Source organism: Equus asinus, chromosome 24 (assembly GCF_041296235.1).
Source record: "Equus asinus isolate D_3611 breed Donkey chromosome 24, EquAss-T2T_v2, whole genome shotgun sequence".
Lineage (NCBI taxonomy): Eukaryota > Metazoa > Chordata > Mammalia > Perissodactyla > Equidae > Equus > Equus asinus.
Genome location: NC_091813.1, coordinates 24,584,665 through 24,656,753, shown reverse-complemented (window position 1 = coordinate 24,656,753; position 72,089 = coordinate 24,584,665).

Below are 72,089 nucleotides of genomic sequence, written 5' to 3'. Positions count from 1 at the left end.
TCAAGTGCAACTTCTTGCATGAAGTTTTCCCAATCTCCTAGCCCTTAATGATATAATTGCTTCCTTTGATATTGATCTTTTTGGTGTTTGTGTGTCTTAGCTCCACAACAAAATGCTAAGCTTTTTGAGAGAAGTACTCAAATATTTTCCTTAACTTCTCAAAGACCAGTACAGTCCTATGCACTTATTTAATACTTATTACTATGCAGTTGATGGATTTGTTTTATTTCCATGGAAACTGATAGTTTCTGTGGCAGAGTCAAGCTAGATGTTCACCAATTCATTACCTTTTCCTGGGCATCCAAGACAATTATATTTCCTAGCCTCTATGAGGTTAGGTTGGGCACAGTGGACTGAGTTCCAGTCAATGAGAACATGAGCAAAGATAATATGACACTTCTGGTCTGAGAGACCAGAGAGGCTGGGCTTTCTCTACTGTCTCTCTCTTTGTGACTGAAAGCAAAGAACTCCAAAATGGTGGGGTTGTAAGATGGAAGCCCCCTGGGCTGCTTGGAGAAAAGCCTCACAGGATTGTTGCCTGACCAGACTTTAGTCCTTCCCAGCCCCCTGAAAACTATTAGCATAACCTTGACTAATAATCCAGTTTCTTCTTTTCGTAGGTCACTGTAGACGTCCTTCAATTGTGCTTTGCACCCTTCACTAAAACTTTTACCAAAGTAAACAGTTTAAGGATATTTTCATCATTACAAAGTGTGTATTTGGTATGGTTACTTCAAATACACTGTGTTAAGGCTGGCCTCATGGGCGTGCAAGCTGTGCAGTTGCACAGGGCTCTGTGCTCAGCAGGGCTTCACACTTGATTTAATGCTCTGATGTTGCTGTCTCTAAAATTCTTAATAATTTTTGAACAAAGGAACCCACATTTTCATTTTACACTGGGCCTTGCAAATTATATGGCCAGTTTTGATGAGTGACTTAAGAAGGGGATTAGAAATGACCAAGTGTCAGCTGTGACGAAGGTGGGGTAGATTACTCTTTCAACAGGTGACAAGATGCACCATTTAAATCCTAGAGCTTAATGAACTTGAGAATAAAATATCCATGTTAAAACTTTTTCATGGTCCTCCATGACATAAAATTCATCCTAACCTCAGAAAATCATGACCCAGAAGAAACAAAGGAAGTTGTCCTGCTTCCTTGTTCTTCTCCAGGGGGCTGGTGCTTACCATGATGGGAAGCGTCTCTTCTGGAAGGTCTGTGAGCATGGGAAAAGCTGGCTAATATATTTTCTAAATTTACTTTTCATGTTAACATATATATATGGATATCTTAAATCCTTCCTAACGTGAAGTGAACATACCATGTTCGAGTTTTTATACCTTGCCAACAGCTTGATCTTGGTCTTATGGCCTCAAGAACTGCAAGATAATAAATTTCTGTTGTTCAAGCCACCTAGTCTATGGCACTTTGTTATGGCAGCCCTAGCAAACCAATACAGTATGTATATGTAAAAAATAATAATATAATAATTTTATCATCGCGTATTTGTCCAAGTTATCCAAGATGGGTATACTAAAGAAATCTAACTAATTCTACAAGGCACAAGTGAAAATTAGTTTCATGGTTTATAGTTACACTCTATATAAAGAAAGAGATCTAGGGGCCGGCAGGGTGGCACAGTGGTTAAGTTCGCATGTTCTGCTTCGGCGGCCCAGGGTTCGCCGGTTTGGATCCTGGGTGTGGACATACGCACTGCTTGGCACTCCATGCTGTGGTGGGCGTCCCACATATAAAGTAGAGGAAGATGGGCACGGATGTTAGCTCAGGGCCAGTCTTCCTCAGCAAAAAGAGGAGGATTGGCAGCAGTTAGCTCAGGGCTAATCTTCCTCAAAAAAAAAAAAAAAAGGAAGAGATCTGGATTGATGTGATGAAACACACTTACCTTTGGAAAGTCTGAATTGTGCCATGAAGGAACTACAGAATTTTTACCTTTATACTTTAATGAGTGCTTAAAGACATTTATTTCATGACTAAAATTCATGAGTTGGCAGTGCTCCCAGAGTCTCAAGATGAATTTGGGTGTTGCATCTCCCTTGAACTCTTCCATTTCTTCTTCCATTTCTGGTCTGTATTTGTAAGTCGGTTTTGGCACTCATCAAATTGGAAAGAGCAGTTTGGAGTGGTTTCAGCTCAGACTTTATTTTAACGTATTGTGAAAGGTGATAGAGCAGTTACAAGACAATTGCTGCCATCTCATTGTACCTGGGCACCTTGCTTATCACATCTCTTTGGTCAGTTGATCTTAATTGTGCGAACTGACTAAAGATTATTTATGGAGACAGGAAAGAAGGAGGAACCTCAAAAACGGTGAGCGTCTTGAAGGAAAGGAAGAAAATTTCTAGTTATAAAGTTAAGTGATCCAACAGTTATAGCAAAATCCATCCAAGCAAAACCTAAGTTATTGGCGAAGCAATCTTCATTAGGGTGGGGATGTTTGGCTCCGAGGTGGATGGTAAATTCAGAAGCTGAGATTTTGGATGTTGTGTTGTTTGGTTTTGCTTTAAAGACCACTATATGTAGAGCCAGATGACAATTCTAGACACTTTAGAATTTGGAACCTCAAATTCAAATAAAAAGTAAAATCTCAATTAAGATGATGGGATCCAAACTCAGTTCCAGTGGGAGAAGTCCGTGAATCACAATGCCAGGACCTGGAACCCAGGGACGCTGGGCATAGGCTGTGGCTGGTGACTTCAAGGCAATGTCAGGACTGTGGCCACAAGACAGGAAGAAGGACCAGGAAACCAGACAGCATGCAGGCATTCCTCCTGGAGGCACAGCCGAGTCTGTGAGCCAGGAGGGAGGCAGCCAAGAGCGCCAGGGCAGCATGCAGACAGGACTCTGATCAAGCAGAGACAGAGGCAGAATCAGTAGCTTGGAAAACCAGAAGTAGGGACTGTCCCAGCGATCCTCAGGGCGTGTCCCTCCTCTGTGGCACAGCAGCCTAAGAGGGGTGAGTGTGTGAAGGCAGCCTGAGGAAGCGAGAGTGGGCTGTCCCTGGTCAAGAGGACCAAGAACATGTAAAAAATCAGGTAATCCTGAAATACCATTTTTCAAGGCATACCAAAGGTCACCAGCTCTTTAATATGGACCTATATGGATTATGGGACTAATCTCATTGTTATGTATTATAGTATATATCTTACATATATTATATAATATATAATAACCCAAAGGATTATTAGAAATAATAGAAATAAACTAGATAAAGGCAAAGTCTCATTTAGCTACCTTGAAATACTTATTAATGGTGGGGAAAGTTGCTGAGGGTTTTTCATTCAACAAACAATTATGAAGTGTCTTCTATGAACTCAATACTGTACAAGGCAGTGTGGGCGCAAAGATGAGAAAGATTCAGCCTCCGCCCTCAAAGAGCTCGCCCCCTAGACAGGCAGGTGGACAGAAGGCAGACAGTCACAGCGCGGCCGGACCTGTGAGCTGGAGCCTCACGCACAGCTGTGGCTCAGAGCATGAGAGGGGCTCGGGCAGCAGTCTCGTCGGAGGGGCAGTGGAGGCTACGGGAGGTCTTGTCTTGAAGCTGAGTTTGCACGCAAGCATATTCTTTCTTCCTCTGGTGTATGCTTGGTTGGGGTGGTATAAGGATAGAGTTTGGCACCACCAGAGCTGCACCTAGGATAAAACGTGTGAGGCACTTGTCTCGAGCGCAAAACATAAGGAAGCAGCGAGCCAGCCCAGATGGCCTACTCGTTAAAGTTTGGTGCGCTCTGCTTCGGCAGCCCAGGTTTGGAGAGGAAGATTGGCAACAGATGTAAGCTCAGGGTAGATTTTTCCCAGAAAAAAAAAAAAATATATTTTTATGTATATTTATATTTATTTATATATATTTAATATTAATTTACATATAATTATAATTATATATAATAAATAATAAATATAATCATATATTTATAACAATATATAATTATATATGATTATTAATATAATTTAATATAACTATATATTTATATTTATATAAATATATACATATTTTTAAGGGAGCACAAAAAATCAGTAATCAAAAGAAATAACATTTTAATGCAACATTTTAAAAAATCAAAAGTCATGCAAAAAGAAAAAATCCATGACAAACAAATTATCAAAATTTTCAGTAAAGACAGGGTCAGTACAGAACCACACTGGAGCCTGAGGCAAAAGGAAAAATTAGTGATACTGATCCTGTCTTTATCTAAAATTTTGTTTTGTTCATCTTGGATGTTTGCATTGATTTTGATGATTAAAAACACTGCATTTAAATATTATATGTCTTCATTATTCTGGGTGAAATAAGCTAGTCACAGAAAGACAATACTGTGTGATTCCACTTGCATGAAGTACCTAGAGTAGGCAAATTCCTAGAGACAGGAAGCGGAGTGGTGGTTACCAGGGGCTGGGGGGAGGGCACGGGGGAGTTAGTGTCTGATGGGCACAGAGGTTCTGTTGGGAAGATGAAAAATTCTGGAAGTGAGTAGTAGTGATGCTTGCACAACATTGTGTATATTCTTAATGCCACTGAACTGTACACTTACAAATGGTTAAAGTAGTAAATTTTATGTTATATATATTTTCCTACAACAAAAATAATATTTATGTCAATGACTGAATGTTCTGGCACCCCCTTAAATGTGCCCCTGTGTCGAGTGCCTCATTCTCCTCATCACAGTCCCCACCGTGGCACCAGTGCCTTACGCCCCAGGTTTGGAGGCAGCACAAAGAGAATAAAGATGCTGTGGGTGGAGAGGGGAATGCAGGGTGTTGGGGGACACCTGGCAACGGAGGTGCTGCTAGAGCCTCGAAGGAGGAGGTTGGGAAGACATTCCCAGTAGGAGCACCAGCGTATGGACAGCAGAGAGCATGGCCGTGTGATGGAGTGTGGACCCCTGGAGGAAAGGCAGTGGGTCAGTGATGCTGCAGGAGCAAGTTTGAGCTGGGGATGAGGGTGGGGTGGAGATTTAGGAAATAAGACTGTGAAAGTAGACTGGGACGAACTCACGGAGGAGCTGGTGTCATCTTCAATCTGTAGGCAGCGGTGGGGTAGTGAAGGTTATAAACTGGGCAAACATCTGTTTGTAGAGTGCTGTGACATGCTGTGGAGTAGAGGAGAGGGCAGGAGACCTGGAGCCTAGAGAGCAGCCAGGATGGTGGGACGCTGCAGTTGTCACCCCGGAGACGAGAGGACTGGGCTGGTGCAAAACCAGCGGGAGGGAGACGAGAAGGATTTGAGATATATTTAGGAGGTGGAATTGATGGCATTTTACTCTTCTAAGACAGAGACTTTACAACTAGATAAAAAAATGGCTCTTGCTTGAGTGACTCTTTAATTTTGCTAAGAGGAGGCTGCCTGGAGTAATGGTTTTGAGCTTGGTTTCTGGAAGCCAAATTGTGGCTCTGCCTCTTACTGGCCAAGTGACTTCAGGAAAGCTTCTTGGCCTCTCGGTGCCTCAGTTTCTCCATTCATAACATGCAGATAATGTTAGTAACTACCTTGTCGGATTATCATGAGGATTAAATGAGTGACTATTTGTGAAGCACTTAGAACACACTGGGTCCATAGTAAATTCTAAATGAATGTTTGTTAAAATAGCAGATATAATAAATAAAATAATGTTGCAGATCATCTTTCTGAGGCATTGTCAAAGAAGATCAGGGTAAAATTCTGAGACTTTTTAGTGTGGCATCACGCTTAAGTACAGGAAGAATACCTTGTGTCTGGGAGATTGAGAGACCCTGGGGAGTAGACGTTACCCACATAAGGGAAAGCTCCAGCGCCAGGGGCCTGTTGCAAGGTGCCACAAGTACACAGAGACCAAGCAAAGAGCTCAGTGGGATCCAGAACACCCGGCAGGTAGCCGTTAAAACTGGAAGAAGGCCCATTTTGTAGCGGGCTTGGCCACTGTTCTCTGACTTCCTGAGACAGAATCTGATGACTCTCTTTGCTGCAGAAATTTGGTCAATTGCTGGGAAGGTTTATTGGCTTTTATAATTTTTTTTGGAGTCAGTTTTATAGAAATAATGCCACAAAGACATGAATACCCATGGCAGGTGCACATCCAATGACTTGACCCTCTCTGCCTGGCAGTTAGCTGCTCTTCACATGCTCATTGGTCTGCCTGAATGCTCACCCCAACCCTCAGCTCCTCCCATTCGTCCTTTTGGTCTCAGTTCTAATGTCACTTCCTCAGAGAAACTCTCCACTTCCCTAGGCTGGATAGGCCCCCATGGCACCGTGTGCCTCTCCTTTATGTCCTTTGTTGTGGTTTGTAATATGTTCATTTTTGAGATTATTTGTATGTTGCCTATTTTCTCCCCTGGACGACAAGCTCCATTAAGGGCAAGTTTCAGTTTTTTTGTTCACCATTGTATCCTTGATGTCTACCCAGTGCCTGGACAATATAAGTGATCACCAAATATTTCTTGAGTACAATGATACTTTTGTTGAATAATGAATGATTGCATTGACGCCATGCTATACCCTCAGCCATCCAAAGGGTCTCTTGGTTTTCTGAATCCATGGGGATTCCTTTGGTGGTAAATGGTTGGGGTGTCTGAACTGGACAGCTGCTTTCAGATCTGGACTGATAATCTATAATACGTCTAATGATTAGGGATTTCTTACTGCAAATTCAAGCTCTTTGTTAGTCTCTGGAGCTCCGGGGTAACAAACTGAGCGGCATGGAATCAGGGTCTGTCATCTCCAGTGGGCTGTCCTCATCCAACTTTGGGTCTTGGGGGGCCACCTCAAAGGTTGCCATTGGTGCTGGTCTGTTGTCCCAGATTGGGGGTATTACATGGAGTGGGAAGTGTTGAGCCCTCTCATGGTTTTGTCTCACATTATTAGTAATGGGGAACAATGCCATCGAGATGTCATCAGTTCTAATGTGGCTGGCTATATTAAATGCTAGAAATAATAAAGAAAGAAATGTGAGCCTCTCTTTGCTGCGGTGTGCATTGCCGAGGAAATGAAGAACGTGGCATTCAAAACCTCATTTCCCCTCTTAACTACAAGGGATTTCAGCATCAAAGCAGTTCATACCCACACTTCCACCTCGCAAAAACTGGCCTGCAAAGCGAACCAGCAGGGGCCGCTGCTTCCCTTCCAAAGAATCATTCGGCTCTAACTGGAAGACCGTGACATCTGGATTATGAACCAAAGATGATCAAGCCTGTTATTTATGACACTCTAGATACAAATCTGAAAAGAGAAGGGTTTATGATGGTGTAATTTATGTGCTTTCTTTAAAAGTCACATGAAGCTAGTTTGTGTAAGCAATCTGTTTGCCATGTACAAATGTCCTCATTTAGTCTGGGAAAATCACCTTGCAAAAGAAAGGATGACCTGAGCTTTGGGAACGTTGATTTAACATGATCCAAATTCACACGTCAGTTCAAGGTCATCTGAGCTATTAGGGGTCATAGGAACTTGGATGTGATTTCTCAGTGAATGTGGAAACAAGTAAGGGAGATTGAAAGATGATTATGATAAATGAAGGGGGAGATTTCATAGTTATTACACTAAATATCAAAATCTGATTTTTGCTCACGAGAGGGCTTTAGAGAGCATACAACAAGCAGAAAGTTAGAGGGGCGCAAGTGGCCTTACGTGCAGGAGAGTTGCCGGTTTACCCAGCTCTCTGGGATACAGTCCTGGTTTGAGGGCTCTGGGTTTTTGAAAATCTGCACCACCTGAGAAGAGTCTGATCTTGAAGGCCTGTCCATTTCCAGCTGGGCCTGGGGTTGCTCTTAGGGTTATGTCATTGCAGACTGGAGTGGACGGTGGCACCAGGAACCCCAGATCCCTTCTCTTGACACAGCTCAAGGCCTCTCTGCTTCTCTGGCATTGGCAGATGATTAATCAGGACTCAACCTCTGACAGTGGAGTGATGGCCCTGTGCCATCTCCAGGGTGGCCTGCTGGGGGCTGGAGGGGTGCAGCGATGGCTCTGTTCTTCTTGCATGATCCAAGCTGTTTTCGCAGATGCTCCTGATAACCCTCATATTCTTCTTTCAGGCCATCTGATGATAAACATGGGGGATACTTAAAACACTGCGGGGGGAAATGGAGGAAAAGATGTTCTCAGGATCCGCACTGTGTGGAGTGATCAGCGTGGCAGGGAAAGCAGACATCCTTGCCCAGCTTATCGAGTGTGCCTCAGTCCTCATGCAGGTTTCTGCCCCAAACGTTCCCTGGGCAACATCATCGTTAGTCCCGGTTTCTTCAGTCCTGGGGCTATTTCCAGCACCTCAATTTCTTTCATATTAATGAGGAGAAAAAGTTTACTCCCCTGCTGTTTCAAGCCAGCAGAGTGGGAATTTCGTTAGAAGTTGGCCCAGCAAATCTTGAGACTTAATTGGGAGTTTGATTTGGGGAAATTATGTAAAAAAAAAAAAAGGCAAATATTTCATATCAGGTATCACAGGCAGCTGCCCTAATAGATGATCTGTGAATTTTTCTTTGCGAAGAGTAAAATGCTCCAAAGTTCCCAGTGTTTAGGAAGTTGCCTCCCCTCCCTCTGCCCTCTCAGAAGCACACGGGCTGCCAGTTGCCACGGGGGAAGGACCAGAGGGGCCCTGGGGGCCTGAGGCCTGCACCTGTGCCTTGACCCTGACAGAGATTAGAACAGGACTCAGCTGGCTTGGGGGCGAAGCTGGTGACACCGTGCATCTAAGCATCGCAGATGTTGGAATGTTTAGAGGAGAGAGGGCGGGTTGGGCTGAGGAGGTGGCGTGGGCTACGCCTATTTGCCCGAGTGGGATTAATTAACAGGGATGGGGCCAATGCAAATTCAACCAGCCAAGTACACTGCTGGCAGGAGAGCTGCTGTTTGAACACTTTTGTAAAGACTTCATGGAGGTCTTTAAAAGCAGGGTGAGTCCCCATGTGTCTGGAGGTTTAGTGGGAGGTCTTCCCATAAACTTGGGTGTGGATTCGATGAACCCTCAAAGTCTTTTCAGTGTTCTGATTCTGTGGTCCACATTAGACAGACACATGTGGCTGTGAAAGAAATAAATAGAGATCTGATGGAAAGTTTTATGTTCCGTATCTTTGGTTCCTGCCTATTTCCAAATGGAAGATAATCTATTGTACGCTGCAAGTCTGATCCTGTCCTGTCTCTGTTTCAAAAGCTCAGTAGAAGTGATTCTCTTCATCTTGGACTTGGCGTTCTACTTTAATGTGGAGACGTTTATTCCAAATCCTTCTTCAACCCCGAAGCAAAGGGACTGAGAAAATGTACTGTTCCGGGACGTTACAGATGTACTTATGTGACGTCATTCATTTAAACCCCTCGCCCCCAATTCCACCAATATAATTTGTTTTTTCTGTTAACATTTAAAATTCATCCCAAAAGGAATAAACAACTGTCCAAAACAAACCAAAAATCCAAGTGTCTTACAGAAACCTTTTCTTTATAGATGCTTGTTGCTTGAAACAAGAGCATCTTGTGGTTTGATAAAATGTGTTTTGAATATCCACGGAGGGCCTCCTTTTGAAGGCTTAGAAATTGCAGTCTCTCTCTAGATTTGAATTTACTCAGAGAAGAAAGGTGAACTGCATTTGCTCCAAGTAAAATATACATCTGTATTATTCACCATTGCACCCCTCTCCCCTTACAAACAAATACTGACCTTATTCTTTGATGTGAAGCCAGAGGGGGTGTGAAATGTAGCAAGGAGAACAGTCTGATGCAGAAATATGAGCGTTTCAAGCAACAGAAACACAGTATTTAAAGGGAGTAGAGAAGGTTCCTAGCTGATCCTTCTAATTCCTATTCCGTTGCTGACCTTGGGGAAAGTAATGCAATAGTTATCAGCAACTTTGGGAAAGTTGCCTACATTATTTCAGATTGCCAGTTGGTTTTTTTTCCCCTGGGATCTATTTCTTAGAAGTCCCTCTGTTTCTTTCTTTCAGCCTTAAGAACTTCTTTTCAGAACTTCTTTTGGTGAACTTTTGACCTAAAATGTTGGAAACCAGTTTCCAGTTGGATGAAGAGCAAGTCCCCTCCTTTCAGTGGCTCTGGGAGCTCCTCCCCTATTTGTGATCTCTTCCAGCATGACATCCTAGGAAAAGGCTTTTGAATGGCGGAAGAACTTGGCAAACATTAAATTTAAAGAAAGAAGGGGAACACCAGTTGGGAAAAGATGCTCAAGATGTGGGATTTGTAATGTCAAATGAAAGCCACACCCCATGTTCAGTGTTTTCTCTTGTAAAGTATAAAGAAGGGTAAAAGAAGGATTAAGTGAGATTATACAGTTCTTTCTCCTACAATATAATGTATGTCTTCCTAAAAATTGAGGCATTATAGAATTTCAAGCAATAAAAATGATAGGGCTTATGGGAAAAATAGAATTGGGTGGAACATTCAACACCTGTATAGTCTAGTAAGGAATACTCTTCTAAAAACCTAATAAAAGCTTTAAACATCTTAAATCCCTAATAAATTAAAACAAATACGTGGTACATAGAGCACTTCGCCTTGCAGAGGGCATGAGGTTTGCTTGATGGAGTCATATGGTGAAATGTGGGGGTTTCTGAGTCACGAGAGGAAAGGAAGGAAATAATAGAACAAAATATATGGAACCAAACGTTCAGTCGTTGGTTTGTCTTGTTTTCCTTCTGCCTTAACTTAACATAGACATCCAGCAATTGTTCTTTTGCCTTTTTCTTCTTTCTTTAAGAAGCTGCGTGAGATGGGAGCCACAAAGTGCTGGCTGCTCTGCTTGGCACTGGAGGCGCTGCTGTCGATCCATGCAGGTGCTCAGCAGCCCGTTCCAGCAGGTGACAGCTTTGGCGTGTTCAGCTCTGGTGCGCAGCCACGGGACTTCATCGGCCGTGACTACATCAGTAGCGGCTCCATTACTTGCAGTCTCCTCAGGCTTGTCCAAGAGACTCTACAGCCCTCATGGTTCCTCCTGCCAAATGGCTTTCTTTGATCTTTGCTGCATTGTCACCAACGGGACACAACACCAATTTCCTTAGGCCTCTTGCTCCTGGGATATCACAACTTCTCTTGCGAATTTCCGCATGTTTTATCATTTTAAGCTTCTCCTCAAGATTTAAGGCTTTCCCTTTTCATTTGTTACATGGATTCATCTACTCAGGATGCATATTTGGGTTTTGGATGTTGCAGGAGGTACTTTTAGCAAGAAAATTGCATGAATTTGGAGGGACTATTTGTACTCTTAGGGCAAAGCTTATGGGGTCAAGTGGAGGAAGAGAGAGAAGATGAGGGGGCTGTGGGTGTGTTTGCCCTTCAGTCACTGGGTTCAACTGTTGGGTGTGTTTGAATTTGCTTGGTGTTCATAGGTGCTGTAAGCCAGTTACCTTGTGAAAAATCGTCTGTGACCTACCATGACTTTGTGTCTTAGGGATTGTAACCCCTATTTATCCTCTTTGAATAAATAAATTGGCGCATTAACAGACAAGCTTTGTAACCCAAAGAGAGTATGCGTGCACAATGGTTACAGCCATACAATGTAGTAAGCACTCAGTAAATGTCAGTTAATGACGTGTAAATGAACAACAGCTTTGAATTGATAGCTCAGACACTTTCAGTGGTGTGGCGGAGGTGTGCACAGTGAGATCTTCCATCGTATACGGAGCGAAGACGATCACAGGAGCCCCGGTGGAATGCAAGTGGGGTGGCGCATGTGCAGACTGGCTCCCAGCCCCCGCCCTTGCCGCGTACTAGCGTGTTGGCTGCAAACCACCCTCTACAGCTTCGATTCTCCAGTCTCACGTCTGAAAAATGGATCTATCAAAACTTGCCTTTCCCCTGCACCTGCTACAAGAATTCCCACCTGTGAATTCTAAATAAGAAGGTGAGTGGGAATGCTCTCTGAAGACTACGAGTCACTGTGGAAACGCACAGTTGTCATACATCACTGATCTGAGAGCACAATGCAGGAAAGGGAGAACAGTTCATAGGCACGAGAAGGGCATTTTCTCCTTCTCTCAGGAGTGTCCTTTCGGCTTTCTCACCCCCATCTCCAAAGGATGGCTGACCACACGCCTTCCATAATTTGACAGACATTGCAGAACTTCTATGTGTGCAAGTGTTCCTTTGTGTTCGTGTCAGCAACGTGAAGAGGAGGTCTCTTCCTGGGGCCTGCTTCAAGCCAAATCAGGGTAGAGATGGAGGAACAGTGTAAGCTGAGGCCCTCATCCCCAAATCTCCCCTGGGATGCTCTGGATGGTGCTTGAAATTCCTCCATGAGTTTTTTTTTTTTTTTTTTTTTGCGGGGGGCGGGGCAATTACACAGAAGTGATGCTAAGGCAGTCATAAAGACGATGCAGTTTCTACATTGTCATCTGGAACACTCACGCTGGAGTGAGTAAGAAATGCAACTATCCCAGGGCCGTCATGCCGTGAGGAAGCCCAAGCCTCAGACAGAGGCCACATGAGGTGCACTGGGTGGCAATCCCAGCAGAGCTCTGCACTGGAGTCATCCTGGTCCAGGTGCTGGACACGTGAGTGAAGGAGCCTCCAGATGGTTCCTGTCCCGAGTGGCTGAGGTACCTTCAGCCTTTGAGTCTTCTCAACTGAGGCCAAAAGATAAGCACCCCTGCTGTGCCCAGTTTGATTTCAAGACATAAAAGAACAACTGCCTTCCCCCACTAATTGTGGGGTGGTTTCATACGCAGTAATATTAACCAGAACAGCAGAGGACCACAAATGTCCACCTCGGAGAAGGACAATCCCATCTTCTGGGCACATTTACCTCACTCCACTCCTCAGACAGATTTAGAGTTATATATAAATAAAAATAAATACAGCATCTTTAAAGTTGAATATGAATACAAAAAGTTAATTGAATAATTTTTTAAAGATGGTGCATTTATTCCTTAACCTACATGCAAACCAAACTCTGGGAAGGATTCCAGAGCTCAACTCCAGACCGCGATCCATCAGCCCTCCAGGCATGGGAACCAGCATGTCCATGCTCCGGATCTCTCCGGGCTGCCCTGAGGCACACCCCCGCTAAGAAACATTGACTTAGAAATTCTGCACGAGCCATTAATATCACATGCAGTTGTTGTCAGGCTGAGAAATTATTGACGAAAATGCAAAATGTGAAAATGTGTGAATCTTAAGGGTTGATTAAAAGTTGACATTGGCTTTGCACTCACGTCTTTCAAAGCATATTTCAGATATGTTAACAAGTTACCAATTCTGCATGACTAGTTGAGGCGGGAAGGCCAAAGAATGGCCTATTTGGATATGTTTATTTTTTCCAGTGCATGCATTCTTCCTAATGAATTAAATTGCTTTATATTATTATGTGTTGAAGGCTGATGGACCCACATTTACCATTATGAGTGAGTTAGGAACACCACAAAAGATTTGGAAAATAGCATGTTTTGAAATTAAACTGACGCAAAACATTAGCATACCGTTTGGAATCTTTCTGGAGCCCTTGACATGCCCAAATGCACACAGCATTACTACTTGGGGTTGCCCTCTAAGACGCCTAATAGCTCCATCTTGAGCATTTTCTTTCCATTTGGCAAGCTTGGCTGGTCACATGGAGACCATTCACGACCACACGTGGTCCTCGTTAGCACGTCATTGCTCGGCATCGCAAAGCCTAATTCCCAGTTGATTCATTGGATGCTCTCAGCAGCCTCCGAGTAGACTTACTGAGAAGGCGAGACCACTAAATGAAGGCTGAAGGTGCCACAGTGTAGCATACAGGCTCTGTTTAGGATACTTCTATTTTACGATGACTAGAGTTGAATGTGTGGACTTTCCCCTGGAGTAGTAGGTGCCTGTTTAATGATTCCCTCTTAATATAATTGGGAAATACCTTCTCCACTTAAAATTTCATGTTTTGAGGATTTTTTAGAGCCCATGGCAAAAAAGGTAGATGTTGACTTTATTTTCTTCGAGTGGGTGCTGAAAAAACTAGTGTAAACTCCCGTTTTTGCCACCTTCACCAATGATTTGACAGTTGGTACAGATTATGAAAGATAAAGAGTTTGGAATTTGGGAAATGTGAAGAAATCTTTATGGAGAGACTATGTTGTTTACAAACAAGTCTGGTATAGAAAGGGAAATTTGATTTTCCAATTCGTAGAGGGAAAAGTGGTTCGACTGCAGTGTTCTGGAGATGCTCAGGACATATCTAACTACGTTGATAAGTAGTAATGGGCTACATCTGAGCCGGCACATGTAATTTAGCAGCAAAACAAAAGCCAGTATCCTTTGGATGTATGCAAAGTAGCTGCCAGCCAGTTTGGGAACATAATAATCGTAAACAATAGAGTTGGGGAACATGTGTGGATGCCATCTCAGCCGTGTGCACGAGCGCATATTTTAGGCCCTTGAAGGTGGATGTGTTTCTGGCTCCAATGGAAGATGAGCTGGGCCTTGGATGGGCCATTGGCTTGCAGGGTTAGGTCTCAAGATGCACATGCTACGAAAACAAAAGGAGGCTAAACCTTGCATTCCCAACTGGAGCAATAACACCCTCTGGGGGCATATATTGTTCTTTGGGGACAAAAAAAAAAAATCTTACTTTTTTTTTTTTAAATATGTGAGGCATATATACATACAGTGTATAAACAGATATACAGTATATCTGTGGCATTAAAACTTCACTGGGGAGGGTGAGTGGGAAAAAATATTTTAAAAAGGCTCCTTTGGAAGCGATAATGAGAACACATTTAAGTACACTGGTCTCAATGGAGGGGAAAAGTTATCCCTGACACCGAAGTCCGAACAAGTCAAAGCATTTCCATTGTCTGGAACATTCTTTTCAAGTTCATGTCCAGAAAGGGTGAGGCCCACGGGAGGGAACATCCTCAGACTCCCACAAACAGCCCTGTATTTCCCTCCTTACGTCCCCAGACATGTTCTGTGGATATTTGGCACAATGACTACATTAGAATGGGCCCTTCATTTTAGGGCCCTTTCTTAGAAAATAGGTGTGTGCTAGGCCTTTTCACCTCTCTGCTTCCCAGGAGATTGCTAGAAATAAAGACAGTGCATCTTAACCTTGTGGTGAATGGGTGAATACAACCGAGAATGATTCCCTCAGGACTCACTACCCCTGGTGCACTGAGGGCAAGGAAGAGCCGGACCTGCGTCCTCCAGCTCCTGCTTGCACTTGCTTGTGAGGGACCACAGCTTCTCCTGTGAACCCTCCTTAGTTAATTCTGGGAGGCCCTGGGCGAGTTTGTCTCTATGCTCCTGGGACTCAGTCTCCCTATATTTTTCTTTCTGGAATCTCTGTTGATGTCCACTCCTCACAGGATAATTAAGGGAGGGAACTTGCTCTTCCCCTGTTGTTGGTGACATTCACCCCAAAGGGTCACTGGGCTCCCTGCTCTTCATGGCAGCCCCAGAGCTGCCTTAGAGGAAGGGAGGCTGCCTCCCCTCCTCAGAGGTCTGATGGAGCCTCTCTGATGGGCTGGAGCAGACGCTACATCCTCCCCTCCATTGTCCTTGTCTTCTCTATGCCTCTTACAAATTCTTAATACAAGATGACTTCCTTCTCACAGGATCCCTATGTCCCCATACATCGTAGTCTGTTCAGGCTGCTATAACAAAATGCCACACACTGGGTGGCTTATAAACAAGAGAAATTTGTTTCTCACAGTTTTGCAGCCTGGAAGTCTAAGATCAGGGGGCCAGCGTGGTTGGATGAGGGCCCTCTTCCGGGTTGCAGACTTCTCGTTGTGTCCTCACACGGCAAAAGATGCTAGGGAGCTCTGTGGGGTCTTCTTTATAAAGAGCGCTAATCTCATTCATGAGGACTCCCCCGTCATGACCTGACACAGCATTATACCTCCTAACACCATGACGTCAGGTTAGGATTACAACATGCAAATTTGGGAAGGACACAAACATTCAGACCACAGCACCATGTGAAGGAGCTCGTTCCTTGGACACCAGGTGAGGGAGTACCCCCGGTCCACACCTAACCCTCTGTCAGTTTGGGCTCCACAAGGGCCACCCGGCTACGACTGCATACCAGCGATCAGTGTGGGTAATGTGAAACCTAGCAGGGGGTCATGAGCAGCGAGATGTCCTTTGCTTCAAGGAAACCACCCATTGGTTAACTTTCAGCCTCAAATTCCCAGAATCTTCATGGGTTGCTTTTTACTGCAGAAGTGTTGATAAGTACCCTGGCTCATTTAGAAACTGTAAACACCCAGAGAAAAGAAATGGGAAAATGAATTTCTGGGAAGTTTTAGGAGAGCGTGATAGACGTTTTTAAAGAGTGGCAGGCGGAGCCTGGGTGGTAGAGGAGACACCCTGGAGTTGGGAAGGGGCTAGCTAGGGAAATGAGCTGTTAGGGACCTCACAGGATCAGGAGAACCAGCATGGGCAAGTGTGCAAGGGAGCCCAGCACCCCTCCATCCTTGAGAGCAAACCTGACCTTCTTTGGTATCATTGGTTTACACCCCCATGACAAAGTCCATTAGAGATTTTCTTTGGGGATAGAAACCTTCAATTTCATAATGAAATCAAAGCAAATTGGGTTATTATTACAATATTCTTCTTTTGTGCCAACTTTGCTGCACTTTATCTCTGCAAAAATGTAGGGTTATTTAAACACTGGCTTCTTAATTTCTTTGTGAAATTAACCCATTTGTTCAGGAGCTAGAGAAAACTACCATAACTCTAAAGGGAATCAGGAAATATGTACAGGAAAGAGAATGAATACAGTTTGCCTATTTCCAAGAATGATATTGTATCTGTGTATATCTCTATCTCTATCTCTATCTTTATCTCTGTCTCTGTCTCCATCTTGTCTCCATCTTGATCTCCATCCATCTCTATCTCTATCATCTCTATCCATCTCTATCTCTGTGTAATCACGCACAGCACAGGCATTGACCAGTCAGAATGGATGCCTTTGTAGGTGCCAGGCACTAAAGCTTTTTTTTTTTTATAGATTGTGGATGTCTAGGGAGGGAGAGGGACATTAAGATGGTCCAAAAATATTTCAACCTTTTAACAACTGGTATAGCCATCTTGGTGAATCGTTGCTTAAGACTTTTTCTTTATTTAGATTTTCCTTTAATTAGCTTTTGGTTTGTTTATTATGATTTGCAAGGGGCCAGGGGCAGGAGATGAAAATGATGACACTGTTTTGTTTTTTCTTTATACTAGTTACATGGACAAGGATGGAAACTTAGGAGACCTGGGTTGGGTGAATGTGGCCAGGGCCACAGGAACCATTGTAAGCTGAATGGTTTTGCTATTGGAGGCCTCCTGATTTTTGAAAGCCATTTGCAAGAGTGATTTGTTTGCAAAGAGGTACCACAGGAAAGGTTTTTGTATCTCTGCATTGAAGGCCACCCGGTTCAACAGTGTAGAAGTTCCTAGGATCAAGTAAGATTCCAGACCCACTGTGTTATCCAAAGACTTATTGGCCTTCTTAAGAGGGTGAATGGAATGAAAAAAAAAATGGGTAAGGGCTTTTTATGCTCCATTTAGTTCAAACAGTCTAAAAGTGCCAAGAAAATGTTCTCAAGTTCATGTTTTACATGGTAGACAGCTTTGAGCTGGCTGGACTGTAATGATCATCATTTTGCTGTTTTTATATCGCTGCTCCTCATGGTGGGATAGTCCTATCATTTTTCCAGAGAAGTAATATAGACCACTTTTCATTTCTAAACTTTAAGTAAACCTGAGAGGTTGAAAAGCATAATGATACCTCTTTTCTCAGAACTGCACTGCAAGTTCTAGTCTTTATCTTGCAATTGTTGGAGTCAGGCATAGGTTTATGGTTCGAAGTAGAACAGAAGTATTATTCATGGGTCAATTAAGGTAAGAAATTCTACTCCTGTTCTTACTGAAAGTGCTGTAGTGTATAGCTGGATCCCACCTGTGAATACTGGGAAGAGTGGTTCTAGTAATAACATTTCCTTTGGTGGGCCACCCACCCCTCTAGCATCGGTTCCAGTCCATATTCATTATTTTTACCCCAAATCACCACATCTGTCAGAAGTTAGCTTTCCCTGTTTAAATTCACCCTACTGAGTGCCTCACACTTGGAATCCCTTTAGCAAGTAGTTTGTACCACAGCAAATCGTGATTATAGATTATTTGCTCATTAGACTTTGTCCTTCAGAAATGGGCTCTCTTATAGCACTTCATTCATTTATTCAACAATTATTTCCTGAGAGCCTGGAATGGGCACTATGTCTCTCATATTGTAAGGGCTGAATAATTATTGGGTGAATGACTGAAAGAATGAATAAATATCAATCTCTTGGTGCTGATCATCCAGCAATGAACAAAAGAGACAAACTTCCTAACCTCGTGGAGCTTACAATTTGGTGGGAAAAGAAGATAGATATTAAAAATTACATACACATAATCAATATTTTATATTGTCTATTTTATAATCCTATAACTAATCATTTAGCTATCGCTACTATAAGAGCTACTCAGAAAAGCATGCAGGGGGTTGGGAAGGTTTAACAGAGGGACCTAACCTAGTCTGAGAGTGAGGACAGGTCTCCCTGTTAGAATGAGACCTGCAGGACGAGTGCACGTGACTGATAAAATTTGGATGGGGAGCATTTACAGCTCTCCAAATATGGCAACTTTGCATCTCTTGAGTCCAGCACAGTGCCTTGTACCCAGCAGGTACTCAATACATGAGAATAAATAAATCTAAAAAAATGAATATTAAACACTACGTTGAACCAGGCACTGTGCTGTGTGTGGTAGGCCTGGGGTGGGTGGGTGCCAAGGATGTGGTGTGGGGCAGGGAGGAATTTCCCACAGCATCGTCCCCAAACATCATGGACTCTCCCCAGTGCCCGACCTCACTGTTGTACCACTTTCTCTCCGCAGATATCCTTAGCTGCCTCTTTTCAGACAGAGTCCATTGGCATGAACTTCCTCAATTTCCTGCCTCCGCTTTACCTCTCTCTGCACTCTCCTTCCCAAACTTATCACTAACCTTGGAGGCATCTCTCCCCTCTCTCCAGCCTGATATTGCTACCTGTGCTCTTATTCGGATCCTCTTGGCCCTCTTTCAGGAGTGTGCTCAAACTGTTGAATCCAAAGGAATCCTTGTCGCTCCTCTTTTTTGTTTACGTCCTTGGTGGAATTTGACCTTATTGACTGTGTCTGTAGTCCTGAAGTGCTCTCCAGCCTCACAGACTCTTTCAATAGCATAGCCTCTTAGTCTTCCTCCAGCTGGTGAATATTCTGTTCTTCTCAGTCTCCTTTCTTGGCCCCTCCTCCTCCACTTGCCCCTAAAATTATGGGGACACCAGATTCTATTCTCTGCCTTATTCTGTCTCTACACACTCCCCCAGAGATCCTAGCAACTTCTTTGGCCCAAACTGCCACCTACGCATATGGTGCCCAAATCCGTAGTTCCAGACCAAAATTCATTCCTGGTCTCCAAACTCATTTGTCCAACTGCCTTCTGGATATCTCTACTTGTATTTTGTACAATTGCTTCAAATTCAGCCAGTCCAAAATTGAACTCATTCTTTCCCCTGTTTTTCCTATTGTATTCTCTGCCTTGGAGAATAACACTGCTCTATACCCTGTCATTGCAACTGGAAAACTGATAGTCATCTTTGACTCTGCCTTTTCCTTTTTTTCTAATTTCTAATTGATGAACAAGTTGCGTGAATTCTCAAAGTCTCTCCTTTATGCCCCTCCTATCTCTTCTGCTACTGATTTATTTCAGGCTTTCTTCACTCCTCACCTGAATCATTGCAGCAGCCTTCTAACCTTCAGTCTCAGAAGTCTCCAATCCATCCTCTATGCTGCTGTTGGAGTGAGCTTTCCAAGACACACGTCTGGTCATGTCTTTCTCACTTTCAAGCCTTCAATGATTCTCCATTGCTAAGGATCAACTCCAAACTCTTTAGGTGGCTTTCAAGGCCTTTCATATCTGGACCCGTCCCCACTCTGGTCTTACCATTTTCTATGCCTCTCCATGTACTGTAGCTCCTCATGGGTATTTCACAACTCCATCGTCTGCACTTGTGTTTTCCTTTGTTTGGAAAGCTGTTTTCTCCTTTGGAAGCCCCATAAAGATTTGGGCCCTTCTTAAAATTTAGTGCAAGGACCCAGCATTTCTCAGGTTTAAGAGCATTTGTGTATCTGTGTGTGTGTGAGTGATATAATTCACTCATATACTCCCAGGATGCAAACCCAACTAATTTAAGAATGGAGGAGGGAGATGTACATATTATAAGACTTTTAGGGGCCTTTGATAATGCATATACCATCCTTCTTAAATTATAAGAAACAGCAGCACAAGGGTCCTAACATGTTGGTTAGAAATTCTTCTTCAACATAGTAGGCCCTCAGTAACCACGTGCAGGCTAAAAGGCTTTCACAACTTAATGATTCAAAAGGGGTTGGTTGGGAGTAGGGCACAAAGCTGTGAAACAGGCCCAAAAAGGAGTAAGGGAAAAATAGGAGGCTTTGGGTCTGTCATTGGTTTCCTCATTCAATGTGTAGGAATATTAGTAGAGTCAAGTGACAACTGGCCATTGAGTGGCAAATATGTTGACAAGACAGTGGGTACAACTTGGGTCTTCTTGACTATTCTGTGTCCTCTCTTATTTTGGCAGTGAACCCACAAATCAAAGGGCAAGTTTATCATCTTAAAGCTATCTCCCAGCTAGCTCTCTGTTTTCTTAGTGAAGAAGAAAGAAAGGTGGCACAAGAAGAAAACAGATACAAATCTGAGGGTGCACAGGCTCCTGAGAACAAGTCTGTTTTGTGACTTTGAGAAAGGCTCCCGAACCCCAATAAAGCCCTGGATGTGCTGCTTCCTTCTAGCTGGCAGAGTCAAGGCAGTTGAGGTAGAGATGAAAGCCAGTGTTAATAAATAGGATAGAAGGCTTGACTCTTTCTAAATGTGCAATTTGCTAATAAAACCACTTATTTATTTTAGAAAGCCATAGGCTTAGCCAGACTTTGGTTTTATAGGTTTAATATAATTTCAGCATCCTTTATTGTAATCTAGCTCTTCAAGTTTTTGACCTTCAGAATCTTGAGAAGAAATAAAGTGGGAAATATATCGGACATATAAAAAGTGGAGGTGAAATTTTCAATGGAAATTTTTCAGTAAAGAGTAAGTTGGAAGCAGATTTCAGTTTTGTTCTCAAATTAATTTTAGTCTGGGAGTGCTTTAGAGTAACAAACCTATTTGTTTGGCTACGTAAAATGTCAAACTCTAGGCGGGCCGTCAAACTCTCTAATCCTGTTGGGTTTCCTCCCATGAAGACAAAAAAACCAGGGAACTTGCTGGGGCTGCTCTGGAGAACAATTTTAAGTTGGTGTGACTTTGAAGTGGAGCCCTTCTTGATCTTACTAAATCTCTATTAGAGGAGAGTAGCCGCCGCCTAATTGCTGAGGTTTAAAGTGGTGCACAGCTCCAATGCCATTCATTGGAAAGACTAGAAAATCTGCTCTTACCATTAGGGCACCTTCTTGGCACCACAATACTTGGACCATTTTCATCATAGACTCTCATGCCCCCTATTGTAGGGGTTCCTTTGAATTTATCAGATGGAGAAACTTGTATGTCTAAGGAAGCTCAAGGGTTAATCAGTCCACCTAGCTTCCTTCTCAGGCATCCATTCACAGGTCCAGAAAAGCCAACTCTTTGCTCATCTCAGAGCTAAACCTATCTAGTGTTTTCCAACATCTTTGCAGACATGAATCCATATTGATTTGATCTGATGATTTTTAATCTCCCTGAGACATCCATGATGGCTCACATTCAGTTGCAGAGGCAGAAGTTAGTACCTGAGAAGGCCTCCCCAGGAGCCTTTTGGGCTGGTAGTGCTGGACTTGTGCTCAGCCATTGAGATCTAGTGAGCGTATTGCCCACCGGCTCGCTAGACACTGATGTGTACACCATAAGGCTGATTGGTTTGTTTCTAGTGAGAAGTGTCCTGGTGGATGCTGGATGCTGGAAAGTGGGCAAGTACTCTCGCTCCTGGAAGGTTGCCTGGTAGCTATGGAACAAGAGCCATGGGAATCAGCATCACTCAGGACTTTTTTCTGGCCATGGGGTGACTGCCCCTCAATGGAGGGTTCCACTTTAGTCCTCAGCCTTATTCCCTTTTATAATTCAATTCTTTCCTTCCTTGACAGGACTGAATAAACCTTGACAAATTCTTACCTTTAAAGAATTAGTTCACATATGCTTTCTTCAGGTATGTTGATGCCACTGATAAGACTGAAGATTTTGTTTACATTTCAAGACCGAATTATTTTTTCCAGCTTCCCTCTTTCTGTTTTTGATGTGGAAGATACAAGCCTTCTGCAGATATCAGATGTCGTTTGCCATGTGTTGCTTTCAACCAGTTTAACCCCTTGCATTCAGGGGTTCCTATCTCTGCATGTATTAACCACAGCAGATGGTTGCAGTTCTTTTGGAGGAAAATGTTATTTACTTTAATAAGTGAAAATATAGGAGAAGAAGAAAGTGGGCATCATTGAATCTTCGATTCTTCAAGTGCAATTCTTAATTAAAGTGAATTACAGTATAGTTTGTTTTGAGAAATTTACAACACAATTGGCAATAATAAGATACTAAAAACAGATTAGACAATGTCTGCCTCAGAATAATGACAAAATGATTGAAAAAAACTTTTTATTTGGGAAACGCAAAAGGAATATTGAAGCTTGTTAGAAGGTATACTGGAAGAGAATATCACATCTATAATGCAAAATAAGCAAACTGACAGTGTCAAAACATAGATGAGGAAAGTAGGCTTGATCAAATGCAACCAAGTTCTTGGCGAGAAAGATTCAACATCATAAACATGTCAATTCTAAGTTAACCTATGCATGTAATGCAATTTCAATAAAAATATTGTACACTTCTGTAAAGAACAAAGAAGCACGAATACCCAGGGAACCTCTGGAAAAAAAAGCAATGAGAAGAGTGAATTCTATCAACTATTAAAACATTATATAAAGCTTCTATAATTAAAATAGATAGTGTTGGTTCATAGAGAATGAGATAGTACAGTCTTAACTGCAAGTGGATATAGAGAATATGATACAGGCAGCATCTGATTTAGAAGGGAAAAAACAAAGTCTTATTTATTTTGTTAATTTGAATAGTATAAAGAACTTCTATATAACCTTTCCCAAGATTACTTTATCATTCTCATTCCCTCTCTTCCCTCCCTGCACACACACACACACACACACACACACAATATATGATATATGCACATTTTTTTTCTGAACCATTTGAGAAGAGTTTCACACATCATGTCACTTTACCTGATAATATTTCAGTGTGTATTTCCTAAGAATAAGCATATTCTCATATGTATCCACAATACAGTTTCAAATTTAGGACGTTTAATATTGATATAGCTCTTTAATAAACGATCCATATTCCATTTCTGCCAATTATCCCAATGATGTCCTTTACAGCAATTTCCCCCCCCAGGGCCATCTGCCAAATGGAGTCACATGTTGCTTTTAGTACTCATATCATTTCAGTTGCCTTTCTTTGCTTTTGTGCTATTGCTATATTTTGAAGAATTCAGGCTAGTAATTTTAGAGAATGCCTCTTAATTTTGGGTTTCTGTGATGTTTCCTCTTAATTAGATTCAGATTATACTTGTTTTTGGCTAAACTATAAGATAGATCTTTAAATGAGTGGTGTTAGGATAACAGGATAACCATGTGGAAAAGCATACCATGTATCAGGATAAATTCTAAATGTATCAGAGATTTACTGTAAAAATGAAACTGTAAAATCACCATGAGTTTCTCTATAAGCTGGGAAAAAATTTCCTATGATTCAAAACAAATAAGCAATATGTTCATAAATATGTAGGAAGAAAAGGATTTTTATGTCTTCCTCCAAATAACATTCACAAATAAAGTAAAATAGAAAGCTGGCAAAATGTTTGCAACTTCTCTCACAGATAAAGGATTAATATCCTATTATTTAAATGGCTTCTAAAAATAAAAATGACCTATAATTCTATAGAAAAATAAATAAGAGAGATTGATAACTCATAATAAAAGAAATTCAGATAGCTTTTAGAAGTGTGAAAAGATGCTCAGTCAGTCTTGTTTCTAGTAAGAGAAATGTAAATTGAAACTACACTGAAATACAACTTTTCAGCTAACACACTGGCAAAAATTTGAAAGTTTTATATTAAACACTCTCAGTTTGCGGAGGAATAAGTACTCTTAGGCATTACTAGTTGGATGCAAACTGTCACAGGATTTTGACCATATCTAGCAAAGTTCCATATGCATCGATCCTTTGGTCAAGCAATCCCACTTCTAGGAATCCACACCAAAGACACAATCTATCCCCAAAATTATGCCCCCAAGTTATGCATAAGACAATTTATTGAAGCAGTATTTGCAATAGCAAAAGGCTAAAACAACCCACGTGTTCATCAATAGGGAGCTGGTTGAATAAATTATGGTATAGCCACCCAATGGAGCACTAGGTAGCTGTAAAAATAAATGAGAGTACTATGAAACCACAAAACAAATAAATGTAAATGAGTAGGTTTATATACTTTCATGAAGTGATTGCCAGGGTATACTGTTAAGTGGAAAAAAGTAAGGTGGAGAAAAGTGATCAAATAAATATATATATATATACTAAAAAAGAAATCTCCAAAATATCAAATAAAGAATGAAACAAATGAATCCAACTAAGTATCAACTCAGGGACAGAGCTGCATAAAGGTCTATTCCAAGAAACTTTCAAACACATCCCTAGTAATATACATTCTAAGGACAAAAAAGCATTCCCTAGAGAATTGTCTGACTCCAGCTCTGTGGTACAAAATATACAAGATGATCCTGGAACATCTTATTATGACATAAAGCAAGGAATTTATTAAAGAGTATGGGATCATGACAAAAGAACTCAGGAGCCAACTTAAAGGGATTATTATTGGTCAAAATGGGGCAATTTAAGCATCAATAAACAATGGACTAATAATTGCAATAGACTGAAATATGCAAAACACTTTTAAATTCACGACTTCATAATGATACTTAAAAATAAAAACAGAAAAATCTGTGAGGATGCTAGGAACTACTAACTGATTCTTTTGAAAATTGCTAAAGGGGAAGAAACAACCGTTTTACCTTCTTTTCTGGGCATGGCTGTGTACCTCACGGTAATCAAATAGTTGATGAAGGAACCATTCTCTTAAAGAAATATTCAAACTAAATGAAGAAAGGGGAGTGAGAATACCTCCATTTTGCACTACGAATGAAACAATTAATTCAGGTGATGATCTGCAATGGCTGCTAACATCACAAAAAGAGAGAAACCTACACATAATGTGCTTCCTGATGCCTGCATTTAACCACTCATGAAATATTTTTGCCAAAAAATCAAACCTGAATGTGATCAATCCTCTAGATCTAACTAATAGTTTACAGAAGAAACAAGGGAAGAGAGATATGTTAAATGACACCATGGGGATCAATCAGCAAAATTCAGAAAGTGAGAAATGATTCAGGAAGATACCCCCTGATTTCTCCAACAATAAATTGCAGGAGAGAGAGAAAGAGAGAGTGCTACAGATTGAGATCTGAGACACATCAATCAAATATATGGACCTCAATTTGAATGAACAATAAAAAGTATTATGAGACAGGGGCCAGCCTGGTGGTGCAGCAGTTAGGTTCACATGTCTGTTTCGGCAGCCCGGGGTTCGCTGGTTTGGATCCCAGGTGCAGACAGGGCACCACTTGTTAAGCTACGCTGTGGTAAGTGTCCCCACATATGAAGTAGAGGAAGATGGGCTCGGATATTAGCTCAGGGCCAGTCTTCCTCAGTAAAAAGAGGATTGAAGGCGGATGTTAGCTTAGGGCTAATCTTCCTCAAAAAAAAAAAAAAAATCAGGGAAGATTGATTACTGACCAAATATTTGATATTAAAGAATTATTTTTAAATTTTATTACATGTTAATGACTATGTTGAAAAAGAGCCCTTAACTTTTAAAAATACAAATTGAAAATGTACAGATGAGACTATATGATGTCTGGGATTTGCCTTAAGAAATCCAGCGTTGGTGAAGGGGAGTGGGTGAGTTATAGATGAAAGATGATTGGCCACAAATTGATAATGGTTGAGATTAGGTGATGGGTGAAATGTTCATTATATTTGTCTCTCTACTTTTGTATATGTTTGGCATTTTCCATATAGAAAGAGAAGAAGTAAACTTAGGGAAAGGACTTTCTCTCACTCACAGGTGTGGTGAAACCATGGAATAAACTGGTCTTTTTTTCATTAAATGGGAAGCTTAACTGCCACTTTGGAATTTTCAGAGTACAATGAAGAGGGCAGCTATAGCCTCTAGAAATCGCCACTGGCTTTCCTGGAGGTGTCATGTGCACTTGGTGACTTCTAGCTCAAATATGTCCCTTCTAGGTTATTGAGAGGGGCTCTCACGATTTCAGATCCAAAGTCAGCTCTTGCAACATGTTCCCAGAAGGCTGAACCAACAGAATGCTTTGAGGAACTCAGCTGTGCCTGGTCTGTGAACTCAGTGTGAAGTGTGTGTAGCTCTCTCTGCTTCCATTCCAGAAGTATTTCTGACTCCCCTCTGTGTAGTCTGTCAGTGGCTGATCAGGTGCTGAATGGGGGTCAGGTGGACCCCTCACCAGGAACCATGCTAAAAACTCCATCTCATTTTGCTGAGTGAGGCTGTCAACTGGACCTGGTTTCCTGAAGGGAACTGGAACTGGTTTCCTGAAGGGAACAGTATATTTCCCGTTACCATTGCCAAAGCCAGTCATTCCCACCAGTGGTATTTTAATTGCATACCAAGCAGCTGTCTGCATATTTTGTTGCCCAACATGTCTAAATTTGTCCCAAAATGATTCCAGTGCCTTTCCTCTTTCAGCAATGGAGCAGAGTATTTTGAAGGAGGATGTGTTGCACAGATGTATATCAGGGTGAGGTCCCTAACTGTCTGGAACTGATACAATGACTAACTTACTTTCACACCAAAAATTAAACTTCTTGAAATGGTACAGTCCCTTCTTTCACACATTTGGAGGCAATATTAAGATTGCAAGAGATCTAAATCATTGCTATGGTACAGTTGAGAAAATTTGTCAACTTCAGACTATTTCTGTTTTGATGATATAGTCTAGAAATAAAACTGGGCATGTTGATCTCACCCCGTTTTATTATCTGTTCCCATGGGTAGCTGAGCGCATATTCCCACACATGGAGGTTCTCCAAATGTCTTTTGGGCCTGACTTGACTTGGGAAAAAAGGCTTAAAGCTATTGGATTATCTCTGTGCTGGGGAGCGGGGATTGAGAACCGGAATCCAGAGGCTTTCCACACTCGCCCTGGGTGAATCTGTTGATGTTGGCTGGTGCCTGCCACCAGCCCTGTCACATATTCATTTACCCCCAGCAAGGGTGTCTAGAAAGCAAACATGTAGAATGGGAGGACAATGGCCTGACCCAACTGTGTGGGTGGTCACTTGTCAAGACTTTGTGTCTTGATTTGGGGTCAGAACTGAGTCTACTGAAGTGTCTGGAATTTCATTCAGAGCCTGTGTTATTTCTGGAATGTCTGTCTTAGTTGCATCATTTCAACTTGGAGAAGGAAGAAGTAAAAAGAAATCTTCATTTATTTTCAACATTGTGCTCTTGTGATGGGGAAACCATATCATCGAAATGCTTCAAAATCTGATTTCTCTTTTAAAAAACAGGGTTTCATGGTCAAAGGCAATTGAACTGATAGAAATTCAAAAGCATTCATTTAGTTCATAAACACTGTGGAGGTTTTAATGCTTTCCAAGACTAGGCCAAGTGTGGGGAAACTGAGGAAGACACAGATTCTCTCTTCAAAGAGGTCTCAGCATAAGAAACCTCAGTTATAAAATGGGACCTTTGACGTCCACGTATTTGATATTAGAGATTTTGACTCTTCTTATCCTCAAGGCTTAAAATAAAGTCATTTGGAATTTTGCTGAGGGTCAGATAATGGTCAGGGGAAGGGGTCATGGAGCCAGTGACTGAGTCCAGCAGTGCCCCCATCCCTACCATCCCTCCACAACAGTCCCTTGGAACTCAGTCTTGTTGTGATCTATTCCAGTAGCAGTTTTATAGTGAAAACTGTAGGATTCTGATATTGAGGAATTTGCTGATATACGAAGATTTCAGGAATGCTAAGCCTGGGGTGCAACAGTCGAGGGCACTGTGGGAGCCGGCAGAGGAGCACTGACCCTGCCTAGACGGGTCGGAGAAGCCCTGTGGAAGGTGACATGCCCACGCTGAGCCCTGGAGAACTGGTAGGCACGGGCCAGGGAAACACGCAGCAGGCAGTCACTGCACGTCGGGAATGAATCTTGCGTTCTCTGCAGAGGAAGCAGCACATTCAGAGAGGAGGCGGGTGGACAGCATGGCGTATTTTGTGATGAAAGTAAGAAGGTCAGCCATTCAACATTTGACAAATATTTTATTGAGCATCTACTGCATGCTAGGCTCTATTGTAGGATTGGGGATACAGAGACTGATAAGGTCTTATTTTCACAGAGCTTGGGGAGAAAGAGAGTAATTAAACAATAAGTAAATAATTCCAGACAGATGTACCTGCAAGGAGATGTGCCAGAGTGATTAGGAGGCAGGTAGTAATTTAGTGTATTACTTCTCCCAGTGCTTTTACATTAAAAAGTGAAAATTTATTCATAAGATTGAATGTCTAATTATGATATTTTAGAGGAGTTTTATGTTATATGTTTTATGTCATGACTGTCTCTCAAATCACCAAACATGAGATCGGTCTCACCCATGGGAATGAGCGGGGGCAAAGTCAGGTGATAAAGGAAAAGAAGGGAGAGAATATAGGGGTTTGGGGAAGAAGAGGACAGAGAGAGTGGTAGAAAGAGTGAGTAAAAAGACCATGGTGCATAGTGCGGAATGGATTATTGATAATGATTGCCGGCATTTTTGGGGCTGCTCACCATTGGTCAGGCCTCGTGCTAAGTGCTTTAGGTGTATTAACTCATTTTATTTTCACCACAACCCTTTGAAGTGCTTACCTGTATCACCCACATGTTGTACATATGGAAACTGAGGCAGAGAGAGGTTTGATGACTTGCTCAAGGAATTAAAGCTGGAGATGAGACTCAAACCCAGATATGCCGTCTCCATAGTCCAAACTCACCACCATGAGTTTTATTGCAGCCGCCAATGGCCTTGGATGGCTCAGTGGCTTCGTTGGCCTGTATTGATTTATCGTGCACACAGGCTAGGAGACTCAACTGGAGTTCTGGAGCCGCTCAAACTTGCGATTTCACAAAGACAATTTTAGCCTTTCAAGCATCATGGCTTTGGGCTCCACTTTCTCTTGCCTCCTAGGAGTATCATCCAGGTAGACTTTGAGGATTCAGGGGAAAAGGTGGACCCTGTACAAGGTGTTATAAGAATGGCTATTCTGCTGTCCTAGAGATAAAGCTCCCCTGGGACACACCTTCATTTATTTCTCAGCCCTTATCTGGACCACTGGGATGACCTGTGAAAATCCTGTGCTTTAGAGTCATGGAAGTGAAGCCTCGAAAGGAAGTACAAGCAGTTCCCTCAGTGATGTCATGAAGATGTGAATCTGGAGTCAAATTTTAAGGACTTTCAGAAAAGGAGATTCTACAGCATTCATTTCCATGGCTAAATATCCTGTGATCAGCACATTCTTTTCCTCTATTAACCTTACTGTGACTTCATTGCAGATAAAAACTCCCTGTTCCCATCCTTGATGTACTTGAACTCCCTCTGGAAAATTTTCAATTATTTAGGATAAATATTCACCTTGTTTTTAACACAGAGCTCTTTCCACATTCTATGGGAATTTTACACTGTTGCCTCAAGCCTGAACAGAGTGTTTTGGGGAGGATTATGTGATGGACATAAATTTTCTTTGACTTTCTTGCTCAATTTACAAAATATTTCTTGAATTATAATTTGATGTTTGTATATTAACTACCACAAAATTGCATCTTTGTATGGAAATGAGGATTGATTTGGATGATGGGAGACAAAGAAAACCATGATAACATTATTACCATGATGCTACCCTGGGGACAGGGGCTGGTCTGGGAAGCAGAGGCCCCAGTCCTGGCTCCATCACTCATTGGCCACCCTTGAACGAGTAGCTTACATGTTGCACTTCTCAGTTTACTTGGATGAAAATCAGAGGTTTGGAATAGATGGTTTTTAAGTTATTTCCAGTTTTAAAAGTCAGGAACTCTAAACTCTCAGAAATAAAAAAGTAGGATGGTGGTTCCCAGGGGCTGGGAGGAAGGGTAAAAAAGGAGTTATTAATGAGGATACAGTTTCGGTTTTGCACGATGAAAACATTCTAGAGATATCTGGCACAACAATGTGAATATAGTTAACACTATCATACTTCAGACTTAAAAATGGTTAAAATGGTAAATTTTATGTTACGTGTTGCAAAAATTAATAAATGGAAACCTCATTAGATTGGGGTTGGGAGGCCAAAAGCGAAGCTCACACGCCTTACCTCAATAGGAGAGCCAAACAGCGAGAAGAAAAACTTTCTTTTCTTGACGTCAAGAAGCTCAGCCAATTAGAGGCTCTCACAATCAGCCAATGAAAAGCCACGACACATGGAACTCTCACTTCCTCCAATGGACTCTTTGCTCACAATAGCCCACTCAACTTTCTCTTCCCCCTATGAAGAGTTTCTCCTCTCTTTGCTGCTGGGTGACCCAAATTGCAATTCTTTGTTGATCACAAATAAACCAATTTTTTGATGGAGAAATAACTGGCTATCTGTTTAAAGTAAACAGTGTTTTTTGCTACAATTAAAAGTCAGGGACTCTGTTCTTTTAAAGAATGAGTACACTAAAATGGTAAGTTAGCTTTATCTTGAGATCTACTTGAACTTGAACTCTCAGACATATCTATTACTCTAGAAAACACACACACACATACTCACATACACACACACTTTTTGTTCCCTATCTTTATGGGGAGTCTGTAAAATTGTCCCCTTTGAGTGCATTTTAATAGTGAGGAAGTTGTCACAGTGTTCCTAAAGGGAAGATTGCTTGGCTGGATTCATTTATCTTCAAGAACTTTTCCTTCATGATGGGCCTGGAAAAATAGAGAATTTATCTCCAACATGGGGAATATTATCCTGCAGTAGTCTTCCTCAGAGCTCATCCTCAAAACCAGCGAGTTGGCAAGGGCTCTTATTTGGTTTCTGAGCAAAGAGAACTGAAGTGATTACTGCTTCTGTTCACAGTGTGTGCCTGAAGGAGGTCCTCCACGTTGCTTTTTCAACACTGTTGGATCCCCGTGTTGACACAGTGATGTGGAGGAGAGCTGAGCTGCTCTGTGAACATGAAAGCATCAAAATCTCATGGAGGCAGATGGTACTTCGAGGTGGGCTGAATTGAATGCTGTGAGCAGGAGCAGATGTTGGCTTCCTTCCTAGCATCCTCATCCCACCCCTTTCACTAAAATGCCTTATTTATTTATTTCATGCCTGTAATATTTCTCCATTGTGCGTGTTGACACAGAATACATTAGTGCTGCTGAAGCTCCAGAAAGTTTTAGAAAGGAAAATCTGAACATTCTTCTACTGAACATTTAGAAAGTCAAGATCAGTTCCCGCCAAAAAGAGAAAGAAAATAGAGATTTCACAGAGGGACAAATGTCCTCAGCAAAGGGGAACTGCCTTGGGCTGATCCTCCTGTTTGGATGTCTCACCCCCGCCTTATCTCCTGGAGGCTGTGGAAAACTGTGGGCTAATTCGAGGCATAAATTGACTCCATGTGTTTCTCTTGTGGTGAACTCTTGCTTTCTGATCACTTCAGGGCAGAAGGGAGGAAGTGCTTGGTGGGCATGTGGCTTTGTGCTGGTGGCAGGGTGGGGAGTGTTGGGGAATGGATGGATTGTCCAGCTGAAACCAATAAAAGCCACCTCAGAAGAATTCTTCACAAAGTCAGATGAGGGTCTGACAGTCCCAAAATGCTCACACAATTCCTGCAGCTGTGCGGTCCTTTAAAAAAAAGTTTCATGAAAAAAAAAAGACAATGATTCTAAATTCCTCTTCCTGTCCTTACTCCATGCCTGCCTCTAGGAACATGATCATAAGAGCTCAATGATGTTAATGCATTAATCATTGCAAATACCGCTGTTCAGACATCTCTCAAGTTGGCCACAACATTTCTTTACTTCTTGGTGGGAGTGCAGTCAGTTTCATCCCCATTGATTTTATCTGTGTGGAGAACAGGCTCCCTGTTAAGTGTGCTCAGGTGCCGCCATCAGCTCCTGGAGTTTTCCAATCTGATATGTGGCTAAGAAATCATCCAGGTTTTCTGCTTTACTGGGTCTGGGACATCTTTCAAGTTATACTAATGCAAACCTTGCAACTTGTAGAGGAATGGGTGCTGAGTTGCTACCTTAAAAATGTTTTCCCCTTCTTTTGAGGGTCACAATAAATGGTGTTCTTACTTCTTGGAAACTTGTGCATAAATGTTTTTAGCAGCATTGTTCATATTAGTTAACTGGTAGAAACAACCAGAGTGTCCATGAATAGCTGAAAGGATAAACAAAATTCAATATATACATACAATGGAATATTATTCAGCCATAAAAAGGCATAAAGTATGGATACGTGGTACAATTTGGATGAACCTCAAAAACATTATGCTAAGTGAAAGAAGACACCAAATGTCACATATTATATGATTCTTTTTATCTGATCAATGCAGAATAGGCAAAAATAGAGTAAGAAAGCAGATGGGCGAAACGCAGAATGGTATGCGTGTTCTACAGGGGATGAAAAAATTTTGAAACTAGAAGCAGGTGGTGGTTGCATAACGTGAATGCACTAAATGCCAGTGAACAGTACACTTTAAGATGGTTAATTGTATGTACGTCAATTTCACCTCAACAAGAAAAAGAGAAGTGTATCATTTGTTTCATTTTCAGAGAAGTCATATTTTTGTTCTGATGTTTGCCTCTCCTCCAGAGAGGCTCATTGTTCACATTCCATCTAAATGACCTGTTTCAGGCACTTGGACCAGGCACAGTTGTTGTTTAGCTCATCTTCTTACATTCTCCTCCAGAAACTTATACATTTGTAGTATCTCTCAATTTTTCTTATTTTCTTAGTGGCAAAGGCATTCTGTTTAAGAGTCTGTACATCTGTGTTCAGGGCTCGCCCTGATTGCAAGTGAGTAGAACTCTGGAAAATTGGTGGAATCTCTGGAACTGGCACCTTGAGATGAATAATCTGCTAGCTTTTCAAAGCCTTGTGGTTCAGAGGGCAACAAGTGCAGTTGCTTTTTTTTTTTTTTTTTTCAAACTGAACACCTCCTTTGCTTCCGTTCTTTTATTCAATTTCCTTGGCTGGTTGCCTTGGTGGAATGTTTTAATAAAGGAGTTTTCCTTCTGCCTAGTTCTCTGTAGGAGCCTCAAAGTAATGGGAGATGATAAAGTGAGCCTATTTGTAAAAGTGGAACCCTATAAATCCCGCTGTCGCTGGGCAATTGTCATTCATATTCTGGGATGAAAGTGCCCCTCTAGGAGGAGAACATGGCTGGGAGGAGGCTGCAGAGGAGAGTGGAGAGGATGAGTGGAGGGCGGGTAGAGAAGTCAACTGGCGCCCATTAGAAGCAGAAGAAAACGACTGAGGGTGGGCTTTGAGAGTACTGGGAACCTCCATGCATTGCGAGGCAAGACTTATAATAGGATCCCCCTCGCCCCATCTTTCTATTTATGATGCCTCGAGAACTTCTGGATAGAATGATATCTCAGTCTGGTGGTCTTGTTCTTTCTTGTAGCCACATCTCTTAGCCACAGGAGACAAGGAGAGCAGTTTTCCTCCTAAAACCAAGGACAATCCAATGTACATAAACTTAGTGCTGAATCACTTAGGGGCCAAGTTGACCAACCACGGTCAAGCTGAGGCACTATGGAGTTCAAATTCCATGTACTGAGGGTGAAAGTCAGTCTTCTTGTTCATAGAGAGAAGACTGATAGCTTTCTAAAAGCTCTCTGGATTTCAGATAACTTAGTCAATATTCAGGTGGGCTAAGTCAAAATTAATTAGAACCACATTGAAGTTTATTTTGAAGCACATGGATTTTAAAATGATGAAGATTAATTAGGATAAAAGTTTGAGGAATTTCAGCAAAATCCTTCTTTTGTTGAGTTTGTATACACAGAAATTCTTAGGTAAGAATTTGGATTATCCAGAAGATTCTGAAACCAGATCAGATAATTCATTGTATCCTTGGCATTCTAATAAGCAGTCCTTTCATAAGCACTTCAAAATGAAGCGAAGAGGGACAATTCTTAAAAGAATAAGGTTTTCAAGTAAAAACACTACTGTTTTTGGTGTAAAATATAACATTAAGGCAACAGAAGATTAATTGACCTTTTCTTGTGTGACAGTGTCATCATTTCTCTCAATTACACTTTCAGAGTGCCAGAAAGGAGTACCTTTAGCCACAGCTGGTTGGCTCAGGGATGGGCATGTGACTCAAGATGAATCAATCAGGGGCCGGCCCAGTGGCGCAGCGGTTAAGTGGTTAAGTTCGCACGTTCTGCTTCTCGGCGGCCAGGGGTTCACTGGTTTGGATCCCGGGTGCAGACATGGCACCTCTTGGCACGCCATGCTGTGGTAGGCATCCCACATATAAAGTAGAGGAAGATGGGCATGGATGTTAGCTCAGGGCCAGTCTTCGTCAGCAAAAAGAGGAGGACTGGCAGTAGTTAGCTCAGGGCTAATTTTCCTCAAAAAAAAAAAAAAGAAAAAAGATGAATCAATCAGATTTCAGCATCTGGAGGAATATAGAATTGGGGCATGGAGACTGTATCAGTTCACTCCGAGTATTTGGGGAATCATGCTGAATTGGAGGATGAAGTTGCCATTGGTAAGAAGCTGATTAAATTGAGAAGCTGGCTTGAGGAGAGTAAAGAATTAAATATATGCGCAGAGAGACAGAGCAATAAAAGAATACTTGGTCCCAAAGAGCGAGAGGGCAAAGGTGCCTGATGACCTTCCAGTTTTCTTAAGGCCCAGCTCTGATTCCTCTATTTGGCTTCCTTGAAATTCCCTTGTGTCCTCACTGTGAATTCTTTTTTCTTCATGCCTGCTTGGGTGGGTTTCAGTTTCTCACTACCCTCAAATGACCTTCAAATAATTCAACCCTCTGCCTGTCCCCCAGAGAAAGCCCCTCGAGGGCAAATAGTGATTTCCTCCATTTCAAAAGGTTTTCAGGGATGGCGATTCCAACTCTCATAAAAGCCTATTGCATTATTTAGAAACCTTTAATTAGAGTCTTTCTTATTCCACACCAAGCTTTTACAGACATGAGAGCCCATTTTTTGGTCCTTTTGGCCCAATGAGATAGGTAACAATTTCTTTTCTCACTCAAAGTAGACTTTAGAGCCTCCATTAGAATTTCCCAAACTTGCTTCATCACAAGAACTACCCAGGAGGTACATGTTAAAAATTCAGATTCCCTGTCTCTTTCTCTGGATCTGATCCAGGATGCCTGGGGTGGGGCTAGGAATCTGTATTTTTAACAAGCATCTCTAGCGATTCCTGTAATCACGGAAGTTGAGAAACATTGTACTTAAAGATAGTTAATACGTTACCCCTTGTGATTTAATGTCTCCCAAAAAATCTCCTCATCTCTAATTGCCTCCCCACTTGTGTCTACAAGTTCAAACTCTTCATTCTTTTCAAGGCTTAGAACAAATGCCAATGTCTTCATGATCCAACAGCTGGAGAAAATCTCCTGCATTTCGAATACAGGAAGACAATTCTTGAGCAGTGTTTGGTGCAGGACAATCTATCCTTGACCTTTATCTGTGGCTCCTTTATGGAATTTGTCCTACTTTACCATTATGGTTATTCAGTGACTTGTTGAATATCCCCCATCAGACTGTACAGCCATTCACTCTGGAATTCTTTGGAGCACCGAGCAGAGCGCTTTGTAGAAAGTAGATTCATTTGGTACACATATAGTGACTGATGGAGATCATCTTCCCTGGAAGTCACCCAGCAGTAGCTCAGGGGTTACAGTGGAGCTCCCTATTGGAACATTTACTGAATTCTTTAGGCCAAGTCTAAAGAGGGCTCACTTCTTAATGTGAGTCTCCCCAACCCTACCAATGGAAACAGGCTCAACAGTTTTGAGGCCTTTATCAAAATAAGGTATTAGAGGGTGAGTAGGGGAAGAAGCTGATTTTGGGGGGAATGCAGAGCTTGTTGTGTGGCAGTGATATCTTCCTTCTCTCTTTGCCTTGTGGACGAGGGAGCATTGATTTATCAACTGTCTACAGGATTGGGTTGCTCATACGGTTCTTCTCTCCATAGTTAGGAATGGGTAATCTTCCTTTCTCTCAAAGTTGCTGTGCCCCTAAACCCAAAGCCATCAGACTATGTGACAGTGCTTGTGAGGAAAGGAGTAAGAGTGTGATGGCAGAAGTGAGAGGGCGCTCTGGGATGGGGTGGGGGGCAGTCTGCCTTCCCATTGTTTGACTTGATGAGGAGATAGGGGAATTCCCTGTGGTCAAAGGGAGACTTCAAATGGGGACTGGGCTTAAGTAGGCTTAATCTTGGTAGGAGCCTCTGGAGTGATGTCTTTTTAGTGAGGGCACACAAGGGCATGGATTGGGCCCATCATTTTGGTGGATGAGGGTGGAGAGCGAGAGGCAGAGCCTCAGCAGATTTCTCACCTGGGGGGCACTATACAGGGTGAGGTCACTGAGTGCGCTCTGAGGAACAACAAATGCACCCGCATGACACAGTCAGCATTTGGATGCCTGTCATGAGGAGAGAAGCAGCAACAGAGAACAGGAAAAGGGACAGTGGACTTGCCACCTATGACTTATGGTCGCTGAAGCAAGAGGATACCAAACCTCACCCAACACCCATCACTGAAGCTTTTGTGGTGAGCATACCCTGGAGTGTTGAAGAAGGAGAAAAAAAGAAGGGGAATGAGAGAAAAGAGTGGGAGAGAAGACCATTCCCCACCTCCCCACCCAAGAAGCTTGAACCAGTAGTTCAGCTCAAACTGGAGGGAAAGGAACGCTTTACAAACAGGACATGAGATGGTTTTTATTGCCAATCATGACGGAAAAATAACGGAACCAGAAATGAGATTTTGTTAAAGGAGGCAGCTACTCAGCGGAAAGGGATATGGAAAGGGTGAAATTAGTAGCTGTTATTTAGAAAATTAAAGTGATTCAATGCTTATACTTCTTAGTCAAGCCAATTACATATACAATGAATAGATTATCTATTGAATTTCATTGTATCATTTTTCAAATATTGACCCCAGATCAACCTCTGTACTTGAATAAGGATATGACTGAGACTGTTATAATGGAAAGGTTATTTGCCAACCCTTGCGCAAGAATACCATGTTGCCTTTCTGACAATAATGCTATCAAGATGATGTATAGATCCACTGAATTATCATGCCAATCCTTTCTGTCTTCATCTGGAATTTTCTCCTTAACTTTTATTCTATGTGTGTGTGTGTTTAAAGTTTTATTGAGGTATAATCAATAACCAATAAATTATATATATTTAATATGTATAGTTTCGTGTTTAAACATGTGTATACAACAGTGAAGCCATCAACACAATCAAGATGATGAACATAGTTACCACTCCTGAAAGTTTCCTTGTGCCCTTTTAAAATTCCTCCCTCCTGCAGCCCCTTCCTAGCCTCGCCATGCTGTGTGTCCCCCATCCTCCAAGTCTCTAGATAACCACGGATTGGCTCTTGTCATTTTTAGATTAATTTGCATTTTCTAGAATTTTATATAAATGGAATTATTCAATATGTATTCTCTTTTTTTGACTCCTTTCACTCAGCATAATTATTTTGCAATTCATTCACATTGTAGCCTGTATCAATAGTTCATTCTTTTTCATTGCCGTGTAGTATTTCATTGTATGGATATGCCACAATTTCTTTATCTATTCACATGGTAATGGACAGTTGGGTTGTTTCTGGGTTTTGGCTATTACAAATAAAGCTTCTATAAACATTGTATACATATCTTCTTATAGACATCCACTTTCATTTTTCTTGGGTAAATACTTATGAATTGTAATGGATGGATCACATGATAAATACATGTTTAACTTTTTAAGAAATTTTTAAATGGTTTTCCCACTAGCAGTGTATGGGAGTTGCATTTCACTCACAACCTTGCCAGTACCTGTTATGTTCAGTCTTTTCAATTTTAGATGTTCTAATAGGTATGTAGTGGCATCTTAGGGTGATTTTAATTTGCATTTCCTTAATGACTAATGAGGATGAATGTCTTTTCATGTGCTTTTTTGCCATCCATATGTCTTCTTTAGTGAAGTACCTCTTCATATCTTTTGCCCATTTAAAAAAATATTGGGGGGCTGGCCCGGTGGCGCAGCAGTTAAGTGCGCACATTCTGCTTTGGCGGCCCGGGATTCACTGGTTTGGACCCCGGGTGCGGAATGGCACCGCTTGGCAAGCCATGCTGTGGTAGGCATCCCACATATAAAATAGAGGAAGATGGGCACGGATATCAGCTCAGGGCCAGTCTTTCTCAGCAAAAAGAGGAGGATTGGCAGCAGATGTTAGCTCAGGGCTAATCTTCCTCAAAAAAACCCCACAAACAATTGGGTTATTTCTTTTATTATTGAATTCTTTATACATTCTGAACACAAGTTCTCTAAAAGATATGTGATTTACAAATGTTCTTTTACAAATCTGTGGCTTATCTTTTCATTCCCTTAACAGTCTTTTTTTTTTTAAAGATTGGCACCTGAGCTAACATCTGTTGCCAGTCTTCCTTTTTCTTCTTCTCCCCAAAGTCCCCCAATACGTAGTTGTATACTCTAGTTGTAGGTCCTTCTTGTTCTGCTATGTGGGACGCCAGCTCAGCATGGCTTGATGAGTGGTGCCATGTCCGCACCTAAGATCCTAACCAGTGAGACCCTGGGCTGCCGAAGCAAGCACACAACTTAACCATTCGGCCACAGGGTGCACCCCAACAGTGCCTTTTGAAGAGCAGAAGTTTTAAAAATTTTGATGAAATCTATTTTATTTATTATTATTATTTTTCAAATTGTGCTTTTGATGTTCTATCTAGGAAATCTTTACCTAACCCAATTGTATGCTTGTTTTTAATCCAGAGGCATACCTAAAGAACCTCATTTTGGTTTTAGCCTGATATATTGAGATCATCAAGTTCTGTTCCCATTTTTTTATAGTGTTTCCTGTCTGCTCATTTTGTTACTGAACGTTCCGGTGACTCTGTGCTGCATTCTGTCAGCTGGGCTGCTGATAAGGCCGTTTATGAATATCAACCATTTCACTCGACAACTTCCCTTAAATTGATGCTGAGGACCAAATTTTGGGTTTAACCCTCTAGTTGATTGTGTACTCACACGTGAGAAATAGGATCTAGACTAGATATTCACCATTTATCAATAAGAGTATCAGATTTGGAGAAATCAAATTCTTTGGAACGCTTGTTTTTCTCCTTTTTAACATGATCTATCTATTGAACAAGAGAATGAAATTAACCTAGCATAGAATAATCCTCCCTCTGAGCTCCCAGCCATATCACACACGTCCATTAGCACAGCTATCTTTAGGCTCACCGAACCTAGAGATGGATCTCTACGGGCACAATCAGTGGCACGAATGAGCATGTTTTCAGATAGACGGTGGCTAGTAAATATCTTTGGAACCTCTTGTAAATATTAGTCAAATTAAATATTAGTTAAATTGATGTCAAATTCTGGTAGTATTTCTATCTTTTATTTTAACTGAAGGAAGCACATCACTATTTTTTCACTTTACCACTCTTCAGGGTCCTCTGCTGAATTCAGAGCCTTCTACTTCTTTCTTGACTTCTCACGAGGTTTGCAGATAGCTCACATTCCATCATGAGGAACTGGGGAATTCCTCCCCATTAGCCTTTTATTTCTCAGTTGTCATAAACCCCTTATTTATGGCTCATAATCAATCTTCCTGGGTGTTTTGCTTCCAGCTCCACACATGTCTTAGAACAAAGTTTACTCAGACTATTTTCAGCCACAATTCAACATGCTTCCTTTCGTATTTCCTGCCCGGCTGTTTTCCATCAGATTTCCAATTCTTATCTCTCCCTTCTTTGACATATTAGGTCTGTTAGAGACTCAGCCTTATTGACTTTTGTAGAATAATGAGTCATGATTCTTCTATGTCTGTGCACCTTCTTGCTACAAAGAGGCTAATTGTCTTGACACACCAACTTGTCAACATGAAGTTGTAAAGTATTTTATGTGAGATTTCTCTGTAGCCCCTTTGGGAAATTTGGAGATCTGAAAGTATCTTTTTGCACTCAGCGTCAATGTGGTCTTGATCTTGACAGTCCTGGAAGAGTCTAAAAAACAATAAAAAGTAAACATCTTCACTCCCAGTGGGTTCTTAGATGAAATGTCTGTAGCTGAGTCGTGAAGATCCAGTGGCTTTATGCAGTGATGAATAAATCTGGTGTTTGACAACTGCCAAGCCAGCATACTTTGGATCCATCTCCTACCTACTTTCCCTGGGTTAGTTGGACTGTTATACTAGCTCTGGAGAGAGGATTTTGAATTGATCTGAAGCAGCATGTGAAAACGTAGTCATGGGTTCCTTACAGTCTCCAGTGGAAATTTGTCCCCATCAGAGAACCTCTGCATGAGGTGGGGTGATTAGTTTTATGTGTTCCAGGGAGGCCTAGTATTTGACAAGCTGGGAATGTTTTGGATTAAAATGGAAGCACATTGGCAGAATGATATGCGGAAGCTTGCATAATGTATAATGCCTGTCAGCACCCTGCCCCGATCGAGCTGGTGCTTATGAGTCCCTCAGTTTAATGAGTCCAATATACACCTATGAGTTTTTATAAGCTAACACCAAAGCAAGTTAGAAAGAGTTGAAACACATATGGTTTTTGACCAACTGTGATATTTTCAGCGACTCACCCATGAGACTTTAAAATGCCTATAAAATTTTCTATTAGAAGCAGTTTCTGAAAGCAATAGTGTGCCTGGGGTCTAAATTTACACGGCCCCAGGAAGGTGCATCACTTTCAGGATCCGAAGATCTGCCTTGTAGCACTTCTGGCCTCCCCATTCTTCTATAGTCTTGTGTCCATTTATTTTGGCCAGAAGCTAAAACCTTTTGCTTAATCTAATGTTCTTTGATCCATACAGTTATTTAAATTTAAAATGTCCTGGGATTACCAAAACGGTTAGTGAATGGTGCAGTTGGGGAGGAGAGTGGTGCTTGAAGTGAAATTATCTGATTAACTAAGGCTTGACAATGAATCTACTTTTGTTTCCTACCTTATTGATGAAAATCTTTTTGGAACATTTCCCTAACCTTAGTCAATTCAATACAGTAAGTATGACATCACCTTTTTCTAATGCTTAAGAATGCTGTCGTACCTGAGGTTCACATTTCTGAACACGAACTCTCACCGGGAATAGTTCTTAGCACACAGTAGGTGCTAGGTAAATATTTACTGAAAAAACAAATGAACGAATTGCACAGTACTACCATTACAGAATATGTGAGGGAAGGACTTAAGTCTGCACTGACACTGGGGCATGCATTGCCTATTTACTTGTAAAAGATTGTTTTCTACTCTTGATTTTTTTTTCCTGAAAGAAGAATGCAGAAAAAATGATCTGATTAACTGAGTGTTAAGTTTAGATGGGTTCTGATAAACTGAACCTTAACAAATGATATTCTTCTCCTTTTGTCCACTTTAGAAAAAATATTCAAAAAGACTGACAGTATTAGTAAGAAACAGGTTTGCTCAGATGTAGCTTAAGACATTGTAAAGCTGTCTTGAGCATTCGAGAATATAGTGTGTGCCAAAACCCTCAGCTTATACCATCCCAATTCCAAGATCAGAAAGTTCAATGATCCACAGAGTCAAAAGGAGCATAGCTCAAGCCAAATAGAGTGACAGGATGCACAGTATATATTGTATATTGCCCTCTTTTAAGAGATGCTTTTTTCAAAGAAGACATGAAATGAGAATTCCCTAGCCAGGTCTCCACTCTCATCATTACAGCATAATTGGCAAAATGGTTTCCCCGACATCTGTACCAAAGATGTTGCTGATTGCTGAACGCATGATATTGGCGATGGTTGTCAGCTGTTCTGGGTTAGTGTCGCTGATGTAATCACCAAAGTTTCATTCATAACAAGTACTCATCTTATATGGCCTCTTAACCACTCGAATATGGATTTGTGCTGTACAGGTCAAAGTTCAAGCATGTACGCAGCATGAAGCAGTCCAGAATGTTCTGGTAGGTATTTTATTTGCCAACAATGTTTCTTTCAGCTCTGTCCAATAAAAATAGTTTGAGTGGATGGATGGTGTGGAGAGACAAGGTTCTTATACCTATAGGTCTCTCTGATCTTTCATCTTTTCCCCTGAGATCTCTACTATACTTTTCATCAAAAGCACCAGAGACACGCTTCTTCAGGATTGATTCTCATGCCCGTTCATGAGATTGATGATGTGTGCGTTCCTTGTGTAGCCATGTGGATGGTGTAACTGATCTTCCTTGTTCAGCAGTTAATAAGCACTTTTCTTTGCCTGACAGGCCCCTACTTCTCTTTTAAGACTTGGCTCAGGCATCTTCTCTATGAGGGTCATTTCTTGACACCCCTCACCCCCAACACCTCTGCTTCTGCTCTCATAACACCATGTGTTTATGTCGGTCAAAGCACTCCCAACACTGTATTGAAATTTTGTGGTTTATATCTGTCATCCTCTCTAGAGTGTGAACTTTTCTAGGTCAGTGGCTGCCTGGGATTTCAACTCCAATTCTTCTGATTACAGACCCCCACAAACTCTTCACACTTTGCCACACATGGGTTACAAAGTGAAGCTATGGGTGCCTGAGCTCTAGAAACTTGTACATTTAAACATGCACACAGTGTGTACACAGTTGTGCATAGTCAAATCCTTCTTTTAAAGAGTTGGGCCAGCATCTGAGGTCTCTAACAAATCATACACGAGAAGCCAAAATCATCTAAGAGTTGATTGTTCAATGTCTGAAGTTTCCTATTGTGAGCATGATCTTTGTGTAGAGGTGGATTGGCTGGGGATGTTTAGCATCTGTGCTTTACCTCCCTTTGTTTTTCATGGTATCTTAAGAAGGTGGGAATCTTCAGTGATCTTAAAGGGAGAAGGAATGCTGTTGGTTCAGAAGGGGTGGCTGTGAGCCCATGACGTTTGGAATGGAGGACGTCTTTACCTCATTCCTGTGTTAACTGTGAGGAGTAAATGCCACTTAGTGGCCTCAGAGAGTCTACCGCAAATGCTGACTTTCTCTCCTAGGCAGAGGAGAGTAGAGTTATGGAATCCTAGGGTTGGTAAGCATGTCAAAGATTATCTTAATTTTTTGGTGAAATATAGATACAGAGTAAATAATTCTAACTTTCTCTATCCATGCTGCTCAAGAGTTGGTTAACAAATCAGCCATCAGCTCCTTTCCCTGCCAGATGGCTCATGTTAATGAAAGGTGGAGAGGCTCAGACTGATTTGTTCCAATGGCCCAATCCACTACACATACCACTTGATACAATAGTCCCTAACAGTTTGTGTGTGTGTCTAGGGTAAAATTTAAAAAACGTGTACCAATGTACAAGTGCAAATGTCTTAGTCACATTCTCAAGTGTACAAAAAAGTGAGTGTCTTTAGTTTTCTACAATTTGTTTTATCTCCATTTTACCTTCCATGTCATTGCAGAAAATGAAATCTTAGAAAATGCCAGGCAAATATAATAATTTTAAGTTAAAACTCAACCCATTCAAGAGTTTCCTTCTGCCTCTTTCCCCAGGCCACAGAATTATTTTCCAGGGTTCCCTGCAAGAACTCTTGGACTCCCAAACTTATTGGGATATTCACTAAGTCTACCCATTGGAGCTAAGTGGGTGGGAGACACAGGTCCCCGAAGTTTGCTTAAGAACTTGACATCAGCATCTAACTCCTGCTGCCTCTTGAATTCTTCTTCAGTCTCCTTGTCTCAAGGGATCTTTATTGAGTTTGGACTGACAAACTCATTTTAACCATTCTTACTTACTTCTGTGTTTACTGTTTACACCAGGATTCAAACAATACAAAAGATTTGGGGTTTTTCAGCTCGAAAGCCTTCCTTACAAAGCCATTATTTCTTCCAGGGATTCAAAGTTGTGTTTTGAACCTCAAAAACTGAGCCTGTATCACTGGATATTGGGCACATTAACATTTAGCGTACTATAAACCTTTATGGCTTACATGTATATTATAGATGTATAATTTTGCATGAGTGAAATATAAAAGAAACCAAAACTCTAACTTGACCAGTAACTTTTTGCATCTTTGTAGTAATGATTCAATTCTGAGGCCATGAGACTGGAGCACCCTCGTTGCCTGGATTGGTGGCAGGGACTCTGGAGAACAAGGATGTGCAGGAGTGGAGGCCGTGTATTGTAAATTCTTCAAATCATTATCCTTCCACATATATGAAACCATTCATTTTTATAAGCCTGATGGGGCATTAAATATTATGTTGCTTCTAATCTGACGATTATGGAATGTAATTCCTACATTTTACTGAAGGGTTCATTCAAGTTTTTCCTCTTAATGTTATTAACCATGATTAATCAGATGTAGAAGATGATAAATAATTCTTGATTTAAGTTTTTCAGCAGAAACTGTATATAAACGTAATAATCTTAATTTTACGTATTTTTCATGCTGACCTTTTGAGATGAGGGTGTGGGGGACTGGAATTGGCCACCCCAAGATACATCTCTTTGGCCTGGGGATTATTTTGGGCTGGTTACTTTTAAAAACTGTAGACATGAGAAACTCTGAAAAGCAGAAGTTACTCTTTGGAAGAGACGTTTACATTTGTAAAGGAAATCTCCATCTGTAAAGCTGTCTCCCTCTCTGTACCTTATCTCTAGAAACTAGAAACTCTTATCAATGCAAAAGGCAAGTACTTAAATTTGCACAATAACCTTACCCTTGTTTACTGTGCTTTTCTGGTAATCTCCCATAACTGACTTCTCCCACCCCCAACATCCTCCTTTGCGTTTAGCTGAAGATGATATTTAAGATGGCTTCAGCCTTTTTGGTGAGTTGCTCAGCTTGCCTGAGCCTCTCCCATGTATACATGTTACAAAGCTTTGTTTAATTTTCTCCTGTTATGCTGTCTCATGTGAATTTAATTCGTTTTCTGGCCAGAAAGACCCAGAGCAGGTAGAGGAAATGTCTTCCTCCCCTACAAGGGTATATTTTTTGGGGGTAGACTTAAAGTGCTTTATGGTTGGTGGAATTTATGATAAAAACTGTCAGTAATATTGCAAGTGTGTAGCAGTTGCCTTGGGCCCTGTCTAGCAGGCCTCATGAGCACTGGGGAGTTAGTTAGAGGCTCTGGAGCCTGACTCATTATCCTGACTTTTCTCTTAATGAGCTGCTGCAGGATCCCTCTGTACCTCAACATCCTCATCTGTGAGATGACAACAATAGCCTCACTTCAGAGGGTTGTTGGAGGGTTAAATGAGTTAACGTATGTGGAGAGTCAGGCCAGGGAGTGAAATCTTAGCCATTAAAACATGCCTTCTATGCAAATCCAAATACACATTTTTTTTCTCATAAAGATGATGTCCAACTGACATCATAGTCGTTAGATTGGCTGACCTCTCACAAGCAGAGGACAGGTGAAAAGACTTGTTTCAGAATACTCCTGTCAATAGATGTTGCCAGGTGACATCACTGGGTGATTATTAGATATTTATCATCTATAAAATGCTGTACTGGGGTGGACACTAGGAATATGAGTTGACCTAAAACGTGGTCTGCCTCCAATGAATTTAGAAACATGGCAATAAAATGGGCACACAAAAAGATAGTTTTCATAGCAAGATAGTTTATGCAAAGTGTCACTTGAAACCACTGTTGTTCGGGGGAGTTCGGCTTGGGTTGACGTAGGCCGGGTGTCCAGGACTTTGTGTGTGGTACTCTATTTCATACTTCTTTTGTTAGAAAGATATCTTTCTCCTCCTTCAGGAGGCTTTCCCCAGCCCCATTGCCAATCTCCTCTGGGCACACCAGGCAAAGAATGGGGAGGGCATTCCACATAGGAGGAACAGCACAAACAAAGCAATGAAAATGTTGGAGAGCAAGGAGAGCCTGCACGGATTTGGTTCTGTGACAATGTAATGTGTACCATGGAAAATGATGGGGATGTTGCTGAGACAGGGCAGGTGATGGCGAGCCATCAAGAGCTTTGAGACAAGAGGTTGATATAATTGGGATCTAAATGTTAGGAAACAATCCAATGGCAATGTGGAGGATGGTGTTCCCAGGGGTAGGCTTTGAGGCTGGGAATCCATTAGGAGGCTATGGTAATAGTGCAGGTAAGGGTTGTTGCTGGTACCCACTAACTTAATAGTCATAGGTTTAGAGATGAGGGGATAGATTCCTGAACTATTTGGGAGGAAAAATCTGCTGAAATTAATGACTACAGGCCAGGGGTGATTTGAGCGATTTGCACTCATTTAAAGGGGTCATTGCCTGAAATGAGGAACACAGCAGAAGGAGCAGGATTGGACTGAGTGGGAGTCACGAGTGTGAGGAGCCCTGAGGCATCCAGCTGTAAGTGTCTTGTATAGGTTGGATGTGAGCTGGGAGCTCAAGAGAGGGATCTGGATTGAGCTGGAGATTTCGGAGTTACTGGCATATGTGGAGGAACTGAGCAAAGAAGCGTGTGGCGTGGGGAGAGAGGTGGGACAGAACGGGCCCTGGGGAACACTCATATTTAAAGGTGGGAGGAGGAAGAGGAACCACAAAGGAGCTTGAGAAAAAATTAAAATGGGGGCAGGAACTAGAGTGTGGGGAGTGGGAAGTAAATGGGAGAAAACCAGTGGGGACCACATTTAAAAAGCTTGGCTAGTGAGGTTTGGGGAGAGAAACAATAATTAGAAGGGAATAGGCAGAAAGGCAGGTGAGCAAAGTGAGGTTTGGAAAGGGAAGCCGAGAGGGTCCTGCTGGGATGGTCCAGGTGTGGGGCTGTGACTGCCATGAACCAGAGTGACAACAGGGAATAAGAGGGAAGAAAAGGACACCAGGGACATTAACAAGGAGGGCTCTCCAAGGCTGGGAGAAGCTGATGTCGGATAGAAGGATTTCTCCAATTGGGCTGTTTCCAGGGACATGTGCTTCCAGGTTGACTATGGTATGGAAATTATAGAACAGGATGTGATGACGCTGTTACTGAAAATCAGATTCTATTTGTATGTATTAGCAAAAAGCATTAGAATGATATTTTTCACAGGTGCTGGCTTTTTTATTTAAGTGTGCCGAGGTTATGTCTTAACGTGACAAATCAAGATAATGGTAGGTTGCCTCTCTTGATTGGACGGCAGGCAGTAATAACTGAAGGTTTAAGCACGCAGAGTACTAGTTCCTACTTGTTTCAAAATGCGGGAGAATAGAATACCTTCTTGAAGAGATGGTTTTAACGATTAAACGAAATCAGCATACACAGAAGCATAGTGGTTGGCACATGATGAGCACAGAAGAAAGGTTACCTGTAGTTTTTATTCCTCTTTTGGTGCTTACTTGTGATTTTTATGCAAATTGCAATTCATTGAACAGGACTTCAGTAATTTAAAATTTATGATAATTATAGGTAAACTTATATTTACTTCTGAGCTATTAGTAAGGAGATATTATTAGCAAAATAAAATTTACAGAATCATTTAAAGGAAATATTTACCTACTCAAGAAAGCTGCTTTTTTGCTGGTTTAGGAAGCCTCTTCACATATACCTGATTGAATTCCATTTAAACTAAAGCTAACAGGCAGATGATTTGGGTGCATTACAAATTATTTAAATCTGATATTGAGCGCACAATGTCTACTAAACTATGTTGACCCAATGCAGCCGTAGGGGCCTTAGCCTTAAAATTGCATTTGTTTATGTACGTTCTATAGCAGAAAAATTGTACTGAATTCAGAAAATACTTCTCTCTGATAGGTCACAATTACTGAGGGGTTCTGAAACATTTAAATTACTTTTGCATCTGTGTGATTACGTTCTGGAGTCTAGCGGGGGCTTTATCTTACGTTTCTTCTGAAATATGGCATTCTCTGGGACTGTATTCTGTGTATGGAAGGTATTCAATAAATATTACTAATATGCATGCAGGAATAACATAAATTTTCTCTAATAATTTGTGAAATTGGTTCATTATTTCATGCAGTTATTGGAACATTTTAATATTTATTTTAGTCACCTATTGTCAGGATGGGAAGATATTTCACTTCAATTAATGGCTTGATTTTCTTTTGGAACACGTATTACAGATTTTTTTCCCTTTCCATCCCAGAGAATAGACTAATTCATCATGGACAGGGTTCCTGGAAATTTGATGCTTAGCATCAGGCTGTGGTTATTATATCTAGGAGCAATACAAGTCAGCTTTCTCTTCTCATGGAGGAATTTGGGTTTCATATCAAGGAGTGTTCATTTACCAATCTCATTTCCTCTGCAAACTCTGTGAGATATGATATGTTTTAAGCTCAGTCGGAAATACCCTAAGACTCGTAGCAATCTTGAAATAAAATAGATTCTTAAAAGGGTGTTTCAATTAACTATTGATTTCCCTTTTCACAACAGCAGTGTTTGCTTTCATTCCAGAATGAAAAAACAGAGACAAGTTTGGGCTTCTTGTGCCAGATGCCTGTCAGAAGCTCACTTGTAAATAAGAAAATGCCGGAACCTTCACTGTCCGGGGTGAATTTCAGGCCTGCTTGAATTAAATCAAAAGAGAAAATTATCATGTAACCTTTTACTTCCATTCTAGGTGATGTTTCTCATCAACACTCACCAAGGTCGTGTTGTGTGTGTGCATGTGTGTATCTGACTACTTCTGTTTACTTTTTTTGGAGAAAAGAAATGCCTTTTCAGAAGCGACTCTGAAGTGATTCCAGCATGGTCAGTGTGGTCTAATTTGGTTGGAGGCAAAGGTTCATGGCTGAGGAAGGAGGAGATAGCCAAGATTCCGAAGTTCCATCTAGACAATGTTTTGGGTCTTTCTTACTTAGATCTTCTCTAAAACGTGAATTCCAGGGAGTTATACTGCATTTATAAGATAGTCTAGATTCTTTACAGCACTTCACCAGATTCAATAGCTTATGTGTGTCTTAACTTCATTTCTAGCAGTGAGAGAGATGCCATGAACCTCAGTGGTGAAATCGGAGAAGTCTAGGTCTTCCCAATCACTGTTTTAGTCTCTCCATTTAAAAACATGCTTTGAAAAATGAGCAATACTTACTAAGAGCAAAACAAACAAAAACTCCTTTTCGGAGTCTGATGCGTGATGAGACTTGATAAAAGAAAGAAATTCTGCAATAGATCCCCTGGTTATAAGGCTAAGGAACCACTACAGTTAGTATTTTAAGCAGTATGCAATTAAAAACACTTGGGGTAAATCCTTTCTTTAAAAACATATAGTGGATTTCTCAGTCCCTCCGTCTTCCATATCTATTTCATCTGTTCATTGAGGTCTCAAATCCCCTTAATAACTAGACACAACCTTTTATTTCCCAATCATAGGTAAGATTTCAAATGCAAATAGAGTGTGGGAGTTGAATAATTCAAATTCACACTGAAGTGTAAATGACTAAAACTGGAACAAAGCAGGGATCCTGTGCTCCTCACCTGGAGGGGCTGAAACTGATCTGTTCTAGGAGCAGGCCTGATGCAAACTGATCTATTGTTGACCATTTCTTCTCTTTCTGTGTGACTCTGTTCCCATCTTGAACCAACAGATTGAGTCTATAGTATGTCACCAAGAGCACATTCATCACTTCTGCATGTTATCTCTTGGCTGTGGATAGTATGTAGAATTGGGGTAATTATAACTCAGGCTGTTTTGTCATAGATTAAAAACATATGATTTGAAACAAACATACCTTTAAGAAAAGACAACATTTGGAACTTGTTATCTTTGTAAGCATGGCTTTTTTTTTTTTTTGAAAAGACAATCGTATGGGATTCTAATGCTCTGACTGCCCTAAGAGAGAGCAGAAAGGAGCTTAGTGCTTTTCTTTCCTCACGCAACTTTCCTGGCCAGTGCCTGCGATCTGATCTGAGTGATTGGCAACCTCCGTAACTAAGTTCCCTGGGAAAACAAATGACCTCATGGATGGAGCCGCTCCACGTTAGGAAGTGCAAGACTTATGAAATGCAGTCACAGCAGGGAAAGACGTTTGTCTGCATTGGGATGGTGACCTTTTGTTTCTAAGGTGCCACAGGGTGGGTCCATAGTAAAATGCCTTTACTATGATCCTGCGCAGAAATTCTGGTCTCTCTTCTCTATCTTCTCTCATTTAATTAATTAATTATTATTTTTTTTTAATCTGGATTTTTGGCAGCACCTCCAAGTCACGTGATATGCTTGAGGCTACCAGACGAGAATGCCTTTGGGCCTGCATTTGATTCCAGGAAGCAGAGCTTCCCGGTTCCTGGCTCTTCTAGAACATTCATCCCTGTAACCCTCTCAGTGGGTTACAGCCATTTGTCTGTATTGAAGCGATGTGTATTGTTTCGATATTGTTATAGGAATTCAACAGAAGTTTAGCTGGTACACCCTTTACATCTTCTCGTACATTCAGGAAGCTGTGGACAAGGAGGACGGGCGGGACCTCGTCCTGGGGAATGGCTTGTTCTCTGATGGGACTCGGGCTACAAAGGAGAGGTCTCAGCAGTATTTTGGTCACCAGCACATCTGGTCAGTCCAAATGCAGCATCAGTTGTCTTCTCTACCCTTGGCTGGGTGGGCTCCTAGCAACCTAGATTCAGCTTTTATCTTTCTGTTGTCTGCTCCTTAAGTGCTGTCCTGGACCCTTGGGCTCAGAAGATTGTAAACAGAGAAGACTCCTCCTCCTCCATCTTTCTAGTTTCAATCTCCAAACCTATCCTGGTTTTTCTCCCCTTTTAAAAGAACTTTATTTTTAAGAGCAGTTTTAGGTTCACAGCAAAATTGAGCAGAAAGTACAGAAATTTCCTATGTACTCTCTGTCCCCCTGCACATAAGCTCCCCCACCGTCTACACCCCGCACCACAGTAGTACATTTGCTACAACTGAGAACCTACAATGACTCACCATTACCACCCAGAGTCCATGGTTTACATTAGGGCTCACTCTTGGTGGTGTACATTCTGTGGGTTTGGACAATGTATAATGACATGTATCCACTATTATAGTATCTTAAAGAGTAGTTTCACTGCCTGAAACATCCTCTGTGATCTGCTTATTCATCCCTTCCTCCCTCCTAACCCCTGGCAACTACTGATCTTTTTACCGTCTCCATAGTTTTGCCTTTTCCAGAAGGTCATATATTTATAATCATATAGCATGTAGTCTTTTCAGATTGGCTTCTTTCACTTAGTGATACCCATTTAGGTTTCCTTCACGTCTTTTCATAGCTTGATAGCTCATTTCTTTTTAGTGTGAAACAAATACTCCATTGTCTGCATGTATCACAGTTTATTTATCCATTCATCTACTGAAGGACATCTTGGATGCTTCCTTGTGCAGGTTTTTATGTGGACATAAATTTTCAACTCCTTTGGGTAAATACCAAGAAGTGTGATTGCTGGACTGTATGGTAAGAGTATGTTTAGCCAAACTGTCTTCCAAAGTGGCTGTCCATTTTACATTCCAACCAGGAATGAATGAGAACTCTTGTTGCCCCACACCCTTGCCAGCAGTTGATACTGTCAAGATTCTGGATTTTGGTTATTCTAATAGGTGTGTAGTGGTATCACATTGTTGTTTTAATTTGCACTTCTCTAGTGACATGTGACGTGGAGCATGTTTTCATAGGCCTATTTGCCATCTGTATATCTTCTTTGGCAAGGTGTTTGTTTAGGTCTTTCACCCATTTTTAAAATCAGATTGCTCATTTTCTTACTGTTGACTTTTAAGATTTTTTTGTATATTTTGACTAACAATCTTTTATCAGATATGTTTTTTGCAAATATTTTCTTCCAACCTGTGGCATGTCTTGTTCTCTTGAAAGTGTCTTTTGCAAAGCAGAAGTTTTTAGTTATAATGAAATCTAGCTTGTCAATTATTTCTTTCAAGAATCATGCCTTTGGTGTTGTATCTAAAAAGTCATCACCAAACCCAAGGTCATCTAGATTTTCTCCTATGTTATCGTACTGGAGTTTTAGAGTTTCGTGTTTTACATTTGGGTCTATGACCCATTTTGAGTTAGTTTTGTAAAGGATGTAGAGTTTGTGTCTAGATTTATTTTTTTGCATGTGGATGTCCAGCTGTTCCAGGACCGTTTGTTGAAAAGATTATCTTTTCTCCATTGTATTGCCTTTGCTTCTTTGTCAAAGATCAGTCGACTGTATTTATGTGAGTCTATTTCTGAGCTCTCTGTTCTGTTTTGTTGTTCTCTGTGTCTATTCTTTCATCAACACCACACTAACTTGGTTAGGGTAGCTTCATAGTAAGTCTTGAAGTTGGGTAGTGTTGGTCCTCTGACTTTATTCTTCACCTTCAATATTAAGTTGGGTATTCTGGGTCTTTTCCCTTTCCGTATAAACTTTACAATCAGTTTGTTGATATCTCACTGCCGCCACCTCGTTTTGTTTTCCTGTCAGGGAACCATACCACCCATCTGTTGGATGCCACACTGTGGCAACTATGTGTAGCTGTGCTGCTGAAAGCTGTGCTACTGGTATTTCAAATACCAGCAGGGTCACCCATGGTGGATAAGTTTCAGCAGAGCTACCAGACTAAGACAGAGTAGGAAGAAGGACCTGGCCACTCACTCCTAAAAAAATTGGCCATGAAACCCTAAGAAGCAGCAGAGCACTGTCTGATATGGCACTGGAAGGTGAAAGGATGGCACAAAAAGACCGGGCAGGGTTCTGCTCTGCTGTGCACAGGATCACTTGGAGTCGGAATGAACTGGAGGGCACTAACATTAACAACATTAACATAGATGACTCATATTTTCCTGAGTACAAATATTTTCCTGAGTACAAAAAGATTGTATTCCAGAACTTAGGACCACGGACAGAACAGAAAGGGAAAAAATTTTTAAATTGGGAACCAGCAACACTCAAGACAATCTTCGTTACTAAATACGTAAGAGAAACATCATTAACAAAACTAAATCTGGTGCTATTTCTAGATCTAAACCAACGTCTGTCAACCTTTTTTTCATTGTCGTCTCTTTAAGGAGGAAACTAAATTAAATTTGAATTAAAATGAAATAATTTCTCCCTAATGAGATAAATAAAAAATCAAATACTAAGAAATAATATTTTGTCACAAACATTATTGTCATAAATATTATTACAAACAACTGTAATATCTAAGATTTTTCACATCTCCCCACCCAAAGAATCAGTGATTATCCACTTGTGGGTGATGAGGACCCTGATGAGAAGGCATGATCTAGACTACACATGGTTCATCTCACATGAATTACTGCAATAGACTCATAACGGGGCTTGATGCCTTTACAACTCTTAAATTGATCTATAAGCCAAAGGACTTTTGGTAGAGGTTTATTTTTGGTTTGAGACTGGTTAGGAGAGAATGAATTTTGGGATCCTTTTTGACATTTCCGTCCCACTTCGTTCCTGCTTGGACCTTATACTTGGATTGAGTATGGTAGCCCTTAGTTTGTCATGAAGTTGTGCCTAAATTCCCTTGGGTCTCATTTCAGGCCTCTGGCATGGGCTGCTTCGTGCGTGATTCTGCTGACCTCTCAGGATCCATAATAGCCAAGCCTGTCACTTTGCTTTCCTCCACATCGACATGTACCGTTACTCTCTCCCTCATTTCTTTTTAGTGCTTTTCTTTCTATTCAGAAATCCCTCTATATCTTCTCAGCCAACACAAACGCCTCTCTTACATTAACAAATGGCTCAAAAATCATTTCTTGTGTCGCTCAGCCCCATGAGAACCCTTTATTTCTCGACAGGTCAACAGGTCCATTGTTGTTAGTCTGTGCCACACAAGCTTACGCTGGGCAATACCCGTGTGTGTGTGTGTGTGTGTGTGTGTGCATGGTTTCTTTCTAGTTTACATAAGTGATTGTTGCTTTACAACCAGACTGTAAATTTTTTGTTGGAAGGGACAGTTCTTTCTCTCTGCACTGTGAATCAGGTCTGTATTGAGTGCACAGAAGATGTCCAGGAAATATTTCTACTCCTTAAAACTCTGGTACCTGTGAGTAAAGCGTTCATGTTGGGAGTCATCAAGGAGACCTCACATTCATCTTTTATTGCGTATTTAAGCCGCAAGTTACAGCAGGGAGAGTGGACTAGCGTAGTGACTCCTAGACTTTGGGTTCAATGGACCAGTAGAATCTCAAAAACTTATTTTTAGGTATAGAATAGAATTGCTAACTTTTTTATTTTGCCAGGTATCAACTGTCTCATATAGGTATGTCATTTCACAAAAGAAAGGACATTTATTCACCAAAAGAGCAGAAATGACGTAATTTTAAAATTGTACAGTCCTTTAAGTTGAATAAATTTAACTTTATGAAAAACTCACCATAGTTTTCCTATTGTTTCTAATTTTTCTACCCAGAATTGAAAACTGGCATGCACTAGAGGGTTCCAAGGAGGAGCTGATCAAATCCATCCTTCTTTTATTTGGTTCTCTCTAGGATCTCTTCTTTACTTATTCTGAAAGTGGCTCAATGGCCTCAAATAATATTTAAAAATCTATTACAATGGCAAATAAAATAATTTTAAAATTAATAGCCAGTATTCTGACCATTTTTCTATCCATATTTTTTACTATAGTTGTGAGCCGAGTTGAGAGTGTGCCCTCGTGCTGGTATGAAGTTGACCTTTGCCACAGCTCCATCCACAACTTATTGTGGCCTTTTTTTTTTGTTTCATCTAAAGACTTGTAAAAACAGCAATATAATGAATATCAATATTTGTAGCAGTTGACACTTTGTTCAAAATTTAATTTATGGAAACTGAATACCCAATTTCATTTAGAAGATTTAGATGGAAGCAGCTATTCGTCTGTGTTTCTGCATCATTAGTCCTGGGATTCTAGAGCAGCAGGTGCCCTGGAGAACATGGAAGCCAAAGGTAGACTATGGGATAAGCTCTTGCCCAAATGATGGACTATCAGCTCTGATGGCCTCAAAGGAAAGATATCGCTTACAGAGTTACCACAGAGATTTCATATATTAACTTTGGTCAGCAGGGCACACAAAGCAAGAGTTGGAAGTCAGCTGTCTTCCCACTTTGCTTTCTGGAGCCAGCTGTGGTCTCTGATGTTTTAAATCGCATTTGATTGGTAAAAGGCATGACACTCTTCATGGACAGGTCCGTGTGTGAAGTTTCTATACTCTGCATGTGAGTTTCAGGAACAAGACATTTAGTTCTCCTCTAGGTGGATTGTCTGTGATCAAGCCATGGGAGACAACATTCCCTTGTATGAGGCCATTTTAAATTCTGTGCACTTTTGTGGGCACCCCTGAGGCTCGGTTCCATGCCCTCAGCTCAGAGGCCTCTCTTCCCTGGGGAGCTTTAGTGAATAAATGAATTAACTCTCAGCTAACTGGACATCTCAGTTAAAGAGAACATTCTGATTTCTAAATCATGCCTGTCACCATAGGTGTTACTGTGTTGTAGAAATATTTGAGCATTACGGTATATAGCCTTTAAATGAATTCTACAGTTACTACTTCCCTGTTTCTGAACACTTTAATGTGAACTTTTTAAATAGCAAAATGGCAAAATATTTAGTGGTTTTCTTGCCAACCTTCTGCAAGATTTGTTTAACTATGCTTTTTTCGTTCACTTGTTTCAAATGAAGAAAACATTACTGAACACTTGAACTCTGTTCTATCTTGCTGTTAAAAGCCTGTTACTGAACATGCAGTATGGCCTTGGGTGTGGGGTGGACGAAATAGCCCCATAAGCTGGAAAGTTATGGCAGATCTGGGGTAGCCTCACTGAGTGGGTGTGCCATCCTGAAGTGCACTCACAGGGGCAATTGCACCCCTGAGACCTGAGGCAGGAGGTAGAGGGAGGCACCCATGAATGGTGTATTGGGAGAGATCGTCGCTTTTATTCCAGGTTGTTGGAATGGTCACCTGAAAGAGGTTAGAGGTTCACAATTCAGAGTCGCCCTGAGCATTTTGAGGGTTTTTGAAGAATGATGGTTGGGGTAGAAGTGTGTCCCAGCTCAGATCCCTCGCTGCCTCTTATTATCTACGATTAATTTCTCTGTGACTCAGTTTTCTCACCTGTAAAATGGAATAATAATACAAACATCATCTGGGCTGGTGAGAAATCTTTCCTGTCATTCAGGGGCACAGCCTGACAGGATCTGCCATTACAGACACATAGCCTTCAAGCTCACGGTGATTGTCTCATCCCAGTTCGCTGGAACAGGAGGGGCGTGGAAGTTTCATTGAGTGAGACTTGGAGTGGCTCATACCACTTACCCACTTCCTCCATGGGCTGGAACTCATCGCAGGGCCGTATGTAAACTAACTGCAAGGGAAGCGGCAAAGTGGGGATTAGCTGTGTGCTCTGAGAGAAGAAGGAGACAACATGGCTTTTGGCAAAGACTGAGCAGTCTCAAGTACCAAGTGTAATAGCACTTCAGAGAGTGTTTTTGTTACTGTGACCTCTCAGCCTAATGTGCTCCATAAGCTCAGAAAATATTCGTTCATTTATTCACTTGTTTATCCATGCTACACATATTCCTTAAGACCTACTTTGTGCCATTCATTGTGCTAGGTTCTGGTAGCTAAAATGGAGATGAGTTTGATTTTTTTTTCGGTAGCAAAAGAGAAAAACTCCAAAATTTCAAAACATATGTGTTATGTTGCACCATAAACTATAATTGAAAGCAGAAGTCATGCAAAATCCTTATTTTTTTTGTATCAGTCTTACACAGCTCCCAGATCTTCTTTCTGACATGGCACTGCTCTGATTGAGCACATAGTAAGCGTTCAAATATATCTGTTGATTAACGGTGTATTTATTTGATCAAGGAACAAGTGTGCCTGAAAACCATTAATAAATATGAATCGCTCTCTCCAATATGTCCCCTAAAAGGATTTGAATTCTAAGAGAATATTTTGTTTTTTATTAGAGATTTTGGCTAAATTCATTGGCCACTTCGTTTAGTGCTGTGTAGACAGGACCTTCAGTTCTTGGGGTAATAGATCTTATGGGACCAATTATGTTTTATCCAGGAAAGGAAATTTCCCTGTTTTGAACGAGATCTGATTTTCATTAGATAGGCTTGCAACAAGATTATTTAGTGAAAGTAATGTCCGGAAGCTTCTGACTCAATTCAGTTTCAGCTTCTTCTCCTCCACCTGCATGTCTGTGGTGCTTGAATCTGAAAGCAGGCTGGAATTCCATTTGGGAAGCTACCATGAACACAATTTGGGCTGAAAGCTTAGCTCTCTATGGAAAATGCATGAGAGGGTGCTTGAGCATGACTTTCCTCAGAAGAATAAATTAAGGATTAATATTGCATTTCTACGAGAGTTGGCCAATGATTTTTCTTTACACCATGGTTTCTCAAATAACATAATCCTTGGGTGAATCACAGAAATAAAAGGAAGGAAGGAAAGAAGTAGACCAGCTCAGGGGGGCAAGTTGCATGGGAAAATATGCTGAACCAGCTAAAGTGTGTTTTAATTAGCCACAGTGGAACAGGCACTAAATTGACTATGTTTTGGGCTCAAGACACCTTGAAGCAGCTAGAGGGACCTGGAGGGGTGAATAGCTGTAATTTTGTCCAAAGAAAACCATTATACAACACATCTGTTGGTGGTTAACAGATCCTCAACATGTCTAAAAGACTGAAAATATTGTGTATTTAAGGAATATAACTTTGGATTCTCTGCTTTTTCATGAAGTCAGCGGTAGAAAGGAAAACTTATTAGAAACGGGGCTTCCAGACTCACTCATGAGAACTTTTAGAACTTTTCTAAAAAAAAGTTCCATCAACTTTCACAGCACCTGGAGGAAGCCCAACAACCTGAGGACGTTTGGAATATCCCCTCGGCCTCCGCACTACGTGAGTGGAAGAGTCTGCTTGTACTAATGTACAGTCAAAACTGTTGAGCTTTGCTGGCTCTCAATTCTGTATTATGCACGTTGTCTTCTCATTTGGGTAATCATCTCCTTAGCAGATCTTACAGGGGCCTGGAGCTGGGAAGAAACTTGTGTACAGGTTGGGAGTGGGAGTGGGGGAGACTCGGGTTGTCTTCCCTAGAAAGACTGGTTGTTAGAGCAAAGAAGAATCTAGAAGCAGTTTTCATAACTGTTGGGCTGCTGTCTCCAGTTACCCTGTAAGTCACTTGGTGTTGCTCTTCTTCCAGCTGGGGGTTTTGGACATTGGAGGGTCCCTGGAGGAGATGCAGGGGGTCTCAACAGTGGGTGAATGTTCCAATCTCCTGAAGAGCTTTTAAAAAATAAAGATGCCAAGGGGCTGGCCCAGGGGCATAGTGGTTAAGTTTGTGCACTCTGCTTTAGTGGCCTGGGGTTCGCCGGTTCAGATCCCGGGTGCAGACCTACTACAGCTTATCAAGCCATGCTGTGGTGGCGTCCCACATATAAAACAGAGGAAGATGGACACAGATGTTAGTTCAGGGCTAATCTTCCTTAAAAAAGTAAAAACAAAAAAAATAAAGATGCCAAGCTGCAATTTCAGGTATTTGATTCAACTGATTGGGGGTGGGGCCTGCCCGCGCGAGTGGCGGTTGTGCATCAGTGCAGTCAGTGATGAAAACCACTGAGACAGAGGCAGCTGTATGTTACCAAGGCCCCCGGGACAGTCACACACGAGACTAGGTGCTCTCTCCTAGAGTCGCTTACAGTTGTCTGTTTCAAAGGCCAATTCAGTTTTTCTGCCCTTACCCCTGGCTGTCCTGTGAGTAGGCAGTTTTGAAATAGATATAGATTTATTCTTCTAATACTGGATTCTAACCAGGGATAGTTCACAGTTCTCAACCAAGCTGCTTTGCTTGCAAAGTGCCACTTCCACTACCACAATTAGGTGGAATAAGCCTCGCTGGCCTCTGGTTAAGGAAAGGTTGGCTTCTCTCTGATCCTTTGAATTGTTTTATGGTTTAGCTGGTTTACTGCCAGTCTTGATATGAGAAATAAATTTGAGGGGTATTATACATAGTGTATAGTAGTGAAATCTGACATGTAGAGTTCAGCAATTCTATAGGGAAAATATCCAAACCATATCTCTACATAACCCTCTCCTAGTCTGCATCCCCGTTCCTTTTAGGCTGAATGTACATGCCTGTTTACATGCTATAGTTTATGCAAACCGTATGCTCCGCGTGGAGTGGGCATGGGGTCCCATGCAGTGCTAAGTTGGCTTACTGGTCCAATCTTGCATTTCCCTATTAGGCCAAGGTCTTAGTTTATAGTCTTACAATCTCTGTCCCTGTAGACTAATTTATAGTCTCAGTTTCGTATACAGCAGAGCCACTTCTTTGCTGGATGTGAAGTTAGGGAAATATCCTCAGGAAAAGCCAGTTGTAAACATCAACAATCAGCAGTAATTGGAGATGCTGGAACCTATTATTTGCTTTGTTAAAGGGATTATCACAGGCTTTCTTTAGGGATCCAATTTACTTAGGGATTTACGGTGGGTCCCCTAGAAGAACATGGTAGTTTATTAGTTTATTGATTCTGTTCTAAAGGAGCACCTATGTGGCAATCCATGAGAAACTTTAACGCAACTTTACATAAAACAACAAAGGTTCATAAGGGTATTTATCACGATTCATGGCTGGAATACTTGACAAGTTTGTGTCCTTCTAGGCAGGAAGAAAATCTAGAGGGAGCACGGAATGTCAGAGATGGTACGAGACCGGGAACTGGGGAGACAACCTGGACTTGGTTCTAGTACTTTCTCCGTCTGTGAAATGACCTGACTGAGCTAGGTTATGCCTCAGATTCCTTCCAGTCCTGACAGCCTGCATTTTTGTTCATTACTGTATTTTACATCTCTGTTTTTGGGTATCAGACAACTGCCTCATCATGCTTCAGACCAGCATTTGTATAGTCTGAAGGGACAATGGCATTTAGGGCAGCATTTCTCATTGTCCTTGTGAAGCTCACTGATGGGCTTTCAAGGATTATTAATTTTTATTTCTAATAAAAGCATGCTTCTTGCAGTATTCTCAGGACACCTTAGATGGGGCTGGTCCCTGAGGCCCTTAGAAGCAGAGCTGTGGATCAGGGGAATTTTAAAGGGATGAGGGAGTTAGTGAGAAGTCGGGGAGCTTAGGAAAGAATATAGGAATGTGTGTGGAAGAAGGCAGGAGTGGGAGAGGTTTTGTAAAGGTTTCTTTCCTTGTCTCTGTTCGCAGCTGAAACCCACACAGATGCCAAATCTGTATTATCATTATTTTTTTAGAAAAAGGTCATGAATTCTGGTTGTTACTTTGAAGTTTTTTCCCAACCATTTGAAAATAACAATTACCGAGAACCAATCTAGAAGTTGATCTACCTGAGTCCAAGTGCCAGCTTGTGCCAACTATCCAGCCTGTGACTCTGGGCTGTGTCACATTGGAGATCAGAGCATGAACAAAGATTCTGTTTCTCCCTCCTGGGCCCCACCAAAGCCAAACTCGAGGAGGTCTTCAGAGATGTGGCTCCAGAGCTGGCCTGAATGAGGAATCCTTTGAAGTTACCCTGGGGTTTTTCTGTTGTTTCCACTCCACGGAGGTCCAGGCTGAGACCTTGGCTCCCCATTAAGCAGCAGGTAAGAAAGGAGGTCAGCTAGAAAGACAAACAAAACCAGCAACCCTGTCACTGAGAGAGCAGATCCCGGGACAACGTCATCTGAAGTTGTATTAGCAATTTTCCCAGAACTGGAAAATATTGTGTTACAATGAGATAGCCTGGTCTTTGGGTTTCTTTTGTAAAACCCTTTTTAAAAAAACACTTTATACGTGACTCTTTTGGTCAGTTTGTTTTACTTGAATAAAACATTAAAACCACTGGATAAGTTTACAGGTTGGGGGAGTTGGGACTAACTCAAGCAACATTTTGATTTTTGTTTTCTACTTTTTCCTTCCCTTTTGTTCACTGCTTCCTCGGCCCAGATATCTTCTCCCAGGTTCCTGGTGACTTCTGATGCTCTGAGACCCTTCACTGTCTCTCTCCCTGGACAGTGTGTCATGCTCCTCAACTCTTTGATTCTCTCCTCCATTTCACCTCCTGCTTCCTTATTAAACACTCAGGGCAATGAACTGTTTCCTTAGAGCTTGTTAGGAGAGGGGGCCAATCCAATGAGTTAATTCAGGTTAATGGACCACAATGGTCTAAAGCAAAGGCCTGCACACTTTTTCTTTAAAGGCTTTGTGGACCATGCATTCTCTGTCACAACTACTTGACTCCGCTGTTGTGAGAAAGTAGCCATAGACAATACTTAAAGGAATATGCTCCAATCAACCATTATTCATGGAAGAGTGAAACATGAATTTCATATGATTTTCACTTGCAAAGAATATTTTTCTCCTTTTGAATTTTTTTCAACTGTCTACAGATATGAAAACCATTCTTAGCTCACAAACCATACAAAAATAGGTGGCAGGCTAGATTTGGCCTGGGGGCCATAATTTGCTGACCCCAGGTCTAAAGTATAAGTCTTTTCAGATAATTTTTCCATATCTACGAGGACATTAAATTTCTTTAATAAAAGATGTAATTTGCAGCTTCAGGCATTGTGTGTATGAGGAGCAGAGCGGAAGCTTTCAACAGCTCTCATCACAGCTCAGAGGTGACGGCCTATCTTGCTTCTTCAAGGCCAGCTGTGGGAAGAGCCCCGTCCTTCAAGTGCATCTGGTCAGCCCCAGGTGAACTCCACTGTTGAGAAGATTTCATTGAATAAACAACCCACATTTCTTACTTAGGTTTGGAACACGGAAGGCTCTGATTCACAGTGGGAGTCAATAATGCAGTACCACTGATTTGTCTTTAGAAATACTGTAAATTCTTCCCTTTTCCTGAGGCCTGCTGTTCAGCCCTAGCACTTTTCCAGAGTGGCCCACTTTCCTTGTTTCTTTCTTTTTTAGGGTATGCCGAATTTGGGAGTATGTGACAATGTTAAAAATCCAAGTGGCTTAATAAATAAAGGTTTGTTCCAGTCCATTGCAGAGTGACGGCAATGGGCGGGTGGGGCACAGACTGGGGGAGGTGTCTCTGCTCCCCTGGGTTCCTCAGGGACCCAGGCTCCTTCATCTAGCAGCTTTGTCATTCCCTAAGGCCTTGGAGTATCCCACTGGGTCCTCTGCACCTGAGCAGAAGACAACAGAGGATGCAGAGGATCTTGTGAGGGGTGCCTTAAGGGCCAGGCTGGGAGCTCAACTGGGGGTGTTGGTCAGGAGCCTCGTTCCTGTACGTGTGGGCCACTCTCTGGGGCTGCTTGGGCTTCCTCATAGCATGGCAGCTTCATCCCACAGGCAAGTGCGCCAAAAAATCAGGAAGTAGAAACTGCTAGTCTTTTAGGGCCTAGGCCTGGAAACTGGTGCAGCGTCTTCCTGCTGTAGTACTTGGATCAAGCAGTCACAGAGACTGTCCTGATTCAAGAGGAGAGGCTGGAGATCTCACCTCTTCTGTTGGAAGAGTTTCAGAGAATTTTTAGCCACTTTGAATCTCTTAGAGTGCTCTGGCAACAGTTGATACGAGTGAGTGCGTAAGCACGACACTAACACAGAAGTCGATCTCTATTCGTGTTGACAAATAGAAAGGGCAAGCAATAGGATATATTGGAGTATATGAGGAAGCCATTTGGTGTAAACCTAATTTGGCCTGACTTTGTTTTTTTTTCCAAAAGGGCCTGACCGTGGCTGGTGAGCATGCATTGTATATCTGCTTTAAACATTTACAATGGCAAGAACAAATGGCCTTAAGATAAAGGTGCAAATTACCCCCACATTGACATTTCCTAAATGAAAATTTGGGAGTTTATACTGAGCTAAAATATGAAGACTGCGGCCCCGGGCCTTTCTTCTGAAAGGAAGAAGGGGCACGAAAGAAGTGGGGTGTACAGAGTGGTTATATATCCCCAAACACGATGTTTCACATAGGATTGAAATCTCCCTTTTACAATAGTTGCGAGACTGCTCTGTCGGCACAGCAATTGATGGACTCAGCAGGGAGGTCTGCTGTTTCAGTGGACACAGCAGGGTGGCAGGTCTGTTGTCTCAAGCTGGGTGGTCACAGGTGAGCTGGGTGGTCAAAGGTGAGCACAGCAATCAGTTCCTAGCCTAAGGAAAGATGCTTATCCTTAAGGAAATGCCAAGTGGGGGGAAGTTGTGTCTTTATCTTAAGGCCATTTGTTCTTGCCATAGTAAATGTTTAAAGCAGATATACAATGCATGCTCGATGACCATGTCAGGCCCTTTTGGAAAAAGCAAAGTCAGGCCGAATTAGGTTTACACCAAATGGCTTCCTCATATACTCCAATATATCCTATTGCTTGCCATTTCTATTTGTCAGTTTGTTCTTGGCAACCCCTGCCCGGAAGCTGGCAGCAAGCTGTATGTTCCCTTTCAGCCTACTTCCTCCGTGTCCTCCAGCTGCATTGCGGTGATCCTGACTGAAGTTGTCAGAGCCTGGAGTGTGTTTTTCCAGCCCGGACACCTTGGATGGGGCTGCCTTAGGAGCCTTCAGGAGCTGAGTCGGTCTGGACTTTTCTGTGGGTGTTTTCAGACATCGTTGACTTTATTGTTCATGGAGGAAGATTGCTCACTTGACACCCTTTCTTTTACAGCAAAGCCTCAGGCACTGGTCTGAGGTTTTGGTTTTGTTTTATAAGTCAGCTCTTGATTATCTGTATTACTGACGTATGTACGTGCTGTAGGGATAAATTAAAAATGAAGAATGATCTAATCACTCTTTCAAAATTGACATTTGGAATTCTCTCTTTTTCTCCCTCATTTTCTTCCTCTGTGAAGCAGCACTTTAATCAAGTAAACATTCATGGAAATCCACACTGAAAATTCACATATAAAAAGCCTGACTAGGGGTTGGCCCGGGGGCATAGTGGTTAAGTTTGTGCCCTCTGCTTTGGTGGACCAGAGTTCACAGGTTCGGATCCCAGGTGTGGACCTACACATTGCTCATTATCTTATGCTATGGCGGCATCCCACATAAAGTAGAGGAAGGTTGGCACAGATGTTAGCTCAAGGCCAATCTTTCTCATACACACACACAAAAAAGCCTGACTGTAGAAAACCTAAATGCCACTTTTCAAACTTCCTCACTTCCCCCTCCCTCTCTCTATCCTTCTTCCTCTCTCTGTCTCTCCCTTCCTTCCTCTTTCTCCTTCTGCAACAACAGAGAGGGCCGATGGTCACATCAGTGGCTTGGAAACCTGAGAAGGATGCTTTAGATTACGTGTACTATGTTCCATTTACATGGTCCCTTGGTTGACATTTTTTTCTAAAGGATGTGAAGGAGGATCTTTGGTTAATCTATGCTTTCTCATCTCATCATTCAATACCAAGGAATAAACAGAAACCTAAAGATTCCACTCCCCAAGGAAGCCGGGCACTTGAAGGCATCCACAACTGACGCTTTCTGCCTTCTTTAGATGCACATTAACACGAAATTGTGTTTTCCTTTACTGCATTACTAATATTATTTGCAAATTTTACTTGCTTTTTGATTTTATTCCTTTGATTTGTGTTAATCTGAAATAGGCGATTAATCCAAAACAGCATAAACCCTCACTGCTCTGATTCCTTCCATTTTGTAAATGTTTAGCAGAAACCAGAATCACAGAGGTGGTAATGAAATGACAGTGTGTGTCAGATAGGCTCCCACCCCCAGGGCATCAAGTCAAGCCAGGTCCACATGATCACGTGTTGTAACTATGTCAATACCCCTACACTCATTGGCTACTGTTAACCATATTGGGAAGAGTAGAGAGGCTTTATTAGAAAGGGAATTGGCAAGGGGGAGGGTGTAGAACTTAATAATTTGGGGACATGGGTTTTGGGAAATACATCGTTGCCTTCAAGATAAATGTGTATATTCTCTTCTTAACAAACCATGAGAGCATATAGGAAGGTTCTTATAAGGAAATAACTATTCATATACTGAAAACCAGGAAACTGTCCTCCCCTAGCTGCATAGATTTCTGTCTTTCTGTCTCCTATACATGCAGCTTGACCGGCTGAATCAGCTTGGACCATCAATAGGATGACTGATGATACATCCAAATTATCCTGATGTTCACTCTCTGGGATGCTACTTGGTACATTAGTCCAGTTAAGATTGACTAATTAGTGCCCTAGTGTAGGAAAAAGTTGATGTCTCTTTCAAAATACCAAACACATTGCATAAAGTACTTCTGCTTTGGAGGAATTGGTTTCATCTTTGGTATTGTTCTCAAGGAAGCAAGAATGAGGACTCAATCAGTCCTGAGTATAACCTTTTGTACATAAGGACACAGAGCAGAAAGATGTCTGAGCAGGCCTTTAACAGTCTATGAGTCACAGCATCCCTTTCTACCTTTCTCTTCCCTACTCTTCTCATCCCTTCCTCCTTGACTGCATTTTCTCCATTCAACCCCTACCACACTCTGGGCCAGCATCTGTGGACTTCGACTCTAGCTACTAAAGCTCCTGGTTTTTCCTCTTTCCTTACACACAGTCTCCTATGCTGAATTGTCCTCTGTATGTGTATAAGGGGAACACGTGTTCTCCCAGGAATTGCCAACAGTCATTTGCCTTAGGAGAGGCTCACTCTCTGGGGGTCCTAGTGTTGGCTGGTATCAAAGCTTGAGAGAAGAGAGTAAATGTACTCCGTGTGAGGCAGAATAAGAAATTCTTGAATTGCTGAGATGTTGTGGAGGGAGGAGAGGAAAAGGCCATGGGAGAGTGGGATGCTATATAGTACATGATGGGGTATTCCCCTTGACCAGGGAAATTCCTAAATTCACACATCACTTTGAAAGAATGGGGTTCTTTGTGTAAGCTAAAGAAGAAGTAAGCTGCCAAGTGAATCAGTGTGGAGTGAAACATGACAGTTTGCTCAATACTGAAGGCAGAATTGGAAAAGACCTCATGGAATCACACTCTAAGGAACTTTCAGAAACCATGGGAGAGTTGGATGTCACAGACCACGCAACTGAGGGCTCAAGTTAAGTGTGTTTAGGTTCTGGAGGGTTGGGAAAGCCTCAAGTGACATCTGGGGTACACAGGTCAATCTGTCTGAAGCAAGGAAGCTTTGGTAACTATTGAACCAACACATGGACAGAACACTTTACTCCTCCAATAGGGAGGCTTGAACTTGGCAAAGAGAGGGACTAGAAGTTATCAGCCGTTTCTTTCTTGGAGCTTAAGTTAGGACACGTTTGAGTGAGGTCAGCGGAGAGGGATGTCTCTGCCCAACATGTCCTAGGGTTGGGGTGCAGGAAACAACGTCAGAGAAGCTGGTGGACACATGGATATCTAGACTGCAACCTCCCTGTGCTTGTCTTTGCTTCTCTGTCTCTCTCTTTCTCTCTCTCACAAGAAGGCATCTCAATGTGAAGGAAGCAGCATGGGTTGTGAAGTCACAGTGCCACTTGGACTGGCACTTTCCCTGGGCAGGGAGGTACCCCTCTTTTTCTGATTCCCAACCCCACCCCAAGGCTAAAGTGCCTTAATCAAGTATTAAAGACTTCTGTTGATCAATTAGAAATAAAATCTGAAACAAGCAGTGTTGAAAGAGGTTTCACCTTGACTTAAAGCCACACTGTGGGTCATGGCCAGGATCAGCACCTGGGATGGAGAGCAGGGAGGAAGCAGAGTGTGAGGATGCCTGGGACACAGGAGGGAGGCAACAGGTAGAGTGTCCACAGTTTCAGATACTGGTACAATTTAATCTTGCAACAAGTCCCTTGAAGATGGCGTTATTTTCTTTAGTTCACAAATGAAAAGAACAAGTCTTTTTATATAAATAGCGAAATCAAGGCACAGAAAGATACCGGGTACCATTGGATACCCTGTGGTGGTGAGCTGAGGGGAGAATAGGAAGTGCTGAAGAACAAACTTCCTTATTTCATGACTCCACTTGGGCTGGGTGATGGTTGTTGGGGCGAGGGGGGCAGGGAGGAGAAGGGAAGCATTAGGTGAATCAGGGAGGGAGACCAATCAGATCAGGGAAGGGCTAAACCTGCAAGAGGAGAGAGAGAAAAGTAGCAAAGAAAGGAAAGTGAAGAGGAAGGAGAGATGAGCTCAGCTTTGCAGCGATAGAAATCTGTGTCTTTCTATGGCTAACTTCTCTTTGTGCTTTATCTGAACGAATGCATTCAATAGGATGTCATCATTGAAATTTAACAAAAATATTGTGCGTGGTCTGGAATTGGTTTTAAAAAATCAAAACAGTCTAGGAGAGAGAGTCTTTATTTTTCAGACTTAAAAAAAGTTGCAGATAAATGTGCTTCTGATCAGAGGGGAAGCAAGGAGAGGGCACTGGGCCAAACATATGTGGGCAGGTGCTGTACAACCTCTCCACGCAGCTCTGCCAAAGCACCCTGCGGGTGACCTCGGCACTTAATGGAAAATGTGTGTTTCTCTGAGCACACATCAGGAGGATGAGACCTCCCGGCTGATCTGGATTTGATATCAAGATGGTATTTGAGCACATCATTCCGAAGGTGTCAGAATGGGCAATTCCCTCTTCATGTCTTGTCTTGCCCCACGCCTCCACCCAAACTCACTCCAGTGTCCTGACTGTAGTCTATCCAGCAGCAAAGAATGGAAGCCTTTTTATCTCCTAGAATAATGAGGCTGCTGAGCACCAATGTTGGCAGATTTTGAAGAAATAGCAGAAAATAAGTCTGTCTTCTGGCTCACTCCCCTATCCTTAGAATGAGAAAGATTTTCGGCTTTGCCTCTTAACTTTCTGTGGTTACGAATACAAGGTCAGGGAAATGAAGCATAACGAGATGGAGTGCGTTTAAACCATCTCAGAACAGGTGTGGTGGATAGTCCCCGCTTCAGCCAGAGTGGGTGTATTAGTATCCCAGAGCTGCTGTAACAAGTTACCATAAATTTGGTGGCTTAAAACAACAGGAATTTATTCTTTCACAGTTTTGGAGTCAAGAAGTTCAAAATCAAGGTGTCAGTAGCCATGCCTTCTCTGAGATTCTGGTTAGAATCCTTCTTTGCCTCTTCCTAGCTCCTGATGATAGTCATCAATCCTTGGTGTTTTTTTGGCTTGTAGCTGTATCCTCCAATCTCTGCCTCTGTGGTCACATGATGTTCTCTCTGTGTCTCTGTATTCACATGTTTGTTTCCTATTCATATAAGGACTAGGGCCATATATAGTCATATTGGGCCCACTAGGGCCCACCATATAGCCCAATATAGTCATACTGGACTAAAGCCCACCTTAATGACCTCATCTTAACTTGATTACATCCACAAAGACCCTATTTCCAAATAGGGTCACATTTGCAGGTACCACGGGTTAGGACTTCAACATATATTTTTGAGTGACGCAGTTCAACCTATAACAGCAGGTATTCAGGTCTGATGTGCTGGTGGGGCGCGTGCAACAGGACCTTGCAATCAAATCATACTTGCTGATTAGCATGGGAGTGGGGCCAGGAGCCTGGGTAGGGGGCAGGGAAGGGGAAAGGATAGAGTCAATTGAGGTCTGTTGTAGCCCCTGTGTCGCCCGAAGGAGACAAGTTTGAGGCCTGCAGAGAAAGCCTGCAGGCTCATTTTCAGCAAACTCTGGGAGGCTCAGGCCATGGAATGTTGCTGTTCTGGGGCCCAAGTGATGCAGTGGGTAGACAGGGAGAGGAAGAGAGACTTTATTCACTTTTTTTAAGGAATAGAGTGTGGCTTTGACACATTGAAGACCCCAGGGACACAGCAATGCTTGGCATCTTGAGGTCTGGCAGTCTTAAGGGTGCTGGGTGACAGTAGAGATATTAATGGGGACAAATGACAGTGGCAGGTGGAGGCCTTCTTAAGATGGTTTGGGATAGGAGTGAAAGAGCAAGGGGAAAAGATAAGCCCCGAGGACCCCCAGAATCATTGGCTCATTAGTAGAGTGTCGATATGGACAATTGTGTGAACTGGGAGAGTATGAGAGTAGAAGGAGGCGTTATCAATAATTACCCCTGGACCGCTGGGACCTCTCAAGCAAATCAGACTCACAGCCACTCTACTCTTCAGAGACCTGTGTAATGTGAGTAGCATAACCCCTTTCAGTGCTGACTCTAATAGGCACAGTGGGTTGGTAGGGAAATAATATTTTACTGAACAGAATTGGTTTAGAGGTGGGCTACAGGAGACAAGGAAGTTTATTGTTTTGATTTCAGATGACCTTTAAAAAAAATACCCCTTATGGGCTTATGGAAATAATCTAGACTTTTGCTTTTGGACTGAGGGTCCCTTCAGAACAGTGGCCCCTTTTTTGAGACAATGCAGGGACTGCAGGAAAATGCACAGCTGCTAATTATATGGGGACAGAGAGCTCTGGCTGGGGAGAGAAGTGACTTTCCCAATCAGACCACTGATGTTGGCACGGTTGGTTAGAATACCAAGTGATCACCTTTGACACCACATCTTGAGGGGATGAGGGTTCCATTGAGGGGTTGGGGAGCGGGAAAGAGACTGTTAGCCACTTTCCAGGGTGCAACCACGAGTTGAGGGCTGGGGAATAGAGCCTAACGGTGATGGTGCTGAGAAAAGGTCTGAGAAGGTGATGGTGCTGAGACCCGCCCTGGCCTTGCATCTTTTCCAGTAAGCTCATACTACCAGCTGGCATGCTGGCAACTTGGAAATGTATGGATGAAAGATCATCACTATTTGCAGTGAGCTATTACTTGCAAGAGACTATCAGCTTAGCCACATTGCATTTCATTTAGTGACTAATGACTATTTTTTCTCAGCTTTATTTTAGTCGTGTTCTGCCATGCTTGGTCCTTGGGACCTTCAATGTTAAAACGCTATGGCATTCTCTAAACACTGCATTTCTCATGAGCTTATTCTCTGGTGGTGACCTTATATTTTCCAGGTCCATAAGCTTTATGAGCTGTTCGATAGCATTTACTCTTTCTAATTTTATCTTTCATTGTCCCCTTCTTAAATCCTACAGCTATTTAGTAATTTAGGGCTGATCCAGTTGAAAACATGTTACTGGGCCCAGATTAAAACTCTTTTGAAGGGTAATCATTTGAAAATTATTAATTTTCTTTTTTGCCTTTATGGAAACACAAGCTTTGCTCTAGTTAGTCAAAGGCATCCATTTGCTTCAGGGAGAGAAGGGCTTGATGTTGGCCGAGTGTGACAAGAAAGGATATTCAGTTTCTACCTCAGTCAGAGTTAGGGAAGCAAAGCCAATGCGAGGATGGTGAGAAGAAGGGATTTAGTACAGGAATGAGACCTGAGCTGGGGAAATGGCGATCTGGATGGTAGGTTGGGGGAGATCAGAGAGAGACAGGCTCCTGATGGTACTGGTGGACTAGTTGGAGCCTGCAGGGAAAGCCAAGAAGCCGAGCGCGCGTGGCCACTGAAGTGAGACCATGAAAGGAGCTCGTGGAGGGGTCCATGGGAAGCTGTTGACCTTGATAGCTACTGCGTCTTGGTCTGTGTCCAAGTGTCTGGTGGTGCTGCTGATCAGCAAGGTTAGCAGTCAGGAAGACAAGCATTTCAACCTTTTCTCACTCCTCATTTGGCTAAAGGTATGCTCTGTTGGAATTTCTTTTTAATTATTCAAAAGTTAAACAGAGGGCAATCCAAAATCCTCTTGCTGATCAACTGCTGCTAAGAGGAAGTCTGTATGTTTGAGGAGCAATGCAGTTGGGAAGGCAGATGTGAGGTGAATGGCAATGCAGGTGGACAGGGGAATGGCGATTGCAGCCCCCGCTTTGTCAGGGGTTGATTTGCTGTGATCTGCTTTATAGTCGTGTTTGAAAGGTTCCCAGTTCATTTTTCCAGATACATAAGTTCTCCATAACACAAAATGAAAATGTCATCACCCAAACCAACATTGTATCAACTGTGCAAACTTCACATCTGACACTTGTCTTACATCATCTCTGCTGAGTAAATTAAAACAAACAAAATAACAAGAAGGAAATATCTTTATGCCTCTTTAAGTTTAAAAGGCTGTGTTAGTTGTCTTTCATTTGCTAACTTTCAAGGTCACTGCTACCTCTACTTGGTTAATTGAATTTCCTACCTCTTACGAGCTCCTATTTTGTGCTAATGATATTGTAACGACTTTTCTACCATTTGATGAAGCTCCATCTCCACCCTTCCTGCTTCTCTTTTTTCCATCATTCTTTTGCACTGAGGCTGTTCATGCTGCGTGTCAATGGCAATTTTATTCACCAGGACTCTCTTGCACAAAACAATAGAGAAAAGCTTATATGTGATCTTTACCCCAAAGAAAATTCAATTAATGGGATAATCACAGAATGGGAAGCTACAATCTTGTAAGATAATCATGGAAATATATGTGATGAATTGACGATAATCTGTAAACAAATGCATATTTCCCTGTGAAGCTTTTAGTACAGAGCCTGGCTCTTAGAAGTACTTAGGGAATGTTAGTGATGATGATGATGACAAGAATGACGGTAGTGGTGGTGGTGATGATGAGGTCCAGAGCAGCACATCCATGTATGTGCACATACACACACTGAAACCTACAGAAGGGACAGTTCCAACTGGATGTGTCCCTCTGTCACTTCAGACTCAACATATAATAAACCAAGCTCACGATATTCCATTTTAAGCCAGATCTCCCTCTTTACTTCCTTACTTCTATAGGACTAGGGTTCACTTAGTCATCTGGTTTTGGGAACCTCTCTCTCCCACCTCTCTCTGTCCTCAGGGGCACAGGGGTCTAGGAACTAGACTGTTTGCTCACTACGGTATTTTCAGGACCTGTCATAATGGAATGAATAAGGACTGAATTCAAGCAGTTGGTAAGTCAGGTTGCCTCTGTTTCTGTTCTTTCTGCACACATACTATGAAGCTGTGATGTGAAATGTGCTGCGAGG